This window comes from Calypte anna, chromosome 1, assembly GCF_003957555.1.
Source record: "Calypte anna isolate BGI_N300 chromosome 1, bCalAnn1_v1.p, whole genome shotgun sequence".
Lineage (NCBI taxonomy): Eukaryota > Metazoa > Chordata > Aves > Apodiformes > Trochilidae > Calypte > Calypte anna.
The window spans coordinates 79,068,967-79,141,055 of NC_044244.1; the positions used below are offsets into that span (position 1 = coordinate 79,068,967).

At 41.8% G+C, this 72,089-nt stretch overlaps 1 protein-coding gene across 2 annotated transcripts; it reads right to left on the reverse strand.

The window, feature by feature from the left end:
- Window positions 1-4,676: 4,676 nt before the first annotated feature.
- Window positions 4,677-34,360, reverse strand: SLC22A15 (solute carrier family 22 member 15). 2 transcript variants are annotated; one of them, XM_030458703.1, is made up of 12 exons: window positions 34,203-34,360; window positions 22,132-22,344; window positions 18,947-19,079; window positions 17,757-17,921; window positions 16,634-16,763; window positions 14,951-15,166; window positions 13,498-13,638; window positions 12,624-12,709; window positions 9,548-9,668; window positions 8,523-8,595; window positions 8,022-8,147; window positions 4,677-4,806 (listed from the first exon to the last, which is right to left on the reverse strand). In XM_030458703.1, the coding sequence occupies exons 1-12, from the start codon at window positions 34,287-34,289 to the stop codon at window positions 4,720-4,722; spliced, it is 1,578 nt and encodes a 525-aa protein (XP_030314563.1). In that variant the 5' UTR covers window positions 34,290-34,360; the 3' UTR covers window positions 4,677-4,719. The 2 variants fall into 2 exon arrangements, with proteins under 2 accessions (XP_030314563.1, XP_008496841.1); XM_008498619.2 differs by having other exon boundaries at window positions 4,719-4,806; window positions 7,959-8,147.
- Window positions 34,361-72,089: the final 37,729 nt, after the last annotated feature.

A 72,089-nucleotide genomic window follows, 5' to 3' on the forward strand; every position in this document is an offset into this window, starting at 1 on the left:
ATGCCTCAGACTGTGCTTTTTATAGAAACCTCCTAGATCCTACAAGGCTTCAGACAAACTGTCATTAGCAATGCTAATTTGTAAGGCTGATGAATCTAACTAACAAATTCCAATATGCAGTTTTAAACCAGGTTTCATCGCTCTTGGAGTGAGATTTAACATTTGCAACTCAGAAGCAAACAGGCTCTGCAAATTTCTCTATAATGGCTATATGGTGTAAAAGCTCCTTGCTCTACAAAACCTACACTTTGTCTTGAATCCTTCATTTAATTTCTTTGGTTTTTCAGAAGCAATAGCTACTTAAGTAACCTTTTTTTTTTTTTTCCCAAACAAACCAAACTACTATTACCTAGTTAGGCAATGAAAGAAAAGCAAGCAAAGGTAATTAGCTCTGTCCCCTAAGGCTCTAGAAATGCTTGTTAATACCAGTTTTAGTAAGTTGCATGGAAGAATTCCAAATGAATGCAGTTAGGACTAGTTCTAGACCATTGCTTTCCAGCACAAACTGTCTTTGGCATTTTTATAATCCAAGTCTGTGATGCTACTTTACATGCAGTCCCATATCAAGTTGACTGAGGAAACTGAAGATGACTTTTTAAAACAGGCACTTTAAATTAGAACTGAAAAATCTGCTCCCACTAGGAAATACAGGAACTTTCTTCAGAACAAGAGAAACAGCAAGCAGTATCAAAAATAAGATGAGAGTTCAGTAAATTCACACTGTCAAGGTGCAAGTTATATCCAGGTCTCTTAAATAACAGTAGCACCTGGAAAATCTGAAGGCTACAAAGAACTGGACAAGGCATTAAAATATATAGCATGAAGAAATCCTGAATAAATTTGTTTGCCCTCCAATTCTACATTTACATCTGCCACAGAGGTTCTAATGCAGGTATCTTTCTTCCACTTAATACACCTTATAGTAAGATACAAGTAATGAGGCTCAAAATGCAGCTATACCTAAGTCCCCTGTTGTTTGGTAAATGGCTGAATACAGACATTTCTGACACAAGCATTATGTGTGTTGGGCCATAACTTCCACTATGAAATGACAGCACTGCTTTTGGACTTTTCTGATGTATTTGCTGCAAAGCTTACAACCTGCATGCACAGATGCCTGGATTCAGCTGATCTGCAGAGCATGATCAAAGAAGGATGGAAAATATATCCTATAACAGAATGGAAAAACATACACTTTGCATATCATCCTTCAGCTAGAACAAAATAATGCTGACAAAATCCACATTTGGAGATTACGCAGAAAACTGAGGAACAAAAGTTTGAGCTCAAAAGGTTCCATTAACATACTCTAGGAAAGGGGTTTGTTCCTCACTTTCCCCTTTTCCTCAGTAGAACAAAAACAATCTCTTGCAAACTGCTTTTATATGCTTAGGTGAAACTGGCTGGAACATGTACAGTTACACTGCATTCCCCATGGTTCTGTGAAGCACACTCTGATGGACACCTCAGTCCATCCACACAGTCTGGGTACCCTGTCATAGATTGTGCATTTTAAGCAGAGGAGCATGTGCCTGCAATCCTTAAAGCCTTGACTGTAGCAAAGGTGACAACTAGCTACAACCTGCTTCATGTTATTAGGTGTCTCCAGAGAGGTGTAGGCATGTTCTTCACTCAGCACCCTGACCTGAACCTGTGGCTCTCCTTAAACACAGAGCTTCTAAGTTTCTGGTGTGTCAGGGAACCTCTGAACAGCACTTTCCCAACCCTTAAAAGGAGGGCAGTACCTTTGTTTTCCCAGGAAGTAGTTTAAAAAAATAAACTTGTCAATTCACTTCCCTATTCTGTTCTCTTTAGCCTATTAAAAATAGCCAGCTAGTAATATCCATTTAGAAGGGTGAAATATAATTTCACAAGAAGTTGTGTGACAAAAATACATCAAGCAGTTCTAATCTTCCTATCTTTCCAAAGGGAAGCTAGCAAATTAAGAAGTTAACAATTACACAGCATTCTCTATAATAGGGCTTTATAGATCTTAACGATTTTAATGACATGCCATTTCATAGAAAAACTGAGTACAAACAAAAGTGAAATGTGTCACATTTTATATTAATCAAAATAGATGTTTCATCACTGAAGTAGCTGTGCTGAACAAAGTTGACATTAAAAAGGAAATGGTAAAACTGGTATCACTAATAGGACATCCCGGAACCAATGCAAAGGAGAAGCTTCAAGTCAGCACAAACAGCAAGAAGGGTATTTCCATCCAATGCTGGCTGAAAACCAAAGGAATACAGGGAAAGAATTGACACCCTGGGGGTATTCTAGTGCCTGTTCAACACAAAAAATGGTTACCAGGACAGTCTGCTTAGTAACCAAAGCTACTCTAGTAAATGTGGGATAAAGTTGTCATACTTGACTCAACTACAGCAAGGATTTAGGGTCTCCTATGCATTACAATATGTCACAAACTGTGCTGTATCTAGTGTTGTATCAGTAATGCCCCAGGCCATACTTACTGCCCAAACACTAAGATTTATTAACTGGGCCTACATAAACTTCTCAAATATAACTCTGAGGCCACAAGTTCTCTCTAACTTGACTTGAGCTTTCAAGTGACATGGTTGTGAGAGACAGCAGTCACTGTCTAACTGAAGTTCTTAGCAGTAATGCTTCATCTAGACAGAAAATGCTGACCACACAGGCTACATCCCACTAGTGAATACCACATGTAGCACAACTACTTGTATTATAAAGCATTAGACTCTCTGGTTAGGAAAAAAGTGATCCTACAGGTTTCTGTACCAAGAAGCCCAGTTTTTATAAAGCCTTTCTGAAAAGAAACTAAATGCACCCACTGAATTTGACTTTAGAAACCAAAGTGAGAAAGTAAGTATTTGTAACAAGTTTAGTACTACATTGCTGAGCTCCTCCTGGAGCAATTACCTGCTATAAAACTTCTAAATTAACCAGACAGGGAAAATAACAATAGGCAGTTCCTATGGTTGACAAAAGACACTGCCCTTTAAAATTCCATAGATGCAAACACGGGATAGATTTAATGGAAAAAAAAAAAAAAGAAAAGGAGCAGCAACTTTTATGAAAAAAAAAATTAAGAAAGTTGATGTTTTCTTCACTCTTGCTTTTTCAATTTTCAGTATTTATGCTTATGAAATAAAAGTGCATACAGTGGAGGCGTGATCCTAATTATAAGCTGGTGACTGACACAAACGCAAGTTCACATCCTGCAAAGGGTGTTAAACTCCTCCATCTGAACCATTCCAGCATCCTGCTACTTTAAAGAAAATTATGTTGAGGTGTCCCCCTTAGCATGACCAAGGTTACCAGCAGCAGATAATGACAATTAACCCGTGCAGGGAGGAAAGCTAGCAGCTCCTGTCTGTATCTCAAGTAACTTTCCCCATCTACTGTTCAAACAGGGACAGAGGCAGCACACACCTAAAATAACCTGTTGGGTCTTGGCAGCACAGTATCAAAAGGCTTACCACTGCTTCCTTCTAAGTAAGCAGGTTTTATTTATTTAGAAGTGATAAGAAAAAAAAAAATACCAGTGTAAACATGAGAGTGAAGTTCTCTTCCTCAAAAAGGTCAAGAACCTAAGTGCCTGGTAAGCACCCAGTTAAGATACAATGTCAAGTACAAAATACTGTCTCAAAAAGCTAAGAACTTTAGCTACATGCAAGAATTTTAAATAAGTACTAGCAGCTCCCTGACAACAGCCCCCCCAGTCTAACATCAACCCATAGCTCCTCTTACCACTCCAGAGTTAAGTTTCTTCCAGAAATTAAAACACAAATAGGTCCACAAAAATGAGCTATATACTCCAACAGATATGCTACATTACACAGTATGTGATAAAAGCCTCAGCTATGTCCCACCCATGAAATCATATCCTTCAGAGAATTATTTCACTGCACAGAGAAGTTACTGAACTTCAATATTTACGACAAAGTGAGGACAAGGCAAAGCTATAAAAACACCGCAGCTGAGACGTGGCAACATGTAGCAAAACTATACATAAGACAGCCCAGGAAAATGACTTATGGATGAAAAGAAGTAAAAAATAATAATCAATAAAGACCTTTATGTCTGCAGCCCTTATAGTTGTGTTTTCCAGCAGTCCTTCCTCCCAGCCTTCCCTTATCACCAAGTCCATGCACAGCTCATGACCAACCCCCTGCACTCTGTAACTACACAGGTGTCTATGTGCAGAAAGAGAAGCCTTGTGTTAATAAGGCTCTCCCCCATTCAATATGCAGAAGGCATTTTAGCAAACATTTTCAAGATTTTTTTTCCAGTATAATATGACACAGCACATACTGTGACCACTTTCACTTTACAGAAAAAAAGTGTGTGTTCTCAAGTTTATCTATTATATCAAATCAAAATCAACCACCTTGAAAATAAAATACAAACATATGCACTGATGATCTGTTAAAATCCATCTAACCCTAGGCAATTTCTGAGGCTGAAGGAATACATCCCCTCACCCTTGCTGTTTCATCTGGCTTCAAATGCAGTCTGTGCACTGTCATTCTGAACCATAAGAATTTGAATGTCTATCTTGTATGGACAGCATCAGTGGTGTAATCAGCCTGAACAGTATTCAAACCCCTCTCCTAGTCAGGCACTTGCCCAATTACATTCCCTGACAGACAAGGTTGCCAGAACTCATCTTACAGCTGGACTGATTGGACAAGTAAGAAAAGGCATAAAATAGGCCAGTGCTCCATCTTCTTATTACTTGATCATATGAGTCTCTTCATCAGCATCATAAAACTCCTCATCTTCACTGCCACTGCTTGCAGAACTGTCTTTGTCTCCAGACTAAAAACAAAAATTAAGTTGTTGGTTAGTGCAGAAGCCACTATAAGCATGACCCACCATACCTTTGTTGGAATGCTGGTAGAGAAGAAGTAACAAAAAAGCTGGTCAAATTACTTTCTTACAAAGAAATTACATGAATCAAGATTTGTGTTCTCAGTTCTTCAAAATCTGTTAATGAGATAAGCTACTAGCAGATGAACTTTATCTGCTCCCATCAATACACTTGAGACTACATATGCAGGAGAAAAACTGGCTAGAGTAGTTCTGAAGTGATAATCTACTTATCTTTCTTACTTGTCCCTACCTCTGTGGTGAGCTACTGGAAGCAGAGGCTCAGAACACAGATTACTTAACTAAAAACTCTGTACAGAATTCTACTTCTCCTTGCGGCAGCTTGGGCATTCCCCGTGCAAGTTTTTAATTATAGAATCCCTCTGCAACACTGACTAAAGATGTTTTGGCAAACAGAAAATACATTACCAGTTCATATGTTCAGAAAGTAAGGTCCCCATTATAGGCATACCTACTCCAGGCTGAGTCCTTCTAACAATACAATTTCTATCACATATCCAAACTAAAGCCAGCTATTACAGCCAACTGATTTTTGTTCAGCCAGTGTAACATTTTCCCACAGAACTGACACAAATCAAACACTCAGTCATATGGTTTAGTTTTAGATCACCCTGAAAGGAACATGGAGTTGAACTTGATGATCCTTATGGGTTCCTTCCAACTTGAGATACTCTATGATCCTGGAGTAATGAAATTACTCCAGTTAAAAAGATCCTCCTGCTAGTATAAACTCCAGATATTTAGGCTTTTTTTTTCTTTCCACTATGCTTGCACCTACCATAAAACTTCTGCCTGCCTAGCCATATGCAAAGAAGGGTGAGAGAGGGTGAAAAATAGAGAAATGGAAATCAAGTTCCTGACTGACAGTACCATGCAAGCAAAATCTGTAGCTTTAGATCTCTCTTTAGAAGAGTTTTGCTATAGCAATGTGTGTTAACTGCAAAAGACTTTCAAACAGTTTCAGCACTAAGACCTGTTAGAAGATATAAAGGGAATCATGTTATGTTTTTTTCTGGAATTCTAAAACTATGAGAAAAGTCAGGCTATCACTGAATGCTGTCCAAACTGACTAATCACATTCATGCATGTTAGCGGGGACAAAACCTCCACTGTGGGCAACCAGAATGCACATTACCCTGAAAGTAGTACAAAAGGACAGTCGATTCCACAGGGGGAACTCATGGGAAGCCAAATAAATTCTACATCGTTCTTACAGCTGCTTCACAAGACCTCTCAATAGCCTTGTCAAATAGGGTTAATGCTTAACAGCTTTTCATTTTATCAGCACTTTCTTTATGAGCTTTAAAATAAACCCCTAATGTGACACAGGCATTCCAGATCAATGAAGTTACAGGATTACTTTAGGCCTGAACTGACAACTTTTTTTAATTTCATTTAGATTCAATAATTTTAATCCATCTGAGGAAAAATGTTCCTGAGAATGTTCTCAATTTTTAATTTTTTTTTCCTCCCTTTTGTAGATCCTGTTCAGGTTGGGATTTTTAAGAAGCCTGCAGAAGTGCAAGCAGGGAAGATTTAAATTGAGAGGAGTGCTTGTCATAAGTGAACCAATTAGTGCACATACTGGTAGAAAGACAATACTACTCACAGAGGGCAATACTGACCTTGGTCAGTAAAAAAAAGGAAAGAAAAAAAAGAAAGAAAAAAAAAACCTGACTTTCACTCCTCCTAATCTGTAACACCCACACTATCTGCTAGAATTGTTATTTTCTTAGTAAGCCACCTGCACAGTTAAGATGAAATAATAATTACCAAAATAATAGCTGGTGTAAAATTGATGTATAGGTGCGAGATATATTTGTGTGACCAGCAAGAATGTGGTGCCATAAGAAATTAACCGGAATGGGTAAAAGTGTTTATAAAACATGCATGTAAATTACCCAAAGTGAAAAAATTACTTGTTATAGTGTTGCCTCTTTCAAGCTTTCTTCAAGGGTGTTTTTGTTATTAAGTTGTGTTGTTCTGTCAAGATTTACTAAAGCTAAAATTGTAAACAAGGCAACATGTTGAAACCTTTGAAAGGAAGCAACTGCTCTGATTCTAGAAATAGATTTCTCTCTACCCTCCTCATTTCTGTGAAAATAAGATTGAATACCTGTGAATCACAGCCCTCTTGACCTAAAATTAATCAAACAAAAATGTTTTAAAAACATCCTGTCTCATCTCACCCTAATTTAACGACTGATTTTTTTCTATTAGGAGTTGGCCTTCAAGTCTTCTGACCACTTACTCAATTTTTATTAGGTCACTAATACTTAGAATTTTGGAGCCAGGATTTAAACATTAAAACCTTATCCAAACTCCAACATCCACTTCCAATTCTCTAGGTACTTCTCTCTAATTCCACACCATTCACAGAGGAGCAGCTAAGTAAAAACCTCCACACAACAAGGATGCACACGCCTCATGAGGTGTCTAAGGGTTTGACAAAATGAGGTGTAAAGGGATGTGAAAAAGTAACATTCAAAGACACCTCACAGAACAACATTCTACCACTATGTTTATTTATGCTTACGCCTGGGAATTTTGTAGTTCAAACTTTTTCAAAAATCTTATTTCTGAGAATCAACACTGGGACAGGTGTCAGGGGTTAATCTAGCTTTAACCCATTTAAAGACTCTCTAGGACAGTCCTAACAACTGACAGGGCAGAAGTACAGCCAGCTGCCTTTAGGAACAGCCCATCACAAACAGGCTCCTGTATTCTTTAACATCTAAGGCTTCTCAGAAACCTCAATGGCCAGCTTCACATGAAGTATGCTGCTGCAATCCATGTTAGAGATGAACAGACACAACTGAGCCCTTTATTGCAGAGGAAAAGATGATAAGCTTTTGGTCTTGAAGGGATGCATTAACCCAGCTATCTCTCAGCCTACACTTCCAGACAATGTTTCAGACGTGATGATAAGGTTACGAAGCTATCTTCTGTTATCTCCTCAGGGCCTATCCTTCACAGGCAAAGAATCACTATTCTAATCTATCTGGAGTGGCATATTCAAGATGACAGCTGAAATAAACAAAAGAGAAAAGCACTGGGAAAAAAACCCAAAACCAATATACCTGTGAGCCATCTAGGGCTTGCAATGACATGGCTTCATCACCCAGCCTCCAGTATGAGCATACCTGCAGGTCTGCTATCGTTTCTAGCAAAGGGCTGTTTAAGGTCTCAGGCAACAGTAAACTTAAGAATCCAGACAAAAGACCAGTTGCTCCAAAGACAATGTAAGGCAGAGACCACTGTACAGATTTCTGAAAAAAATAACAGTGTTGAGATTGGTTTAGTCTAGCTCATACTTTATATTAAAGCACTTAACTTTTACAACCGTTCCATCTGGGAACTGCTTGTCTTTGTAATTAGTATAAGAATTAACAATCTACTGTTGTTTTTTTTTAGACAATATTAGATCCACACAGATTTTGGGATGGATACTCAATATACCAAATGCTTAGTTTTTGTCTTAATTACACAAGACATTCTACACAAGATGTCTATATGCTAAGACATCTAATTTACATATCTTTGTTTATATACATAATCTATCCAAAATACTCCCACATCTAAGCCTCTTATACATCAGACCCACAAAACAAAAATATACATAGTAGTGAGAAGCTCAGACAAACCAATGAAGGAACGAAAGGAGCAATGATTCCACCAACACGGGAAAACATGGAGCAGGCACCCATTCCTACATTCCTAGGAAGAAAATAAAAATCATTTATTAGTGTTATTTGCATAGGCAAAATCACAACTTTTGGAAAGTGCCATTAAGTAACGAAAAAAACAAAATCTCAGTCATAACCTTGATCACATTAAATGGCAAAAAGTCAAATATAACTGAATGTATCCCAAGACAGGAATTAAACACACACTTTCTGCTTAAAGAGAAGCAAAAACGCCCTGCATGTTCAGGGCACTTTTTTTTCACACATACATATATAGAGCGACAAGAAAAAAAATGCTGTTTTAATCGATGCATCTTGTGTCTGCCTGAAACTTTGGTTAAATTCCTTTATCCAAATCTCATTTATCAGCAGATACGCCTCTTTTCTTGAGAAACACCACAGTACAGTTTCACTGGTGGCTGATCATTAACAATAATACCTGACTAAAATACCCAGTAAAAATTTCATCAATATGATAGATACTTTTGTCTACTCTGTAGGCACAAACATGGGGTAGTTCTGCCTCTAGCAAGTGAAACCTCACTATTGCTTATGTATGGCCTATGAATCATCAAGTTACTTTTACAAAGCTAATTAAGCAGTCATCTTCAGTGTTACTGGTTAAGTAAGTCTGAATGTTTAATAGAGTTGCCCAGTTCCTAAAGCACTGAAGAAGTTAGATATCACTCATTAAAGAGGTATTATGTTCATTATTGGAGAGAGGGCTGTGAGCATACCAAACACACAAAGGACTATTTTACTGCTACATTAAAAAGATAATTAATAAGAAAACAATAAATCTGAGGAAAGGCCAAGTGAGAAGAGGGTAAGGGAAGGAATTTAGCATATAAGACTACACATAATCATTATATGTAACTGAAAATTTCAAAAGAAAAGGTATAGTTAACAGAAAAGAAGTAACAGAGAAGGAAGAGGTGATCACGCGAGATAACCAGAAAAATAAAGACCTGAAATTGTGTTACCTGATCACCGTGGGATAAAGTTCTGATGTGTAGATGTACACAATGTTAAATGCAGCACTGATTGTCAGTTTTCCCAGCAAAGACAGAGAGTGACTATTCACCACTGCAAACACTCCTGTATCTGAGACAAAAAAATTAAACCCTTGTAAGGCTTTCCAGCACTCAGATACATTTCCATAATAATTTCAATCACACAACAATATGAAGTGAAGAGGATTCTACTGGTAAACGTGCTGTGTCAGCCATGCAATTTTCTGTTTAATGACAGTATTTGTCAGAGGTGATCTGTACCCTCAGAAAAATCTGAAACGGGCACAATCACCTCCCTTTTCCTGCTGGACAAGCCAGGATGCTGCTGGCCTTCTTGGCCACCTGAGCACACCGCTGTCTCTTATTCAGCTGAGTGTTGACTAACGCCCCTGAGTCCTTTCCTGTCTGCCAACTTTCCAGCCCCTCCTCCCCAAGGCTGTAGAGTGGCCTGGAGTTGTGACTGAAGTGTTGGACCCAGCACTTGGCCATGTTAAACCTCGTACAGTTGGGCTCAGCTTATTGATTCAATCTGCCCAGGTCCCTTTGCAGAACCTTCCTACCCTCAAGCAGATCAACAATCCCATCCAAGGGTGGTGTTGTCTGCTTCTGAGGAAGCACTCAAAGCCCTCATCTAGATCTCTGATACAAGACCGACCCCAACTGAGTTCAGTCAACTGAACAACACCAGCCCCAAAACTGAGCCTTGGGGGACACCACTGGTGACTGGTCACCAACTGGATTTAACTCTGTTCAGCACAACTCTCTGGGCCCAGCCATCCAGACAGTTTTCAACCCAGTGAAAAGCACACCTGTCTCCCATGAGCTTCCAGCTTCTCTAGGAGAATGCAGTGGGAGATGATGTCAAAGGCTTTACTGAAGTCCAGGTAGACAAAATCCACAGCCTTTCCCTCATCCTCTAGGCAGGTCACCTGGTTACAGAATGAGATCAGGTTGGTTCCTGAACCCATGCTGCTCTGGTCCCTGGCTGTCTTGAATTTGCCATGTGATTGCACTCAAGATGACCTGCTCCATACTTTTCCCAGGCACTGAGGTCAGGCTGACAGGCCTGCAGTTTCCCAAATCCTCCTTCCAGCCCTTCTTGTAGATGGGTGTCACACTGGCAAACTTCAAGTCATCTGGGACTTCCCCTGTTAACCAAGACCACTGATAAATGAGGAGAGAGGCTTGGCAAGCTCCTCTGCCAGCTCCCTAAATACCCTTGGGTAGATTCCATTGAGCACTGTGGATTTTTAAGTGTCCAGATGATGTAAAGCAGGTCATTAACTGCTTCCTTCTGGATTATGGGGAGGTTGTTGTGCTCTCTGTCCTTATCTTCCAACTCAGGGGGCTGAAGGTAGCTGGTCTGACTTATAAAGATGGAGGCAGAGAAGGCATTTAACTATCTCAGCCTTTTCATCATTTTTGGTAGTAATGTGTCCATCCCCAGTCCTGCATCCAACAAAGGATGGAGTTTCTCCACAGCACTCTTTATTGTTAATCTATTTGTAAAAACTTTTTTTTGTTGCCTCCTATGACAATGGTCAGATTGTGTTCCAGATGGGCTTTTTTAAGATAAGGAAAAATTTACAAGCATACTAAAAACTGAAAACTAAATGCCAATATTTTCTGAGTCTACCACTAACATTAAACTAGTTCTGAAAGCAAGCTGAAGTATAATGGATACATTTTTCTAAAATGAGTGAGGATTTTTAATGAAAAGAGCCCTATTCAGTGTCAATTCTATAGTAGGATAACATGCTTCAAGCATGATTACTTTAGGAGAACAATAAAAGACAGGTAGATGCAGTAAACCATGTCAAATATCCCATTCAGCTTCATTTTGTCAGAATGGCCAGTACTTACTCTCTTATAACAGGCAGAACACACCTTAAATGCCTACCAAACCCACAGCATAAGCCATTACTGCTTTCAACAAATCATGCTCAGTTAAGAAATGTTCTTGCTTTTTTGGCTAGTTAGCCATTCACTTCCTAAGGTACCTTGCTTGTGGCAGACTCTAGCAGTTCAATAAACATCTGATTTCCTGGGGTCTTGCAATTCTAGCCTCTGAAAATCTCTTGCTTTTCACATGTTATACTTGGACTGATATGCAAACTTGATATGCAAAACTACTCGATAACTGGTACCAGCCCAATGAGAATACCTCAGTGTCTGGGCTCTAGCAACTGGAATACTTCTGAAAACCTGAGCTGCACCCTTTAAAGAAGTTTTACCTCATTTATTGCCAGAGCAACTTATGCATGAATACACACATCATAAATGTTTAATTTTTTTTATTTATGCTTCAAATGTTTGAAGCATTGTCTTTCCTTATGACAGGTGTTCTAGATGCACAATTCTTACAAACTGAGATGACTTTCTGTGCCTAGTTTATAGAGGAAAAAACTCTACACTGTGCCATTTTCTTTCTATGACTTCGAAAAACACCCAAAAAATAAAATGAACTCTAGTATGATTCAGAAAAAATACATTTCACATTTCTTACAGACACCTTGCTTCAGAAGATTTTCAAAATGCTTTCTGAACTGTAAGTTATGTGGTCACATTACTAATACTATCATCACACCAGTCTTGAACACTGCAAAGCACTGAGGAAAAGATGGAAACTGCCTAAATTTCAGTTCTCAGGATCTTTTTACCTTGGTTATTGACATGGACAGACAAATATAAGCTGCATGTGTACTTACACTGGCATGTCATTTTGCTAAGAGAAAATCACAAAGGATTATGTTTCTTGGGGTAAGTCAGAAACACTAGAAAGGAGTGACTGAGATGATCATAAGTAAAAGGAAGACTCCAAAGATAAAAGTTCAAATCCAAGTCTTTCTAACAAGCTCTCCTTAAGGTTTTAAGAAGGTTGCTGTTTATCCTTTTTGTGAGATAGTTTCTCTGGCTTCAAAAAATGACTCATGTGGTATGAGCCTGAAGAACTGGCATTCATCAAATTTGTAGGCTGCAGGATGCCACATTTACAACTTACTGTAACTATTATACACATATTCCAGAAACAAAAGGAAATATTTACCTTTCTTTTTAGGAAGAAACATGACAATAAGACAAGCCAATCCTCCCAGGAACAGAAATGCACTCAATGTTCGCTTCCGACCAAACCTGATGTGCAAGGATAACAAAGCTTTATTCTGCCATTAGATCTGTGGTTTGCAGAGCAATGAGTCCTCTAAATTCACGTTGTCTCTTTATTTGCAATTGGAAATTCTGAATGCCATCTCCCACAAACGTTTCCTCTCACACTGTTTTTAAACAAGCTTCTACTGCATTCTTAACAAAATGAGCACCAAGAAGTCTTTATGCAGTGGCTGAGAGTTTCTAGGATTTTGATTTGCTTCCCAGTGTGTGGGCACATTTGTAAGTTCCTCAGAAGACATGTAGAGAAGAGATTGGGAGGTGGATTCTACAAAAAGTGAAAGACATGTTCAAAGTATCATGGCTCAGGAAAAGGCTAATTACCTGAATCAACAGCTCTGCTCACATTCTAATGCACACAACAACTATTACATGAAACCATAGGACGGCTTCAGTTGAGTTTAGCTGCAACAGCTTTGACATTACAGTGAGAATGGGGATTAGGAGACAGAGGTGGAAAGAATGCCATCTTGTGTTAGAATCGAGTCAGCACAACCAGGTTCGACTGCTCGAGATCAGCCTCATCTCCGAGCCAAATTTAAGACGGCTTATTAACTTGAGAGACTGAGAACAAGTTAATCTGTTGTTATTTGAAACAATGGTATGTCAATGGCACTTTGGAATAAAAACACATTTCTCAAAGTAATAACACTGAAACAGGAAGCCCCACACAACAGATACAAGCAAGGAAATGCAATACAAAGGAAACCTATCCTTGAGAAAAACTAACAAAACCCTGTATGGTTCATACTTACCATTTTTGGTTAATCAAGTAAATACAGATCGGGTATGCTGGGATTTCTACCAGCCCCGAAAGGGCTAAATTGGCATAAATGCTTCCACCCAAGTCACCCACATTAAGGGTAAGACCATAGTAAACCAAGCTGCACACAAACCTGCAAAAGACAGAAAAAAAATAAAATCAGAACTGCCACTTTGGCTAACAAATCAAAGCACCAGTCTGACACAATGCACTATCAGCTATATGTAGTGTTTCAGAAGATGGGTCTAAAAATGTTTCCCTGCAAGTGTATGATGCTTTCTAGGTAAAGAAACCATTTTGTCACTGCACAGACCCAATTTTTGTCTTATTACTCAAATGTAAGACTACACTTAACAATAATGTGTATTATGAGAACAGAGTTAAAATATGATCATGATTATATTATTTGACTGGAGAAATTGTCTTTGTCCTTTTTGTATCATGTTTCACTTTCATCCATAATTTTCAAATTGTGTGTAAACCCTTTCTCAAACAGTTCAGATTACACTTCCACGTTCTTTTAATTTCTGCACCCTTGTCCAGTCTTATTCATTCTCCAAATATGATATTGTACTTTTGTTTTGTAACCCTGACTAGCTGTCTTCTTTACAGAGAAGAAAGAAACAGGACACTAATTCAGTCTGCAGGAAATTAGCAATTCGCATTTAAGGAATACAAAAAACCCTATTCTTCAGTAACCAGTTGCAAAAGCAACAGGAAAACAGTTCTGTGTTGTCTGCTAATAAAACAGAACCATTTGTTTTTCTGTTAATTGAAACATTTCCCCAAAAATATGCATTATAAAAATAACAGTATGAACAGTAATGCCCAAGGACTCACATACCATGTCATAAATAAGGTTTCTTTCCAAGTGGCATCAAAAAACCCTCAGAGTTAGAAGAACTATCTCAAACAAAATAGGCACTTTTGGAGACAGTAAATTTCTCCTAGGGATTTGAGGTATCACCATGGGTTACTGCTCCTTACTACAGCAACTGCTAGCACTGGCAGCACTTTACTTATGAAAACAAAGACACTCCTTAGATAAGGTAGGCCACCCACCTACTAATGGTCTCCTTACACAAAACAAAGAATAATACATATGACTAGAAAAAACTGACGGACAGCACTGGACCAAAGAGGACAGTCTGACTTATCTCAGCACCCTCTAAGAGTCAGAAAGGAAGAGGTCTTAGCTATTTTAAGACTCCAAAAGCATGACAGAAATGCCAAGATAAACCCCCTCAGAACTGGACTGTAAAAGTGGCTTCACATTACAAATGTACCATGAAAATATTAGAGCATGGGGACCCTTTGTAGTGCATTGTCCCTAACAAGTCAAGCTGAAACTAAGTCCAACCTATAGATGAGTCTGCAGCAACATGTTCCCTCAAAGAGTTATAGGCAACAGTAGTACAGCTCAGCCTACAACATTTTTCAAGTACCAAGTAAACATCATGATCAAGGTGCGTCCCAAGAGAATCCGATGTCGAAAGAGATCCAAGAAGCTGCCAGCCTCTTTGGAGCTCCTCTCTGCTGGAAGTTTTAATGAAAAAGTGCACTTCTGCTTGCGGTTCCTCTTTGCAATCAGGTAGAGGGCATCTTCAGCTTCATTCAGCCGGCCTTGTGAATAGAGCCATCGAGGGGACTCTGGAATGAATCTGAAAGACATGTACATGAACAGACACCTTTAGGGGTTTTCTCTTCTATGAGGCTGGACTTGTATATGGAAATTAGGTTGAAATGCATTTCAGTACAACAAAAATATTTTCAGACAACCCTTCAGGTGTAAAATTAACTTACTGAAACAGAGACAAAAGACTCTGAAAGGAAAGGGAACATAAGCCACATGTAATTTAGATACCAAGAAATTACACTGCATATACACATAAACACACACATACATATACACACAAATACAATACTTCAAATTATGGTATCATTAAAACTCTCTTAGGAGAACTCAGGCATCAGACTACTACAAGTAACCACAGCATGCTTTTGTAGTACAAACTAGCTGTCTTCTGTTCCTCATTTCCCAACTTTCCCCCCAAATTCTCTCCTGTAGACAAGAAGGAAGAAGCAATGCAAAGGTCATGCTCTTACTCCCATGTACATGTTTCACTTGATAAGTCTATAATGCCAATGCAAAACAATACAAAACAAATCTTCTATTACATTTAAATTCCTATAAATTAGAACTTTAGTCTTTTGCCAGAAGCTTTACGATTTTTGCCTCTGACCAGAAGTGACATTTTGCTTTTAAATTTTAAGGACAATAGTTCTCCAGTTTTATAGAAGAGCTTAGAAAGAAACATGTTTTCTCCCCTTGTAAAAAAATTCTGATAGCATTTTCTGCACAGAGTAATATTTAAGCAACATAGGAGGGAACCAGTGTGAAATTTAGGATTTTTTTTTTATATTCTTTCTTACAACAAAATAGGCCTCTAAGCACAGCTCTTAAGTCCCAGTCTTAGACTCTTTAAGTCTGAAGTACTTAAAAAAAGAGTCAACATCAAGTTAGTTTTTTTCCCAAAGCTCCCAAGCACCACTTAGTTTTCAAGTATCAGAAGCATCATCTCTTCCTTTTACCTCATGAACAGTCTACAGCCTCTAAAACCTTTCTCTTAGTTCTGAAGCTTCCCTGTGTTGTCTCTTCAGAAAACACCTTCATTCAAAAAGTTTGTAACTGATGCTAAATTGACAATGGAAGGAAAAAAGCCTTAAGTTTCACTACAGCTACAGTTATTTTCTTCTTTCAGCTACTAAAAGTTTGCTGTCAGGATGTATGTAAGAGCAGCACACTGATTCATACAGCTTTCAGTGCTGCTATCCACAAACACATAGCTCTTACTATCTTAATAAAGAAGCCTTATTCTCTCTTAATCACATCTGAATATAAGGAAGCTGCCTATTTTTTCTTCTACATAACTTTTAAGACTGCACATGCAAGCAACTTTTATGCTGCTCCTTCTGTGTAAGCACAGTAATAAGAAAAACATCACATTATCACATAATTGTAGAAATTCTGTAACTTTTGACATGTATACATAGAACCTTGCATAGATGTGCTTTTTTCTTATTTTTTACACCTTTCTTGATGAAACTCATTTTGCAAAATAACTTACAGAGAGAGAAGAAAGACGACTGTTCCCTCCAGGTTAACCACAAGAGCCAGAGTCCTCCAGGAACGGATGAAGTAGCCTAATAGAGCATACTGGGCGATTCCCACAGCAAAGAACAATCCACCAATAGAACCTAACATACAGTTAAAACCAAAACATAATCATAATCCTTAAAGGAGTGATAAACTCTCAACACACGGGAACAGACAGAAAATAACACTTCACTAAGAATTCACTCAGCAATACAGACAAAACCACAGCTATTTGCTGTCCTTCATCCATGCAGGACACAAGTATTAGATCCACTTGCAAAGACACAAGCCCCAAATGCACCACATTACAGCCTCCTCACACAAAGCCCTATAAATAATTAATTCTTGTAATTCCAAATATAAGTATTTTTCAGCTTTCTATGTGTAAATATAAACCCTATAAACCACTGCAAACCTGTTGAGTTTTTTTAGGAATTTACAGTATGCATTAGCAGCTCTCATGATTTGTAGGATACCCCATTTTAAAACAGTCTCAGCACAGCACTTCTTTGAAACTTGTCACACACTGAGCAAGTCAGGCCCTAGAGCTGTATCAGTACAATTTAGATGCATCATAGCTTAAGAACAGCTTTAACACTAGTAACCAAGATAGTTAAAGGTGTCTACCTTTTTTATTAAGGTTGATTACCACATGTGGCTTTTTTTTTAACACATAAGCAATAGTTGTCTTGTTTTCCTATTATATAAAACAACTTTTGGTTTCTTTTTGAGAAATGCCAGTAATAAAAGAATTGCTATTTAGCATACAGACACTAAACCTTGTTTAGTGGAGTCCAAAATTCTAATGAATAGAGATCAGCTAGCATGAACCTGGCATGTGGCGTGTCAGGTTCACAGGCGATGTATGAACTTGACCTTCATGAATCTGAGTGAGGCAGAAATCTGACTGTCCCCATCTGCTGTGCTTAGCTAAGGTTCATATTAAACAAAGCAACTCTCAAAGACTGGTCACACAGATCCTCAAGCAGAATAATCCAGAGCTGCTATGGTGCCAGCTTTGGTGTGTTCCAAGTGGTGTGTGAGACTGAAATCTCTAAGTTCTGAGGGAAAAGACACAGACACTCAGACTTTACCTGCTAATGCCCAGTAGGCAGTACCCACACACTCATTTAGGAGAACAAAGGCCACCAGTGACATCCCACCATTCATCATCCCTACCAAAAAGCGAGAGATGGCAAAGAATTCATAGGAGGGTGAGAATCCATTTGCAATGGCAAACAAAATGTCAAGGGCAAAACCTGAAAAAACAAGGCAAAAGGCTTCATTTCAGAAGAGTACCTAGAGAAAAATAGAAGCATTTATCAAGTAGCTTTACTTGATGTTCAGTGGCATCTGTCCCAAATAATCACACTGAACAACTACAACACACTGCTGTATACTACAGGTCTGGGCAAAAATTTAAGCACTTGAAGTCAGTATCATAACAGGGGGGACATGAAAAGAATGGTTTCTGATACATAAGTTGCAGTGGAAAACCACAGTTCAGTTCACAGCAGAGTTTCTTCACATATAAAGAACTACTACTACTCATTAAGATGGCTTGATATTGATCCTCATACAGAAATCACAGATTACACATATGACCATGTATCTCCCCTCATTCCTGAGTAGTCTGTACAAACAACCTAAGAGAAAAATTAATAGGTGACACACTACATGTGGAGTTTGCACTGTGGAGCAGGCTCGTTTTTATTTGCTTTGAATGAGGTTGTTCCTTTAAATAATTTTAGAAGTCTGTTTTTAAGTCTACATACTCCTCCACTGACACACAATATTATAAATAGATACAGAAAACATGAAGTTCCAAATGCTGTTTGTCTGGGGACAGTAAAATATGCTTGAGCTTTACAGCATGATGAGGCTCAATAGATACGTAACAATTGAATCATGAAGACAGAAGACAAAAGGTGAAATAAATTCATAGCAGGTCATACATGTAGACATTGCTAAAAAAAAAATAAATCACTAGAAATATTAATTGCAACCTGTGAAGATCCCATGAGCATGAAAAGCATGATGTAAGCCCTTATTGTATGATTCCTAAAATCAGAACTCCTCCCAGACATGCAGATGGGGACTAAATAATCTAACATTAATTTCTTGTCTCTACTGATATTTCTGAGGTATACCAGAAAGACAAAAAAACCCCAAAACAAATCACAGCCTGTTATTCACTGCAAGCTCTCAGCAGATTCTGGGCTCTCGTCACTGACTTTCAGAGACGTGAGACTTTCATTCATTTTGTGTAAGTGGCAGTGGTTACCTGTGAGATAGACTTTCTTCCTCCCAAAGCGATCTGAGAGCTGGCCAAAGGAGATTGCTCCAAAAAACACACCACTGAAGTAGAGAGAACTGGCAGCACTGACTTTGTACGATCTGTTGCCAATTAAAAACCACTAGATGGTGAAGGGGAAAAAAGAGGTGTAATTAATCAGAATCCAAGCAGCTCACCAACATCTAATAGTTGGAAGGACATGACATACTTGAAGGAAGATCAGACTTTGCATAAGTCACCTAAGCATCACAGTCATAACACAGTCACTAAAGTACAACTTCTGTCCCCTAGATGCGCTGGGGTGCGGCACTACCAATTGCAAAGTTCTCCCAAATCACATGCAGTCATTGATTCTAAAACCAAGGACAGATGCCTCATTGAATATTGTAATTTTTGCAGCCTTCTCCCAGTCTTTTATTTTACCATTTTTTCCACATAAATCTATTAGCTTAAATAGACTCAGTCATGCCTCTCTCAACATGTGTCACTGTAGTGAGTAGACATACTATGCAAAAATTAAAACCATGGGGTCTGTCCAAAGATATTCCTGCATATGCTCCTCCTTATGAACTGTCTTGTTACTGAGAAACACTTTGCTAGCATTAGACAGGTTTCCTGGTATGGCAAATACTTATCTTTTTTGCAGTCTACTTTGTGTCACTTCCAGTTCTTCTCAATTCCGAATACAAACGTGACCTTCGTATGTTTGATTCTTTCAGACTTAATGTCTGAGATTGAACCTGACAGGAAATTCTTTTCCCCACAAAACCATAGAATGAAAATATGCCATATTCTCACTGTTCAGAAGTCATTTCCTTTTGTATTCTAATATGTCCACATCTTGCGTTCTTCTCTTTTACTACTTCTCTTGCACCTTGAGATAATGTTTCCTTTTAGTGACACCCAGTTGTTCTTCCTGTGCTGGTAAGCTGATGATTATGTCATTATCCCTGCACTAACACACTAATCTCCTCATAATCTTCTCTGCCTCTACCAAAACCCCATTAGACATAATTTCTAGCAAAGCTTCTATTATTTCAAAGCTCAATTACAAACTACCTCACCATGAGAGCAGAACCCCACAATTAAATCTCACCAAGATTGGGGAGCTAACAAAACAAAACAACTTGCTTATTTTCAGTATATGCTTCATTTTGAATTGTCTCTTGAATATTAAGGTGTTTACTGGCACGGTAGGTAATGTGCCCACAACGAGCTGAGACAACAAAATGCAAGTTTAAGACTCACTATGTGACCACAAATCATTCTCTGAAGCTTCACTAGAATTTAAAAACAATTTATAGAAAAATACATTTATATAATACTAGAATACGGGATTCATTTTATCTTGAAATAACACAGTCAGGTTGTTTTTTCCAAGAGCTACAAGAATCACACCCTAAGTTTTGGTATAGAAATTTAAAAAGCTGACAACACTGAAACTCAGTGACACTAGATGCTTTCTGAATCATTTAGGGATTAAAGGATAATTTGGTTGTGAAGCAAAATCTGGTCTGCAACAGCTAAGAAGCCCTTTAGCAGGCTCAAAGCTTTTCTCTTTTATAGAAAGCATCTTACATATATGCCTGATATTCATAAATCAAGCTTTTTACATCACAATGGTTTTCAGTCTAAATTTGCAATGGTCATGCTATCAGTGAGTGATGCCAGAAGATAAGCATTTAAAACACCCTCAAGTATAGAAAAAAACTTCTTTACCTTTCAATATTGAAATTAGACAGTGATGAGATACCCCAAAAATAACTGCATTCTCACTAAAATATTTGTACTTAGAGCAACTTATACATGTACTAGGCATTCAGTTAAGAATTAAAAAAAAAGGATTTTAACAGTGGGAAACAGGAGAGGCAACAAGATTTTATACACACAGGATTTAAGGATTTACTGTGTGTATAAACTATCTGTATTGAACTATGCTAAAGAACTTGAAAGCAGAAGATATACAAATTGCCTTGGGATTTATTTTTTTTTTAATTTGTATTTTTTGGGCCATCTTCATTCTTTCGCTGAATTTTTTATCTATGCAAATACAATGCGTAAGAATCTTTATAAAATTTCTGTCCTAAGCCATTGCTAGGCTACACAAACATGTCTGACATGCCAAATTTAAGAGAATGGAAGATTCCTGGATAAATTTAAAAGCTGAAAAGAAAAAACTCACAGAAGGTTTGAAAACCTCATTGAGCTTTAAATAACAATTGAAAAAAATCCACCGTACATTAGAATCTTAATTTAAATAGTGGTATAAGTACTTATATCCTCTTTATTACCAGAATAAGAAGCAATACCTGTTGCATACAACTGCTTGGTACTATTCCAAAGCTTACAGTTTTCATTAATATGCTCCCAACAAATAAAGTTAAATGCTTTACAGTACTAATTCAGATGACATTAATGCCTCTGGACACTATCCATAAATTATCAAGCAGTACTACACTTGACTCAATTGTATAGCTCTGAATTAAGGTCTTTTAACAGATGCTCTCAGATAGGGCTCTTGCACAGAATGCTTTGACATTAATAGATACTGAAGGCCGCAGGAAGGGCAGGTGTTGCACACATCAGTGTGGAGTTTGGCATCATTTCTACAGGGGCTGTGGCTAGACAATGGAAGAAAGCATAAAACACAGGCTACACCAATAAAGCTAAAGCTTGTTTTGGGATAGCATGAGGGGGAAAAGCTTTACCACCTGACTCCCCACTCTTTGTCCATGGCTTCCTTCACATCTGGAGTTGCAAAGCGTGCAGAAGCCATTTCCTCTTCAGTTCCTCCATTGGTTGCCAACTCCATGATGCACTACATGCATTTAACCTTAGCAAGGTGGCTAGGAAGATCCCAGGGTATACAAAAGACTTTGAGTGCATTGGTTCAACAAATGATTTGATTCAAGCTCAATTGTGTAACCAGGCTACAGAATCCCATACATAACTCCCACATGGAAAAGGTAGGGCATTTTGGAGCAGAAATTTTGGTCAAGATATGCACAGCAAAATAAAACTACCTGTTCTCTAACTGGAGGTAGCATGGGTATCATTTGTTAATTAAAAGATCCATTAGTATGGGATAAAGAAGCAGTATAACCAGCCTCCACAACTGACTCAGTAAGATTTACTACTCAAATATGAGGCAGAGAAAAATGTTTCAGACCTACCTCAGAGACTATTGATGTGAAACTGCTGCTGAAGTGTACGTGCTTACGCACCTCGCTGCCATTGGCAGTGAGAAGCCATTCCCCAAAAGCTTTCTGCTCACTTGCTGATTGGTTGCTATGGCTCTGATTAGCTGAGAGCTCTTGGAGATCCCAGTAGTATGGAGGAGTTGCACCCACCAGTGCAATGAGGATGGCTTCAGTGGCCACATAGAGCTAGCATGAAAGACAAAAACCAAAGATGTTAAACATACATCAAAGCAGAGTCTCTTCTACAGCTGGATCAAGTCAGTGTTAAAAATATTCCCATTTTATATTTACTTTCTACCACTACAAGAGGCCTTTTATAGTCCTCATCTACCAAATATCACACACTAAAGAACCACAATTTCAACATGGTGGTTTTCACACTTCTTATCTGTTGATCATTTGAGAAAAGTTCCCTTTCTGACAGCCTTACCCCAGAGGCCCCAAACTCCCACACACAGCAAGTGCATCTCCTAGATGCATGGAATGTTGATAGTAGTACTACTAAGGAGAGAAAACAAAAATATTCTTTAATGAAAGAATATCGCTCCACTACATCCTCTCCCTCCACCTACATTGTTCATTCTTCTGATCAGTATTTGGACTAGCTCTCCTCCTCACTGTTTCATAACTAGTCCTTACCAAAATTAATTCTTTCCTATTTTTAAATCTTTCATGAACCTATTTTACTCAAAGAGAGACAGGGGAGCACATGTGAGTGTACATATTCATTTTTTATATATCTACACATTTATAAACACACAAAGTCTAGATATAGTGATTAACAGCTGGCTTTAAGAAAGAATAAAAACCTCCTGGAAAACCACATGTATGAAGCCTTGTCTAGAGCTAGGTAACCACTGTTTGCTCAGAACATTCACAGGCCACTCCTTTAACTTTCTACATTGCAACTGCACTTTAAAATCCAGTATTTTGAGACCTGCTTGAACATAGAAGTGCCTTGGAGTTCTGCAACAGAAGGCAGATGATGAAGTATTCTAAGACAAAAACACCTGCTGGTAAAAAACAAAGACGCCCTGCTCTCCGAATAAACCCACCACTCGTGTCAAGCCCTCACTGAGGAACAGTAACAAAACATAGTAGCTCCTATGACAAAAAAATTAAAAGATCCTGTTATTTCTACTGCCTGTTTCCTCCAATAAATAATAAAAAACCCCCACCAAACACCTCTGTCATCCCAGTCTATTCCTTAAACCCCATTTGAGACACCTCCTAACTACAGTCCTTGCTCTGGTCCCAGCATCTTCTCCATATATTCTTGGGAAAAAATGTACCTATAGGTAGTGTTTTCTCCCAGAAGGCTGCTTCACAATAATTGTCCATACTGGAAAGCCCATAGATAGGCACAAAAAGAAGTCTGAGGACCTCTGAATTCTGATGTAAGCATCACCAGGTAATCCTATGCTGTACAACAGCTGAGCAGCCAGAGTTACAGAGATCTAAAGGATAATTACTATTGAATTATCACGGAGACACTCAAGTTATTATTTGAAAGCACTCCCTTTCCATCAACTCCTTTTTGCATTCTATATCATAAACTTCTACTGTAGTGGCAGGAAGCAAATATTAATTTCAAAAAATAATGCTCATTCATTTTTTTACTATAATATTTTTTAATATCAAAGGAATTTGGAAGAAAAAACAACCTGTTGATTATGTTATCATTTAAGCTAAAGCACAACTTTGAGAAAAACAACAATTACTTATCTGCAAAAGAAGGCAATGACTAAGATTAGCTGGGGAAAAAGGTGTTAAAAAGCTGAGAGGCCACGTTGCTAGGGATGTAGGGATACTGCACTTGGAAGAACAGTTTCAAACTCCTGAGCTATGACAATTACAGGTCATGAACTGTGGTGCACCCCTATACTCTGACTCACTCAGGCAGTGATAATATCCTGGGTTTTGTCTTGAGAAATAATAAACATATTTCTGAAGTAGCTCAGGAAATGAAATCTTCAAGACGTTTGGTTTTGAAAAAGAAACCATAAAGCTTTTTATTTTTGCTCTAGGTGAAGACCACCCCAACTACAGAAAAATAAACCAAAAACATGTGATTGCAGGCACATAAAGAAACACTGCACATTTTTTCAATAAAAAGTCCAGCTTTAAGCATCCCAGTGGCTGGGACAGAACAAAGCAGTATTTTCAATTGTTCTGTTGAATTTTTTTTAAAAAAAGTATGAAGATGGATATATGTTTTGATGTCATGAAACAGTATTGTTTTATACTCAAGTACACTGCAGTCACTGCTGTCATAAAAGCTTTTTCCTGATAATGACCTGCCTTGCACTTCGAGTAACAGGTATGGTAAAACCTCTTAATTTCATTGCAAAAACAAAGCTAAACCAAAACCCCAAAAATACCATCAAAATTCTTCTATGCTTATTAAGACCAGAAACCTTTTCTGGAAGTGGTCTTCAACATTACCAAGTAAATTCCAAATTTAAAAAAAATTCAGAATACAGTTTCTAACATTCAAATGAAAGGCCAGGGTTTCTGTTATGACACTGGAAATTCTCCCTTAGGAATTCTAAAAGCACTCAGCAATAACATAGTCATGTAGACTGGTGATCAATATATAACACTATCAAATCAGAATAGAACTGTAACAGTATAAAATGTTAAGTTACATGCTCTATAGCACCCAACGAAGCCTTTTTTTTTTTTTTTTTTTTTACATTTGTGCTATAACCCATATAGTACAAGTCAAGTCAAATTTATGCCATTTAGTGTATACCTTCTATTCAAAAAACATTTTCACTGGCTCTATAGGGATGCTAACAGTTTCCCACAAAAGACAAATATCAAGCACAAGGGAAAGAGGCAGTATATCATAGACCTCAATTTACTGATTATGAAGCACAAACAGAAAACAAAAGCAAGACTTCAGTTCTACTAAGAAGTGTTTTCAACCTTTTTAATCGGCTCATTAGTAATTCACAACCAGACTGGACATTCTAGACAAGCATTTACTACTGAACAAAATAATGAGTAAGTCACTAACTTGTGACCTTTCAAATACAGAAACATCAAAATTGCACCCTGAAGAAAGACAGAAATTAAGAAAAAAACCTAACAAATTATCTTGCTCTGGTAGAAGCTTACAAGGAAGAGATGGTTACATTTTAGGATCAGAGTTATTCCTCCTGAACGCATGACAAGCAGCTGAAAAGTTAGAGGGCCATCTAATTTTTGAAAGTCTTATGATTTCATCTGCTCTGGTTTATTTCAAATGGGTGATTAGACTATAAGTTCGCACAATATTTCTAACATCGATAAATTCTAAAATCTTGCTGCTGCAAAATTATCTGCTGCTAACAACATGCTTTTTTAGCAAAGCACCTTTCCCCTCTTGGTGGCACATTAGGAGAGAGAAGGAAATGCTACACTCTAGTTACCAAGGGCAGAATCACCACATGTAGGAGAACAAGTAGCAATCTCTCACACACTTAACAACTCCAGCTCCACTACAACAGGAAATATTCCCCATGAAGAATGCAGCAAATGATGATTATTATTTGTGGAACAAAGCAGTGGACATTTATTTTAAAAGAATTCAGTTTCTGTGAAGAAAGTGAGAAAACATACCCAATGTAGAGTCTTTCAGGCTCTGAAAGACAAGCTCCACAGGAAAAAATGCAAAGTCAGTCCAAGTCCATTCTAGCATTCTTCAACATCAACATGGAACAGCAAGCCACAACTCTGAAAGCCTCATTTCCTACAGGTTTGTGGGATGTCCCCTCAGCTTGCCCTTCATTTTCCAAACATCCAAACACACCCATTAACAGTTTCGTTCTCAGTGCCCTTCTGGTGGGCAATGGCACGGGTTTGGTCCTCCTGCTCGGACTGGCCAGCCAGCACATGTGCCAATTACTCAGGTGACTGCAGCCACCAAATGCAGAGAAAAGGCCCGCTTTACTTCCCATCAGCAGACAAATATTTGAGTCTCAAGAGCAAATAACTTCATTGCACAAGCTTTCTGCACAGACAGTCCAAATGGCAGCTACCTCCTGTGTAAACACCTTTGCCTGACAAGGCCACAGAACACTGCACACACCCTGTAACTGTACTCCTTCCTGCCTGCCCAATGATGACAAATCTGGTTATATAGAGCACACTGGTGATAGGAGTGCAGGATGCACACCTAGGGTCTCTCACCTCCTCACTTCAAGTTGCTTTAATTAATCTTTTGGATCTGTTCTTTTTCTGCAAGCAGAAGTGATCTTTACCAGCAAAATTTAATGAAGTACTCTCAGCTCTGCACTTTTCTCACTAGCTGTATCCTAAAAAAACCAGTATTTCTAGGTAAATTAATACAATTTGATACTTCTCAGCCATTGTCAATGAACCCAAGACAGAGGATTTATCAGCATCTAGTCATATCTGGAGACGAAAAGAGAGGCTTGGTGGCAGATAGTGACAAAGGGTAGTCTAAACAAAATTCCACTCTAGTCACTAAGGGTTCTCCAAGAACAAAACAACATTCCTCACACAATACCATTACAAGAGTGAATTTAACTCTGTGAATATGCATACTCTATTAAACTGTGCTAATAGCAAGAGATTCTTCTACCTTTTCCACCATCACAGTCTTCCAATCACCAAAATACACAAATAAGAAACTATCATAGAGACAAGCTGTTATTAATTTCTGCAAGCTGGACTTCCCCATAGCATTATAGTCAGTTTGTTGTTAAAGAAGTAAGTGGTGAGGCTTGTACTGAAGCAAAATCTTTTAAAACAATTACGTACATGGTTTGATCCAGGACAGATGAAACAACTTACAGGACTTTCAGAGCTCAACAGGATTCTCCTACTGTGCTATACGGTGAATAAATTAACACCTCCTGTGCCACCAACCATTGAAACATTAAATTTGACCACAAATACTTTTTTTTTTTTCCTTGAAAGTAGCATAGGAGGTACAGAGAATGCAGATGACACTGAGGAGACCTGAAGTTTGGTAGAGACATAGAACAGAGGAAGCAGATGCCTCAACACTTCTGGCATACTACGAAGTATACTAACCTTGCCCTACAAAGCATCAAGTTCAGTGACAGAAATTCACAAAAGGTTTACTATATAATTAAGCAGTTAAACTGCATGATGATACACTGAAAACATGAGACCACAATTGCTTCCAGAACTGTTTAAAGCAGTGTAGCCTAAAGCATTTGCATTTTGATAGTATGCTGGACTAAGTACAACAATACATAAGAAAGGCAAAAACACCTAGCATGGAGCCATACACTGCAGCTCAGAGAGCTGGGATGGGACTTGTCAATGCTATGACTAGATCACCTAAGCAAGAGCCTTTCTCACATCAGAGGCTGATAAGGCCTCTGAACAGAAGTTGGAAATTGCAATATAGCATCTTCCAGCCTTTAAAAGCAAAAGGCATAAAGATATCGTAGGTGCTTTATTAAAACACTTACATGTAAACCAAAAGAGGCAGAAGAACCTCATGCTATTGGCATAACTTAATTAAGTATGTGTATTCACAGAGGCAAATTCACTTATGTGGATGATTAGGAAAATGACCAGGCAAATACAAATACAATGTTTAGCCAGGTTAAGCCCCCCAACTTAGACACAGATGATACTGTCAACAGACAAAACCTAGAAAAGAGATGCTATTGCTTCAGGGAGACTCCAGTCCCACTGGGATGGTACTTGCAAAAATCAAGCAGAGGTTTTGCTTCATGCAAACAATGCACATGAAGCACTACGTTATCTACAAAAGGAAGTAGCTGCGTTTCCTCCAGTTTAAAGCACAAAACTTCATTTGGGTCAGAAATAAAGAGCAACAACCATGTGCAAGTTGGAAACAATTTTTATGGGTTCAATTACACATCTACCAGTTCTATCACCTGAGAAAAAAAGGAAATCAGGTACTTCATTGCCTATAAAACACTGGAAGTAGAGACTGTGGGTACACATAGACAGAGTAAAAAAAGACAGAAATGATGGGTCATAATAGTAATATTTTTATCCATAGTCTTTGCTATGCAAAAGAATGATACCTGTTAACTCCCCATCTCACCTTTTGGAGGTGCTTAGAGAACAGATTGGCAAGATGGGTTGTTTCAGAGTTTGCTAAGCTGAAAGGCATCTTGTTTAACAGTAGAAGATTGCCTGCACTTCCACTGAATCCAAATACCAACCCCTTGCACAAAATATTCTATATAATAATTCTATTGTTAATACTCTGAAAACATCTCCCTGTGTGTTTTACTCACACTCCATACAGAGAAGCCAACTACCATTAACACAGTAGCTCTCAGGCACCTTCTGTTCCTAGTTGTTACAAAGACTTTGCAATAGCAAGGCATTCAGCCACAACCAACGTAAACAGTTCCAGAGTGAGTTCCTTCCAGTGTCACTCTTTACACAGCATTTAGCCTTCACTTAAAACAAACAATCAAAAAAGCAATTTATTTTTTTTTAAAACAGGTTGAACAGTCTGCTTCCTTCCCTCTTCAGAGTGACTGTTTCTCCCCCTTATAGGTTTTGCTATGTCCATCAGCAATAATTCTGTTAAGATCTTGACAATGGTGTGTTGCACAGACATAGACACTAAGTCAATTTGTAAGTTAAATTGCAAAAACTCACTAGATATGTTTATATGGATACATACACACTGAACATGTGGTTTCAGTGCCAAAGTCAATGCAGTGATCATTAGAGGACCAAGAAAACCCAGCAACTGTGAATGACACTTAAATGCAACAAAACATGAGCTCAATCACATGTACTTTGCAGTTCAGATGCAGCTAAAGAAGGGGCGGATTCAAAGCTACAGCTCATGTGTCTTCTATACCTCAAGCTTGCTCTGACCATACTCTTCTCCTGCGTACAAGCATAAATTTAGAGTTTAGCTGTATGGAAAATGCACTGGTAAGAGACAACAATTTTCAGGAAAGGCGGGGATGTGGGCAGATGATAAGGTATTCACCACTCTCCTCCACTCAGGATTATTTTTGGAAAAGACAATAGCAAGTTAGCTATTTAAAAGTAATCAGCAAGGAAGCAGTTACTATAATTTAAACTTCTGAGGTACATCTGAGAGTTAAGGATCAACCCCACTGCTAATGAAGCATATCATAACTTAGTTGTTATTTCAGGCTTCCTGCAGAATATAACACAATGTATGCATAAGCTGCACACATTTTTTAGGGTTAGAACTAAAATATCAGAAAAGGTAAGTGATGGCTTCTTTTAAGGAACAGTTAAGGTTGTTAAAGAAGTACTTACAGAAAGACAGACCACAATGGGTCTTGCCTGCATTTCTGATTCTTCTGGAACTCTGCTTTCTTTACAGAAGACTACTAAACAACAAAGGAGTCTTGGTTAGCATCTAAATACTAACACAGAAATTAAATGTAGGACGATTCTTAGCTAGATGAGTAGCAGCACATCTTTCTGTGTGATTAGTTTGCACACTTATGTCCACCTAGTTTCTTTCACTTTCTGAGCAGCAATAAACTATACCAAACACAGAACTGTAGTCAGTGCTGCAACTACTTCAAAAGGCTTCATTGCTTTCACAGAGAAAGCAACATCATCCTTCAGCATAATCATGCTCTGAATAAGACACAATGAAAAAAAAGATGAGGGAATAAGTTTACCTCAAGAAATAAAAATCTGGGCCCCCTTTGTTTGTTTATATTCATGCCACATCTGAAACCACCCCTCTGTGTAAGTGGCTGCACATGTTTCAACACACATTCTGCAAATCTTAGGAATCGGAGGGACTTAAAGCTCTCATTTGTCCCACAGACATAAAGAAAAGAGGCAAACAGTGAGGTAATCAAAGTGGAGGAAGGTTACACAGCAATTCTGGAAACTCTTTTTGCATCTGCCAGCTTGGTTACGTATTTTACATATAGTTGAACTATGTCTAAGTTGCAGTGCAAGTAACTTTGGGTCAACAGCATACCTGCACAAAGTCCCAGGAACACCCTTAGCACCCTATATTAACAATTGTAACTTTATTCACGTAACACCCATCTTTTTCCTTTAATTTTAAATTGTTCATGACTTTTAAGGTTTGTTTTACACTTATAAGTCCTAATAGTATACCTCAAGTACTAATAGTGTACCTCACCATGGACTGGAAGTAAACTGCCCAATCTATGACAGATTCTGACTAGTTTAAAGAATGCTTAATAGACTCAAACATAAGTATTAAAAGATTACACTGTCATTGCTACTACAGTGATGTCTCATGCCATTAGAGGTAGAATATGTATGAGGGTAGGTAAGAAATTACAAGAACCTGCATTCCCTCAAAACATTTGTGCAAATGGGCTGATTAAATAGCACCTCATATATTCTAATGATAGAAGTCATACACAGTCTTGCTGCCAACAGCAAAGAGATGTTAGCAGCACCACTCTTTACAGGTGCAATGCATCAAGAATGCCTTTGCCTTAAAAAAACCCTATTATTTGAGGATCTTGATGCTACTATCTTAAATATTTTTCCATCTTTCCTTCAGTAAATAATAAGTCCCTAAGGCAGAGGGAAACACCAGCCTAGGTAAAGAGCCATACTGCTGTGTAACGCACGTTACTCAACTTTAGGCAAAGCCTTTTTCAGTTGTGCAAATAAGACCTTTCATACTGCAACAAGTTTTTAAAACCTTTTAATAGAGATGCAGTAGGAACACACTTCCATTCTTAGACTTCTGCAAGTTCAATTTGGACTTGGGCAATCCTGTAGCTCAGATTCACTGGCAAAGGCAAAACTCTTCCAACTGCATATATTGGGTCACAAGAGACTTCTTTCTTAATATGTTTGTACACTCTCAAGCATCTGTTCAAGATGCAAGATTTGATCAAATATTGCTACACATACTAAATATGTACTGAAAGACACCATTCTTTAATAATGCTTCAAAATAATTTCTTCAAAAAGGAAATAAGCACCTTTCTAGTAATCAACAAGTGTCAAGCAATTACTTTTAGTTCAAAGTAAAGCCCTAAGTATTCATTCTTCTCTCTGCTCAAGATACACTGGAAACACAAGACTAATCCAGCCTCAAATTCAAACTATTAAGTCTATCCCCACATTTTTCAGACAAGTTCAATATTTGGGTAATAACTTAGATTTTTTTAAAAAATGTTCCTCTACATTAGCTGTAAATTTAAATTCCTAAAAATTTTCTGAAGTCCTATACAGTTGGTAGTGAATAAGCCAGGCATATCTTAATACAATAACAGCTCCACAAGTTAATGAGTAACAGCAGGTATCAACAGGTAACAGACCAACAATACAAATCAGTGAAGTGAAGAAGCTATAAGAAGCAGCCCTAAAGACTTACACTTAATCTCATTTTACACTGATGACACACAAAAACATTTTTCTGATTATAGGCAACATTTGTAGTCAACTACAAGCAAGGTTTTTTACCAGTGTCAGTAATTTCATGCCACAGGTTGAGCACCACTTGACTCAATCCCATGTGAAAAACTACTATCATTTGGAGAGTTTCACGTTTCACCTATATGCCTATACAGGCATAAGTGTTTGGTACAACTTGCATTGTAAAAGTTCTGTGAGCTAAACTGTGTTTGTAATTAGAAGTCAGAGACCAGATACATTAGCGTATCAGTAAGGCAACATGGCACAAGTAGTTCACTGTGAAATTTGTATGAGAAGAAAAACACTAAGATGTGGGAAAATACCTATGAAGTATGAAACTCAAGAGATCACAAACATGGAGAGATGAAAAAATACAAAAGTCTACAAGGACAGCAGGAACATGTACTGGAAATCTTAAGGGGTGGGGAAAGCAGAAAATTTAAGCTCAGTATATTAGCAGTAGAGATAAAGGGACTTGACATAGTGGAGACAAAATCAGTTTTCATTCCTGTAATATTCTTACCTTTAAGAATGTAGAAATGTTCTTTATAGCAATAGGTCAATGAGCAAAGACAAGCCACCTAAGGAAGCACATGAAAAGCAACAGGGAAACAAGCAATAAAACGGAGTGACAGTTTCATGGCAGAGCCAGTGACACAGACTAACAGGAGTTCTCATTCTGTATCCTGATGCTACACCTAATCTACTAAGGGAGCTCATGATAACCCAAATCTACATCACACACACCAGATACATTACTTACCTCTGGGTCCATTCTCCGCAGACTGAAGGATAAACCAGACAAAAGGCTAACACCAATGTGCCTCCAATCTTGCTCTCGAACATCCCAATGACATTGTGTAATGTGGCATCAATAAAGGAACCCAGAAAGCAATCAACCACCCCAGCAGGAACCAGTTGTTTAAGTTCAAATCTATTCACAGACTTAAAGACAACAAGCTTTACAACTGAAGCTCTTACAAACTCCTCTTCCTGCATGATCTGAAGTAAAGAAAATGTTAACAGTTGGGATGATCCCCATTGGTAAAGTTAAAAAATTAGAGATAACATGAGAAGATCAAAGATAATCTGCAAGCCCGCTACCTTTTTTTTTGTTTAGTTATTCTGAATTAGTCCCAGGATTTGTAAACATATTTCTGTTTACTTCTCCTAAGAGAAATGTAGGTTAATCCATTAAAAAGCAAAAAGACAAACAAAAGCATTACAGAAGAGCTGACACATAATATCATAACTCTGGGAATACACAGCACTTGTAGTGCATTCCAGAACCAGAAGTGACCAGAAGTGGAAGAAAACTGCTTCCTTAATCCTTAATCTTCAGTAAGACCAAAGATTTTCTAGCCAGTCAACTAGTAGAACAAGCTCTAAACAATGTTTAATTTTAAAGGATTAATCATCTAAATCAGTAAAAGAAATAAGAGAGAGAGAGAGAGAGAGAGAGAGAGAAACCGTACAAGCAAACAGAAGCCTAAAAAGTTTTTGCTGTTCATCGTCACAGCTTTACAACAAAGTCCAGAAGATGTCCGATTTTTTTTTTTAGGAAGACATTGTGAGATTACTTCTGTCAATCCCTCACCTGCCAGGAGAAGATAACTTCAGGCTCATGTCTCAGGACTGGAAGTTACTTCTGTCAGATGCAAACTATACCTTATGACTAGGCCTGACCATGAAGATACACATAATATCCTCACCTCCTTCCTTGCCCCACTTTCCCAATAGGAAGAGATACAAAGACGAAACCAAGAAGGAAGTAAAGATGATAAACCTGGTTGTAGAGCACATCACCTGGTCATGGAGTCTCTTAACAGTGCCCCACTGTTAACTTCATATTCCATTTTTATCATAAAACTGAAAAGCATTTCTGCTTTGTATTTCAAAGAATACAAACCTGACTACCCAAAAATGCAGGAGCCTTGTCCAAATACCTAATGCAGAGACACTTTAAGAGTTAAGTCAAGGCAAATCAAAGTACCATAAGCAGTCATAGCCTACCAGCTTAGATGAGAGCTTCTGCACACAAAGTTATTAGTGGTCACCTGTGGCCTTTCAAACATTCCTACCACAAACAAGCAGATGCAATCTAGAAACCACTATTCCAGGCTATTAACTCTAGGTTGCATCGCATCCCCAGGAGAGTCCATGGCAGAAGTCGAAGTCTTCCAGTCTAGCTCATGGAAGTCTTAGCTTAATTTCCATTCAACCAGCCCTTCACCTGACAAACCGCATACTCCCAATTCTCTCACCGAGTGACACAAGGCATAATTCCTCAGGCAACGCAGCACCGATAGCATCAGCTGCTTGCCCCAAATTCACTCAGCAGCAGTTCACGCCTCCTTTGGAGAGAGGTCACCTTTGCATCGGGAGCACAGCGAACTGCTGCGGGCTAAATCCAGAGCAGAAGACCAGTTACTGCCACCAGCAACCTTCAGCAGAAGACCTCCCTCACTGCCACCAGCAACCTTCAGCAGAACACCTCCCTCACCTACTCTCACAACAGGCACCACATCATCACATCCACTTAACCACCTGAGAGGGCTGCTGCCCACACCACCGACACTGCTCAGGGGCGGACACCCCTCCCCTGGCACGGCCTCCCCCACCCAAGCCAGGGCTCTGCACCCCACCCTTAGGGGTCTCACCTGGAGAAGCACGGCCAACAGGACGCACAGATACACCTGGTAGGGCCCCATCTGCCCCACCAGCGGGAACGCCTCCTCCACCTCCATGCCGCTCTCCGCCAGCCGCGCAGCTCTGACGAGCAGCCGCCCAGCAGAGCATCCCCGGTCCCGGCCGGGGGCGGGGCGCGGAGCGGAGGCTGGGGCCTTCGCGGTGGCAGAGGAGGAGGAGGCGGAGGCGGAGGGAAGGGCGGGAGGCTCCGGGAGCCGCTCATGCGCAGGCACCGGCGGTGGCAGCAGCCGGGAAGCGGCGTGCCTGGGGGCGCAGGCGCTGACTCCCGCCCTCCATCCACAACGCCCGCCGGGGAAGCGGAAGCGCAACGGCCGTTGGATGGCCGTTAGTAGCGTTAGCGCAGGCGCGCCCGCCGCCGTGTTGGGTCGGGGTGGGGAGTGGCGGGGGAACGGTGTTTGGAAGTGTGCGTGGAAAAGCGTGTGGAATGGAGGCTGGAGCCCTTCTCCGGCTGCCGTTGTCCGCCAGCGGGAAGAGAGGGACTTGTGAAGGGTCTTGAGGCGGGGGAAGGGTGGGTGGGGAACGACAGCGTTGAGAGAGAACGGCGAGGGCTCTGTGAGAGAAGGGGTGAGGGGTCGATGAGGGGTGCGTGCGGAGGGTTGTGTGTAGGAGGGGGTTTGTGAGGGGACTGCGAGAGGTCTGAGGGGTGTCAGCAGCAGAGGTGCCTTGGGATGGGTTGCTTACAGCAGGAGGTCGCTGTAGTTGCAGGAGTGGGGAGAGGGGAGCTAGGCAAAGGGGGGTGGTGTTCTTCGTGAGTTGGTACAGCTCTGATCATCGCTATTTGGTAGGGGAAGGAGAAAGCGGCATTACCCTCGAAATCTCGAAGCAGTACACTTGGCCCCGCAGCCTTGGCGAGAAAGCTGCTCTAGGACCATGCTAACAGGGTGGTTCTGAGTTTTACGGCGTTCTCCATGCAGCAGCTTACCTCTGATACTGTTTCACACTTCTTAAGCTCTCTAAATTCATGCAGGGACCGTAAATGCTGATGTACCTCGACTGTATATGCTTCAGTTGAAAAAAACCCAATTTTGGCATGAGACTATTATGTAGATGTCACTATCCAAATCTTAACTGTTCTTGATTTAGTGCCTAGTGAGGACATGCCTCTCTTTTACAGCTATCTGAAAAAGTGTAATGCTTGTCATGTCTTTTATGAGAAGTATTTGCCATTTATTTGAGGAGCCTCCATTGTTAATGTGGTAGAAGTTCCCCTTAAAAATAGTGGAGCTGAATTGTGAAGGACTGTGAACTTTTCTGAGTGGGAAGAGAGATAAATAAACCTGTGAAATAATCATGCTAAGGGTTAAGAGTTTTCCATGGTCCAATGATTTTTCATTCCACCTTTGTAATAAAGCATCAGGAACGTGAAACAATTGAGATTGTTGTGTCTTTTTTGACCTGCTGGTGCCAAAAAGCAGCAGCAATATGTTATGCTTGTGGCTTTTATTGTATGAATAACAGGTGGAGAAAAAGGAAGAGCGTTGTGTCATTAGCTGTGACCTTTAGGACCATGTCAGGAGCCTGGGAATTAATACCATTTCCTTGCTGTAAAAATCTTGGCAAACTGACAACCTTCAAAGCAATTTTGTCTTAATATGAAATTCACCTTTGCCCTAAGCACTTCTTTTCATATTTGAGGCTTAGTACAGATTGATTAAAGGCAAAACAGAAAAGGATTTCTGAAATGTCAGGACCTTTCTGGTGTTCATCCAACCATACTTTTCTCATCTGATTGCTTGGCTAAGGCGCAGTGGAGGTGTCCCTGTGCTCAGATGCTCTTACGTTCCTGCTCTCTGTGCCCTTCCCACCTTCCCCGTCCATTTAGCTGCACTATGGCAACTGCAGCTTTATTCCAGCTTGTCCAGCAACAGGAAGGGCTCTTGGGTTTGCCATCAGCTCTAGCCCTGCCTAGACTCCAGAGTTAAGGTGAGCAAGGTTAGGGGAAGGTGACTGCTCCCCATCAGGAGGCTAATACCTACCAAATCGCTGTGCTCCCTTCAGCTGTGCTTCCTCCATACCACACAGCAGTGCACTACACCTGGAGAAAACAGCAACCGGTGAGCTGCCTCCTCTTACGCGGATGCTTCCCAAACAGAGTCCATCAGAGGACCATGAAGATGATGAAGGGACTGGAGTGTCTGTCAGGAGAGGAGAGGCTGAGAGAGATGGAACTGTTCAGTCTGAAGCGAAGAAGACTCAAGGACTGATTTCCCAATATGTATAAATACCTGATGGGAAAGAAATGGAGGAGCCCAGACTTTTCTTACTTATATCTACCAACAGGATAAGAGGCAACGGGACAAATTAAAAAACACATTAAACTCAAGCTGAATATATTAATTTTATTTGTTTGTTTACCGATTACTGTGAGGGTGGGCAAACACTGGACCAGGTTCCCAGAGAAGTTAGGGAATTTCTGTCTGTGGAGTTACCATCCATCTGGATTCAGCCCTGGGCATTCTGCTCTAGTTGGACTAGATGATCTCCAGAGGTCATTTCCACACTCAACCATTTTGTGAATCTGTAGCCAGCGTGTCCCAGCTGTAAGTGAGCCTCTTGTATTTCCACTTTTTCTAAGTCTTAAAGGTTCCGGTAACATCACCAAACCTGATTTCAGTAGGGATTTGGCTTTTCATATTTTTGCAGCGAAACCTGAGTGTTGGCAGAAAGGATGTTTCAGGGTCAGCCTGAAGGATGGGACTTGTCAGGAGTGTGTATCTATGGGATACTGGCCAGAGGAATGAAACAAGCAACCCAGCTGAAGTGAAGGGGGAGGAGAGAAGTCTTCTGGGTGAAGTAAAATACCCATTAACTGTCAGACTCAACTCTGAACAACCCGATCACCTCATGTCACATTCTCCAATGACATGATGTATTCAGAGGAAAATAAGCTTTTTCATCTTCCTGAATTTCACTAACAATGAAAGGTGTCAGCCCTGTGATGCTGGTAGATTGAAACAATCTTCAGATTGATCTTCAGAGGTTTCAGTATTTTTGTCCACATAATGATAGCGCTGCACTCTACTTGGCCAATGATCTCTCCTCACTGGAACCAGACCTTCCCAGAGTATTATTGTCTGTGAAGTTCACTAATGTGCAATTTGTGCCCTCCTCCTCCTCATTAATAACCATGTCAAATAAGAATAGTCTTAGCAATCCTGTCTGTGGGGAGTTTTTCTTTTAATGGGAGTGATTTGGACTTCTAACTCAGACATAAATGTGGTATCCTTCCTAGGTTTCCCACATTGTACCCACCCCCCCCTGCCATTTGCTTTATGGTTTTGTTGCTCTTTAGAGGCTTACACATCAAATTCATAGTACCTCAAAACTGAGATGGATGCATGGGTTTTTTTCACACTTTATGCAATAATATTTCTATAATTGTTCATCTATTCTCTCTATGTCATGATGACCCAGAGCATTCAAAGCACTAGATAGATGTAAATGCAAAGGAATAACCACAACATAAGTTTATCTTTAAAAACAAATGAACAAACACCCCAAAACAAAACAAAACAAAAACCAAACAAAAAACAGGAAAAAACCCTAAAAAACAAACAAACAAAAAATCAAACCCCAGATGTACTAGAGCTAAAAAATTCTGCTTCATTGGTGGTGTGTTTCCAGATTTGTTATATTCACTTATTGTATTCACTTGTGTTAGATTCTGACACAGCTCTCCATTTTGCCTTGGAAACACTATCATTTATAGTTTGAAAAAAGATCTTAAAAGAACTGATGAAGTTCCCACCTTCTAGGTGGGGATTTCTCACCTATTGAAAGGGTGGCCACACAAATCTTTGATTCAGCACTTGGCACAGATGGGATCTAAAGTAGATCTGTTCCTGATGGAGGAAGTTACAGCTCATCCATCAGTGGACATTCTGAGTAAGCTGTGCAGCTCCTTAGCCCAAACTATTGTGGATGCCAGAAGATCAGGTGGGTTCAGGTGAAAGGTGGACACGTACACAGAAGGAAAGTCCACTGGGGTTTCTGTAATGCAAAGAGGAAACACCTCTGGCTCTGGAAAGTCTCTAAGAAACAAATTGTTCAAAGCTGATGCCTGGAAGTAATACTTACCCTCTTCTTATATTCCTGCCTAAGCACCAGCTTTTGGCCACAGCAAGGGATGGGATTTATTGTAAAAAGGATATTTGGTCTCTTGCTGCACAGACACTTTTGTGATCTCATACTTCATCAGCTTCCCATGCCTCCCTGACCTCTACCCCCTTACCTCACAGGATGTTGCCACCGCATCCACTGAGCTGAATGGTGAATGACTGAGCTCTGACTGATGCAGTGAGAATGGCAGCTGTGGGGAGAGGTAGTAGATGCCTTTTCCACAAGAAAATAAAAGGGTTATGCCTCATGAAACCAGTTACTATTAAATAAAGTCTTAAAGCAGGGTCCCTCCTTTGGGATGGAAATAAAGTGGAAGTTCTCTTGATCTCTTAGCTTCATCTGATCCATAGCAAGATGACAGGAACAGTCAGACAGGTTGATGGTACCTGACAGAATGCTTGCCTTTGCCAGCCTCTTGTTATGGGAAATGAAGATTTTTCTAACCAGACTAAGCTTCCCATTGCAGCTGGCTTACCCCATAGGAATACTATGCAAAGCTAGCATATGGCTCATTACAATATACCCTGACTAAGTGTTCAGCCAAATAATCCACCAAGGTGTTTTTGCTCCTCTGATGTGCCATTTGCACTTTTTGCAAACAAAGCAACAAACAATTCCTTTGGAGGTCCTTCTCAATTTTAGATGGCGCTTGAGGATGCTGAATTTCTGACTGTACTATGCATGATGTTACAAGCTGATTCCCTGTCCCTTGCTAGATGGAGAGCTGTCTCTTGTAAACCAGCTCCAGTTCAGATTCCAGAGATACCTGAACTTCCCCACACATCACATATCTGTGACAGTGGATAGTTGCTCTCATGATGTCGACCCTGGTCATGTCTCAAGGTGCACGTGTGTCCAAAACCACCCTTCTTGGCCAAAGGGATCTGTAACTACTGTCCTGGTCCTGCTCAGTTTCTTATCACTTAGACACTACCTGGAGTGTCCACCCTGAGGTGGGACCTCTGGTTCCACCACAATTACTTTCAGGGTATTCAGGCTGAGCAAAGGAGTTAATGAACCACACTTTTGTGTTTAAACATATAAAAAATAGGCATATAAAAAAGAGAAAAATGATGTGGTCCCAAGAGGCAGGATTAGCCATTATGGCCTCCCAGCAGTGTCTCAGACAAAGATAACAATGTTGAACGTAAAGGTTACTGCTTGCAGCTCAGAATAGTTCGAATTACTCAAAATTGAGTAGTTGTGCCACACTGCCTTTGAGAGAACCGGTGTGTTCTTTGCAGGCTCTTTTCTTTCCAGCCAGTCATCATTTGGCTGGAGTAGGGCTCATAATCTTGACATTTATACCCTTCATTCTCTGCTTTATCACCAGCATACAGAAGACTTGTTTGGACTTTATCTCTCATTCTGGAGACTGGTGAAGTTTCCATAGAAATACACAGAAACATTTATAGGTGGCTTGTCTGGCAGAAGCAACAGCACCCTGGATTTGGAAGCAGAGAGGCCATTTGGCAGGTGGTAGCTTCCATCAAAATGCAAAAAGCCCTTAACAAAGACAACCACATGGATTTCAGCAGATATTCCCACCCCAGGTGTGCCACGTAGTGCAGCAGTGGTACTCTGCTCAGTATGTTTGGCCCCCAGTGAATTTCAAATCATAGAACCACCACATGGTTTGGGCTGGAAGGGACCTTAAAGACACATCTATTTCCACCTTCCCTGCTGTGGGCAGGGACACCTCCCACTAGACCAGGTTGCTTAAAGCCCCATCCCACCTGACCTTGAACATTTCAGGGAGGGGGTATCCACATCTTCCCTGGACAACTTGTGCTAGTGTCTTACCACCTTCACACTAAAGGTGTCTTCCTAATGTCTAAACTAAGTCTACCACCTTCCAATTTAAAGCCATTACCCCTTGTCCTGTCACAATAGGCCCTACTAAAACGTCCCTCCCCAGCTTTCTTGTAGGCCCTCTTCAGGTATTGGAAGGCCACTATTAGGTCTCCCCAGAGCCTTCTTTTCTCCAGGCTGAACAACCACAACCCTCTCAGCCTCTCTTCATAAGAGAGGTGCTCCAGCACTTTTTACCATCTTGTGGCCCTCATCTGGACTCACTTCACCAGCTCCATGTCTTTCCTGTGTTAAGAGCTCCAGAATTTACTATTTCTTAATCAACTCTGCTACAGGTTATCACACAAGTAACTTTTTCTTTAACAGCAACTCCAAACTGCAAAACAAGACTTTTGGTCTTGTCCTGCTCTCACAAAAGAACTGAGATAACTTAGGAAAACCCCTCAAAAATGAGGGAGTAAAGTCAGGCAGGCATCAAATAGGTGCTGCTGGCTGTCAAGTAGTATCTCACAGTCAAAACAAACAGAAGTTTGGAGACCTTAGAGCATGTGGCAGAGACATGGACAGTCTCATGAACATCAGTTTTGTATGACTGATGGGTTTGCACCAAGAGTGCAATATGGACTGCCAGGCCCTGACTGGCAGTAGCTCAGGGCTATCTGAAGTATAAACTGTGTGGATGTACCTTAAGATTCTGCACAAAAAAAGAGAAAGCATCCACAGTTGATGGGATTCTACATTTTTAACTCTAGGCATAGGAGGTAAGGAATACTCATGATGTCAACAGTCAGAATACCACTGAGGGGTTTTCTGTGGGTAGTAGTAGGTCATTTCTCCAGGGAAAGAGGTCTGCACCTTGCAGGAGTTCCCAAAACATCTACAAAAGACATCTGCAAGGGAAGACCCTGTCTCAATAATACCAGGAAGAGACAATGCACACAGTTTCACAACCATGAACACTTTAGAAGCTTGTGCAGCTAGGCAGTGGAAAAGGTACTTCCCATTAGCCAAGGAAAGAGGTTTGAGGTCACCCTGGTGTTCAGACATTACAGTTCACCTATGTGTAGTGTAACAAGGCAACCAGGTGCCACTAATTGCCAGGGAGTGAGCATGAGCTTGCGTCAAGCCCACCTGTGCCCAATCAGGGTGGGCCCCCACTGCGCATGAGCAGGACCAGGGGGCCAATAAAAGGTGAGTCCTAGGGGTGCAGCCAGCTAAGACCCAGTACTGCAATGCCAAGGTGCTGGGGTCAAGACTCCTCAGAGCCTCACCCTGTGGGCAATGAGTGCTAGTGGTGCAATGAAGGTAATACAGTGCTCCAAGAGCAACTGGCCTCTCTGCAAAGCATGCTCAGGACTGAGCTGAGCCTGTGCTTCAGGACTCACCTTTTATTGGCCCCCTGGTCCTGCTCATGTGCAGTGGGGGCCCGTCCTAATTGGGCACAGGTGGGCTTGACACAAGCTCATGCCCACTCCCTGGCAACTAGGGGCACGTGGTTGCCTCGTTACACTACACCTATGGGGAAAAGAAAGACTCTAAATCCATTACCCTTAGAGAAACAGTTGGCTTTACCTGCAGCTCCTGGGCAAGTACTGATGTCTCAGCCATCCAGTGTATTCGTTTTTATTTTCCCAAACTCATTGTTGCCTCAGAAATTTACAGTTTGGTGCAAGACATGAGTCAATGAGAAAAATGAGGGACAGTGAAACAGGGAGGCAGCAATGTGACTCCAAATGAGTACGCAAGTTAGCTGGATGAATAAAAGGTGGAGAAAAGGGAGTTTAGCACTGAGGTAAGTGATACAGTACAAAAGAGATAAATACACTGCCATTGAACTGCCCACTGGAGGTAATACCTGCTTGCAGATTACCACAGGGACTCGGATAGAAAGAGGTCCTGACAAAGGCTTTTAAATGGAGGTTTGTATTATATGGGGTTTCTCCATCAGTCTTGAGGGCAGAGCATGTTACCTATCCTGGATGCAAAAGTTCAGATGGTGTGATAGCTGCTATTGCAGATTCCTGACAGCAGGAAAAGTGCTTGACTGTCTCAGGAGTCCTGGAGGTCTCAGCTTGGTACCTGCTTCTGCATTTGTTTCTGGGCAACCTGCAAATCACTGCAACAGAACAGACATTCATCCAGGATGGAAACATCTTGCTGGCTGTTCAGGGAAACAACATGGCCATCCATGCCTAAATTTTGGAAAAGGTCTGATCAGTAGCATATCGTCCCTTATACTGTGAACATAAGTATTGAACGTTTGGTGAATCTGGGAAGGAACTTCTGGATTCAAAACACTTCAAGCTCACCTTCTTTATTACTATGAAATTACAACAAGCTTTAACACAAGCTTAAATCACTCAGGCATCACAGCTGAGCACAACTATTGAAGTGATTCCCAAGATAGGCCCAAGAACAGGGCTTTGCAGCACAGCTAGGCTGTGCAATTTTTTTTTTTTTTTTTTTTTTTTTTCACGGGGCACAGTTCCTCATGTTCCCACTCAGCATCCTCAGCATTTCAGAACAGGGTGGGTGGAAAGCAGAGCGTGTCCCACTGAGGTGGGGTGATGGATGCTCCCTCCGAGTCCCAACCCCTCCTGGAGGCAGACGAAACAAACGCGGTCGTGTGGAGTCTTTACACCAGCGAAAGAGCCGCACGGAGGAACCCAGAAAGGTTTCCAAGTCACCTTTCAGGACGGTAAATATAACATAAATAATTGAACTCCTCCGCTGTGCTGTGCGTGGTTCTCTCCTCGCCGGGAACAAAGAGCCCTGGAAGCGCCGGGCGGGGCCAGCAGGGGGCGGCCGAGCGCCGCGGGGCCGGGACCGGGGGTCCTGGGGCCCGGTTCTGAGTCGTCCCCCACCCGGGGGTAACGGGGCTGGGGCTCCTGGGACCCGGCTCAGAGTCCCCCCCCTGGGGGTAGCGGGGCCAGGGGTCCTGGAACCCTGCTCTGAGTCTCCCTGCGGGGGTAGCGGGTCCGGGAGTCCTGGGACCCGGCTCTGAGTCTCCCCCCAGGGGTAGCGGGGCCGGAGGTCCTGGGACGCTGAGTCTCCCTGCGGTTTGCAGCCGGCCCCATCCTTGTAGAGGTCCGGAGGGTCGTTTCGGGTGTAAGTCTCTGGTTGGGGTACGTTTTTTCCTTCACCCACTACGTTTTCTGCACGGGCTCAGGTTCAGCCCTGAACTTAAGGAAAACGCGAGGGGCAGCACGGAGGAATTCTGGTTTGCTCTGAGATTTATTTAATTGCTGCCAATTAGTTCTGTGGCCGCCCAAGCAGCAGTCACAAACTGCTCACACAGAGCGGTACTCGAGCATCCATCCTCCTGGCCTGCCTGCAGATGCAGGAGTCACATCAGAGCATTAGAATAATTGTCACATCTCACTGCTTAAATATGCTATTTAAATATGACTGCGCTGGCATGTCTGAGATCTGGGTTTGAATGCTGTAGCCTGGATTAATCTGTCAGAATGTGAATGCAGGCTCGTCAGATGTTTCTGGCAAAAGATGCACAAATTTGCTGTTCAGACTTGTAAAGATCTGGTTCTTAATTGCTATTACTATCAATCACTGTATTGAGCTATACAGGCACAGAGCTATAACATACAATAAGAGCCAAAGTATATTTTTCTACCAGAGGTGAGAGGAGCAGCTGCTCTGTAGAGGACTGATTTACTAAAAACGGCAATGCTAAGTACCAGATTTGACAGCATATTGGTCACTTGGCCAAGGTGGTCACATTTTCCAGACTGCTGGGTAGTATTGAATTTCCAGAATAGGTACAGGATATCTGCAAAATTTGTTAAGGGCAGCAAAACCTAGGACAGGAGAAGGGAGAGAATGAGCCCATTCAAAGTCACGCAGTTGAATTCCTGAAGGTAAATGCACGCCATCTTTTTGGACCTATTTAGGCATCTGAGCTCTGGCATAGAAGCAACTCTGTCTTCCTTGAATTAGCTTAGGCTGAATGGGAGAAATCCTTCCAGAAAACTGAAATGGGGAATCCAAGTCTCATGCAGCAAATTCAAAGAATTGGGAGAAAATCTGTATGATGCTGAAATCTGAGAGAGTCATCCTTTCCCTCCAAAATGAGAAGGAGGTATCTGAATTAAAAATATGTGATCTTCTGATGTAATACATTCTAGAAGATTTAAAAATATATTCAGGGAGGCAAACAAATTTCTGGTCTTTCTGGATTTGTATCATAATAGAAAGAGAGATTTTGATTCTCTTTATATTTTTCCTGGGAAATGGTAAGTGATTCCCTAAACAAACTCGGTGACTGTTGCATGCATTCCCAGCAAGATTCTGCTTTTTGTTGGTCTGTTGAAAATGTGAATGGTCTGTTCAAAACTTAATGTTGCTGTTTTAGGTGTATTTCAGTAAAAATTCTTACACAGCTCCATGGGAGTGAGTTTGAAATTCCCCCTCCTCCAGAGTCAGAACCCTTCAAATACCTGCACTTCTGTCCCTGTGAATGCCTCACAGCTGCACAGTAGGCATCTTGTAACAATGTTAGCCCAAGTGGGCTATCTGATTTTGAAATGAACTCCTCCTTCTAGGAGCTACCTAGGCTCAAGTACCCTAACCAGTATCATAGAATCATAAATCTTTCAGGTTGGAAAATACTCTTGGGATCATCAAGACCAACCATCATCCCTACTCTACAACGTTCTCCCCTAAACCATATGCCTCAACACCACATCTAAACAGCCCCAAAACACATTCACTCAACCACATCCCTGTGCAGCCTATTGATATGTACTTCATATAAAAGTAGCTGTCCTGGATCAGAACTGTCTCTACCAATGACCAGTTGCAGGTGTCAAGGGAAGAGGAAAAGAATACTCCAAGACTTCCCAGACTCCTTTTCCAGTCTTCCTGCAATGTGCAACCAGTTTAGCCACAGCTGAGGCTTTTATGCTCAGTACATCTGGACAAGTTTTCTTCGATTGCACAATCCCCTTTGGAACTATTTTATTCACTTTGTCCTACAGCAAGATTTTCCACTGTATAACAGTATATTCTGTGAAAGAGAACCTCCTTTTGTTATCTGGGGACCTGCCACCTGCCAGTGCCATGTTCTACATTTCTATCTAATAGTAGCAAGCAGGCAGAGAAGGTAGGATACATTCCTCATCCAAAAAAACTGGGCATCCATAAACTGCACTTGTCAGCTGGCCCCAAATCCTGCAGTTCCTCATGGCAGGGCTCTACCCATCCGTTCCCAGACTTGTCTCTAGTGTGGAGTCAATGAAAGAAGTTTCCTGAGCAGGAGCTCACACAAGCAGCTCTATTGGATCTGGTGACAAACAACATTAGCAGGAGCTGACATCAACTCCAAGCCACAGTAGGCAGCAGCGACAGAGAGCATCCCTTATGGTGTTTACACCACTGCCACACAGGGCCTGAGGCCTTCTCTTGGAGACCAAGTTCATTCTTCATCACTTAGCTCCTCATTGACTCGAACTGCCAAAGAGAACATCTGGTAGCAAAGGGAGCTGGTGCTTTTTCTGAGGCAGAAAGACAGTATCTTTATTAGCAGCTGCATTTAGACTTCTAACTAATTTCATCTAGGCCACTGAACAGTTGGAGGATGACAGCAACTCCATTGAGTTTTGAGGGTACAAGTGCACCTAAAGGCTTCAGCTGTATTAACATGTTTGGCTACTGTGCGACAGATCTGCCGCTGGGTATGAATTCAGGGATGGCACTCTAAGAGGAGCTGGCATTTTTGATCGGTTCATTGGTCATGACACCTGAGGCAGGAGTTTGCATAAGTCTCAGACCTTATTTCCAACGCTTTTAACGATTGCAGTCACTGACATGAGTTGTGTCAAGGGGGCAGAGGCTTCATTAGGAGAGATGAAGGAAGTCCAAGTGTGAACAGCTGCGTTACTTGTCACTGGGGCTGGGATATCCATCCTGGCCCCAGGGTGGGCAAGAGAAATGGCTCCAAGCTTCCCAACCGAGGTTAACTTCCTCACTGCCTCACAGTTTATTTTTAAGATTCTCATGTGTGGGTGTTGGGAACTGAATCCCACCCTAGATTACCAGATCTCCCAAAGGGTAGAGTGGAGCAAGAATTCAGAAATCTGTGTAGAAGGTTTTGGGTAATGAAGGTCATGAGCTAAACTGCTTTCATAAGCTTTATGAGATACATTGAGAGTCAGCAACAGTGCTGGATGAATCAGTTAAGAAGGTTTTTTCCACATGTAGCCATGAAGCAGACTGCCACTATCCCTTGTTGCAAAGTGAGAGATTGTAGTGAGCAGAGAAACAGACATAATATTTGATGAAGAAGGAGAAGAGCACAGCAAGCTCTAGGCCGGCAACCTTCCTGCAGGAGCAAGGGCAGTAGTAGAGAACACCCAATACGGGTAGACATGGTAGGACAACAGAGATCTAGGAAGATAAAATAAGATTTTTACAGGGATTTAGATTTTAAATAATTTGTAAGATGCACGGGAAACCAGAAGGATTCTAAACAGGGATTACAGGGACAAGCTTGTTGCTTAAGCAAAGAGAATCCTGATCAGGTTGATGCCTCAGTTGCATGCCACATTTTTTATACTGAATGGAACTAGAGACCAGACTTCTTGGACTTGTTTAGCTTCCTGTGTAATGTGTTCCAGTACCCTTAATCAAGTACCTCTGCATGGCACAGTGTGGACCTTCTTGCTCATTCAAAGACAACTTACAGCTCTTAACCTTGACATCCACTTGTATAAGACTCAGGTATTCTGGGCTTGCTGAGAGGGACCGTCCTTGACATTTCTTCAGTGAACATTTTTTCCTAGTCAAAAACTCTGTTGGTTCAGCCATGTTCAGTTCACATTACAATGGTGGGAGAGGGAAAGCTACCAATGTTTGCTTTCTGTACTAGGAAAAATAATGTTGGAAGCACTAATGAAGAGTAGGAAGGGTGTTTTCATAGAAAACATGTTGCCTACGTTTCATCTGAGAATGCGAAAAAACCTTTGGTTGCCAGCTCTAAACTTGACAGGTTGCTGCCAAAACAGAAACATTGCCAATAAAAGCAAGGAAAGATTTTCTAAGAATAGAGGCAGAGCTGCTTTTGCTCTTCATGACTGGAGAATAGCTGGGAAGTGATTGATTCACAGTGCCACTTAGAACAACTTTATCATACGTGCTATATGGACTTCCAAAAGCTTCTTTATAGTTTAATATTTGTAGTAATAAAAAAGTATGAAAAAAATGCCTATATGTCTATCTAGACTGAAAGGAGGAAAGTCAGAGTGGAAATGGAGTTTTGTTTTGGTTTTTTTTTTTTATCAGGGATGCACTGCTAGACTTACAAACAGTGAGGAGGTAGGATCCCCATATTTGACCATGGAGAGGAGAGAAGTACTAGCCATGAGCCAGCATCTATGATACAACACCTGGGAAAGGAAATGCAACATTAGAGGTAGAACCAAACAGCCACTTCTTCAAAACGTGCTGTGATTTTAGTAGCCCTTTCTGGTATGTTCTGCCCCTTCTTGACCACTATTTAAGTTATATTCCTAAGACAAAAAGAGAGACCACACTCCATAATTCTGATGATCTAGTTTTATAGGTATTTGAAAGTCAATAGAGACTTGTCAATTGAGAGCTGTGATCATAGCCAGGTCAGTCCTATACAGACAGCACATGAGCAAGTCAGACTCAGACCTCATTTGAGCAAGTCAGTTCAGAGATTTTAGGCTGGGGGATCAACCTTTTCCACAAACAAGTGAAAGCTGGTACCAGGCTTGGAGAGTCTGAGGTATTTTCACCCCATATGCCAGAATGTACCTGCTGTCACCCCATCCATCCATCCATCCATCCATCCATCATTATTGCCTCCAAGTGTGACTATTTTAAGTATACAATCAATTGATGATTTCTTTGGAGTTGCAGTTGTGCTCATTGGATAACTTTGTATTCAATTTCCAATAATCTGTAACTAAAATATATTAGCTACACAAACACCAAAGGAAGGGGAAGGTAGAAATGGAAGAGAAAATAGGCAAGGGAGCTTTTTGAATTCAGATTAAATAAGTTTGTCTTTAATTCTCCATGTACCAAATTTGTAAAGGGATTTGGGATTTTTTTAAATTGAAAAGTTTCTTGAAGCAATTAAAATTTGCACTTCGAAGTTTAGCCCATTTCACATCAAGTGGACATCCTCACCCCATAGCTGGTACTTCCTAAACCATATGTATTTATGTATTGTCAGTCTCATATTATCCAAGCAGCATCAGATAAACTGTTTCACCTCTGTGCCTCCATTCCTTCCTTCCCCCTCCCCCAAAGGAATTAGATTATTCTTCTTGCCTACATGCTACGATTTTCTAGAATCTGCATGTTTCCTTATTATGGCACTGATCCAAAAGCTGCATAAGGTCATTGCAAAGTTTTCAATTGATTTCCCTAGGCTTTGCCTTAGTTAATACACATACTTTTAAGTCTTTGGACAAATAACACTGTAGAAATGTGCTGTGTGGGTACTAGTGTGTTTTATGTCAACTTCAGTCAGTTCTTTGTCTAACAATATTCCCAGAGAAGACAGATTGGGCAAAAGCCAAGCGTCAAGCTCCAGATTTCACCCGTTGTCTTCTGAAACTACTGTCTTGTAATGCAAATTGTTCTGCTTTGTTAGGAATGAAGTGTAGCAATTCACCTAAAGTGTTTATTCCCAGGAACATTTCTTGGTAGGCAAGATGTATTGCATCCAGGCAGCAAAGTTAGCACCCTAGGAAGTTTCATGGCCACAGGAGATCTAGCTTTTTGTTGGATCTTGGGCAGTGCAGGCGTTCAGAGGGCTCCCCTGATGAGCAAAACTAACCTCATCCCCTAACTAGGGAAGAGGAGGCAAGGGCAGTTTAAAGCCAGGCTCCCGGCAGACAACAGAAAACCTCCCATTAGCCTCAGAATTGCCCAGATTTATCTAATGAATCAGTAGCAAAGGTAGGATGATGACCCAAACTTATCGACAGTAGCTTTGCAGATTTTCCCCATGACTCTGCTCCTCCTTTTACTGTTTTCTAAACTCCTTGCAATCATTTAATCGTGTTGATGAATGGTTGCTGGCTCTGGCCGTTCCTCAGTGCTGATGCTGGGAAACAGCATGGGGGCACTTCTGGCCTCTTAGGTCCCATTTGGCTTAACACTGATCTGCTGAGGTCTCTGTTTAGTGTTCAAGACCCTGACAGGACCCTGTATGGGATGAAGTTCCAGCGCTAATTAAAACTGGAAAAGAATCCTGCCAGACAGAGAAATCTTGCAAGATCTCCTCGGCGTCTCCCAGGCTGTGAGGTTTCACCTCTTAACAAGATCACCGAGACGAACAGATGCGTCCTGGCCTGAAAATTCTCAGCATTTTGATCGCTGTATTAACACACAGCACTTGGACTGTCAAAATCATTTACACCTCCAAACACATTTCTTTTGCCAGGCGGTGGGAAGAATTTCTGTTAAATGTCTAAACAAAGGCACTGACCTATATGTGAGACTCAGCTAGCTCTTCAGAGCCTGCACCTTATGATGTCACTTGTCAAAGCAGGAGAGAAGTAAAGTCACAGGGTCTGAATTGCCACTCTGGAGTCACACCAGCCTCAACAGATGCTTCCTTCTTTCTGGCCTAGAAGAGGTGCCACATGCAGAGAATCCCTTGGCCTTCAGCAGTGCTGCTTGTGCTACTCGTGGGTAGGGCAGGAAAGTCAAGCACATTGCTTCTCACAAGCTGCTTCCCAGGACAGGGCAAGAGGAACAGTATTTATAGTCAGATAAAAGCCCAAAACCTGTAGGTTTCAGGACTTTTCTATGATCTGTTAATCAGCATGTTCATCTTCAGATCTTGCTACAAAATCATGCTGCAGTTATCCTCAGGGGCTGTCTTTGCAAGACAGATATTGAAGATTTCAGTTTCTGTAGCCTGGGATATCTTTTAGAAGCTGTCAACATCTTATGTCTGCTTGTCAAGTAACATACCAAAGCCAATGGTTCATTTCAGAGAGGATGTAGGGAGTAAGGAAGGAATAGGTATCAATATCATAGAATCGGCTGGGCTGGAAGGGACCTCTGAGATCATCAAGTCCAACGCTTGATCCACTACTGCTGCAGTTACCAGACCATGGCACTGAGTGCCACATCCAGTCTCTTTTTAAATATCTCCAGGGATGGAGAATCCACTACTTCCCTGGGCAGCCCATTCCAATGTCTGATCACCCCCTCCATAAAGAAATTCTTTCTAATATCCAACTTAAACCTCCCCGGGCACAACTTAAGACCATGCCCTCTTGTCTTGCTGAGAGTTGCCTGGGAAAAGAGACCAACCCCCACTTGGGTCCAACCTCCTTTCAGGGAGTTGTAGAGAGTGATGAGGTCTCCTCTGAGCCTCCTCTTCTCCAGGCTGGACACCCCCAGCTCCCTCAGCCTCTCCTCATAGGATATGTGCTTAAGTCCCTTCAACAGCCTGGTTGCCCTCCTTTGGACCTGCTCCAGGACCTCAATCTCCTTCCTAAACTGAGGGGCCCAGAACTGGACACAGTACTCGAGGTGTGGCCTCACCTGAGTACAGGGGCAGAATCACTTCCTTGGACCTGCTGGCCACGCTGTTCCTGATACAGGCCAGGATGCCATTGGCCTTCTTGGCTACCTTGGCACACTGTTGGCTCATGTTCAGCTTCCTGTCAATCCAAACTCCACGGTCCCTCTCTGCCTGGCTGCTCTCCAACCACTCTGTGCCCAGCCTGGAGCTCCCCATGGGGTTGTTGTGGCCAAAGTGCAGGACCCGGCACTTGGCCGTGTTGAACCTCATCCCATTGGAATCAGCCCATCTCTCCAGTTTGTCCAAGTCCCTCTGTAGAGCCCTCCTGCCTTCTTAGACCTGGGCTATTGACTCCTTCCACAGATGAACAGTTAAGGTATCAGGGATCAAAGTCATTGCCTCCAATAGGAGGTATTTGCACACACATTAGCTTGGCATTAACAAAATTACTACTAAGCAAAGTTGAGACTCCAGCCTTTGAAACCTACCCCTCTGAGGTGACCTTATAGCATCTTTCCAGTACCTGAAGGGGGCCTACAATAAAGTTGTGGTAAGACTTTCTGTACGGGTGTGTAAGACTTTCTGTACGAGGAAAAGGGGCAATGGTTTTAAACTCAAAGAGGGGAGATTTATGTTAGACATTAGGAAAAAATCTTTCCAGTGATGGTGGTGAGACACTGGCACAGGTTGCCCAGGGAAGCTGAGGATGCTCCCTCCATGGAAGTGTTCAAGGCCAGGATGGATGGGGCCGTGAGCAACCTGGTCCAGTGGGAGGTGTCCCTGCCCATGCAGGGGGGGTGGAACTAGATGATCTCTCAGGTCCCTTCCAACCCAGACCATTCTATGATTCTATGACTCTATTGCCTGGGGCTCATGGTTCCTTGGACATCATTTGTGATGATTTGAGGATCCAGCAAAAGACATCTTATCTGATGCAGCAGTCTCTGTTGTAATGGGAAGGAAATACTCAGGGAACTGGTAAAAGGGTAAAAGTCAGTCTACCTGTGTGTATTTTAATGCTGGCTGCAATATAATTGTAAAAAGAGGTCTTTGTCATTGAGGAAACATCTTCTTTATAAATGGAGCCCTTTCGGGTTCTTATGCTGTTACCACATGGCAGTGTGGAAGAAGATTACTGCTGGCAGTCCTGCAAGATCCACAGCAAGAATGAGGCCACATGGGAAGAAAGAAACTTGCAGAAATGGTGGAGGAATACTCTGACTTCCATTCTCAAAATCATGTGCAAGACTTCAAGGCAGTGTTCCTGCTTTGGTACTAACAGAGATGGTCAAGGGTCACATGGAAACTAAAGTTAAAGCTACTGCTTACCTCCCAGTGGGGTATCCTCTGCAGAAGGAAAGCAGAGCTGTGTAACAGATGATAAGGTACATGACACAGTGAAGATGATTTCTGTAGTGTGGTAGCAGAATCAGGGAGATTGACACATGCTAGGCACATCTCTGAAGTCCTCTAGCAATTCAGCCACCACTGCAGTAACACTGCTCTAAGACCAATGATCAGGTTTTTTTCTGCTGGACTGCAGACCCAGCTGCTGTATAGTACTAGCAGAAATAATAAGCAGGAAAATGAGCTGGGAGAAATGCATCTGTGTGCTGATGAACTGCATTGGCCAGTGGATGGCAAACACAGTTCAGACTACGAAATAAATTACTGTGTGCAAGAAATGGCAACCTATTATGTGCTTGAAACTGTTAAACACATCCTGCTCTCAGGAAGGATTCAAAGGAAGCCACAGCCAGGCCTCAGGAAAGTGGATTGCAAAACCACAACAATGAGTAGAATTACAGTTCTGATGTGTACACTGTACAAAGCAGGCTTACCTGGTTGCCAGCATCTCCCTGGAGGTTATAGGCATGGTGGCTTCCTTGTCTTCCTGGATCTTTCACAGCGACATTTGGCTATTTCTCCAGAGATGAACCAAAAAGTTGACTGCTTTTTACTGCCATGGAGTTGATCAGGCAGGACATGTATTATAGTACTCATATGACAACATGTCCACGATAAGGGTTTTTCCACAATGGAGGTTTGGCAGGGAGATAAGTTTATCTCACCTAGAACAGAATTGCCCAGATCTGGCCAGAAGAGCAACAGTTCTGCAGCTACGAAGTAATCTCCTGCGACCCATGGCAGGAATCACATGTGGGATGCAGAACTGTTGAAAGGGCTATCAAAATAGATAGGCCAGCATTACAGCTCATTACAGTTCAAGAGTAGGTCTGCTTCAGGTGTAAAGAAGTCAAACAAAGAGTGTGCAGCAGGCAACAATCTGAGCTACATACAGTTAGATGTATGTGCTGGCGTAGCTGCAGTCTCAGGATGGAGCAATGCACACCACCAGAGAAAAGAAATGAAGAACCCAAAGACACAGGAGCCCTGTCCAGAAATAGGAGTAGTTATATGAAGCCTCTGTAGTCAAGTTATGTGACATAAGAAAGCTGGGAAGAAAAAGCTGTGAGAGCTATAAGAATGATCAGCAAAATAAATGCAACAGGAGGAAGGCAGTTGTGCCCCTGAGAACAGCAGCAGTGCCAACAAAGGCTAGGAGAGGGATTCAAAGTCTGGAAAACTTGAAAGCCAGCAATAAATGCTCTTTCTAGATGGGGCTGTGTACTGGTAACTGCTGGGTATGGCAGGTCAGCAAACATTCAAACAAAACAGAGCAGCAAAAGAAGCTAAAAATCAGGCAATAGAAAGCTGTTTGGGCCATGGAATAGCGACTGCAGGGTTGGAGGAAGCTGGAGTTTGGAGGATTCCCTAGAAGGTCTGTCCATCCACGTGTAGGTACAATGCCTACTGTAGCTGCAATGCCTCTAAAATAGCCTGTGAAGCAGAGGTTTAGTCTTAGAAAACTGCACTGTTCCTTGCTGTGTGTCCTACTAAGCAGAGTATGAAATTATCTCAAAAGCTGTACTCGAGATTCAATTCACTGCAAGTGGCCCCAGAAATATTTAAGGCTCTCATCCTGCCTCAAATTGTACCAACCCCAGGACAGGGCAGGTTTCCAGAAGAACCTTAGGTCCAAACCATACCAGGATCCCTTATTTTCCAGTTGAATTGGATTTGGGGCTACTGAGGCAGACCAAAGCTGTGAGATAAACCATACTGGAACACCTGACCCAAAGCCCCTGCCTTCAATTCTCTGAAAACAAATTGCATGCAGAAAAGGAGCAGGTTTTAACCAGCCTTGGTTTGCAGCCAACATGGGCACATGGTTAGCTTTAGCAGGACTGGACAGCATATGGCACAGCGACCTGGCTTGTTGTGAATAATGGAGTATAATAAAACCTGTCAAACTGCTATTGGCAGCTAGGGTGAGGGAAAACTCTCTGTGCACAGACAGTTTGATAAAACCTACTTGTCACTGCCATGCAAAATATTTTCTGGCAGTAAATATAGATTCATAAAGTGCCTCTCAGCCTAGGGTGTTTTATCCTCAGTTCCTAAATTTCTACTTGAATCCTGAACTACTGCAGGGAGGGGGAACTCTTAACAAAAACAGGTGCATATGTAGGGGAAGGAGAAGGAAAAAGAGCCAAGAATCTGATCCAGAAGCAAAAACAGTAGGAGGAGGTAAAAGATGTGGTAGGAGGACAGAGGAGAGTCATGGCCACCAACATGTGTTGGCAGAAAAGCACCTGAAAGGCTGCTGGGTGGCCAGGATGGAAGAGGGGACAGTGGTGTGTCCTGGGTCAGACAAAGGCAGGAGGAGGAGGCAGGATGCTGTCAGATGATGCCTGCTAAGTGGTTGAGGAGGTCTTTGTGGGTGATGTGAGGGTAGCACTCTGAGTACTAAAGGTTGAAGGCAAGGAATCAACAAAAGAATGTCTTTGTAATCCATCTACCCAGTCAGTGCTGGCAGAGAAATGAGGGCTAGGGGAAGTGCAGCTCTACCTGTGATAGTTCATCCATTGGCTGACCTCCACAACACTGCTGAAGAGTATGTGGGGCCATGGGGAGTGCTTGTGTGGGGGGATTTGGAGGTGCAACTGAAAGGGACATGCAGGGGACTCCAAGTCCCAGTTCTACCCCCAGCCTGGGAAGGGTGAAGAGCTCTGTTAGAGCAACACAGGTCAGAACTAACTTGAATTTTCATGCCCTGAGTTTTGATTTCAGGCTGCATCTCACAACAGAGGCAAGTACCCAAAGGCTTAAGGGTATCTCAGCCTGGGCTTGTTTGTGCCCTCCAATATTCTTCTCCCTCTGGCCTTGGGTTTGGCTGGCTCCTGCACTTGTTCTGCTCCCAGAGAGTGTCACAGGGAAGCAGGAGCTCTGCTTGGTCATTACATCCTGCCATTTCAAGCATCAGTCTTGTTTTTTTAGGAAAAAATATAGCCTTAAGTGCCTTAAAATGTTCTACTCCTGCATGGGGCAGCTGATTTGCCATATCAATGGCTTGCCTTAGTTGTGCTAAGTGCACTTACATGGGAGCAGTAGCAACAATCTGGAATTCAGAAAGTCTACAAACAGGCAGCCCTGTTTTAATTAGTTGAGTACAGAGACTAATTAATATGCAAATGAGAAGCTTACCAATATTAATCATCTGTTTTACTAGGCTGCTTTAGTAAAGAGTTTCTAACGAACTTGCAGATGATGTTTCCATGACATTAAAAACCAGCTAAACACCTATCCAAGAAACACTCTTCACTTAATATAAAGGAAGGAGAGAAAGGGAGAATGGGGCTTTGGTTTTTTGGAAGGAAAATAGCAGTGGCTAAAACTAATTTTGTCTTTGGCAAGCGTTGCATAGGCTGACTGGGTCAACCTTTTCCAAGTCCTAATTGAAGGCATTTCAGCAAGAGAGACACCAGAAAACACGTGGACTGGTAACCATGCCCACATGTCTGTGTGTGCATGTGTGCATAGGTGCTTGTGAAGCAGATATTGGCTAAAAGATTGTACATCTGACTTAAAGCAGCTACCTTTGACATCTATCAGTAGCTCTCAACACAGATGAACATAAGCCCTGAGTAAAATCACAATGGGGTGTGTCTTCTGTGATTTTCCTAGCTCTGTTCCTGTTACTAACGCCTTACAGCGTGGTAACTGAACTCCTGCCCCTGAGCTACACCACTCTTTACTCTGCTAGGTTTGCATTTTGCATTTCACTGAGCTTCTAGGTGAGTTTGGTGGAGCTTCTTGTCAAAATCACTCTCTAATTCTCATGCATTACTTCAATGAAATTTCATATGGGTTCCCCTCGCTGCCCCAGGAAACACAGAAATCAAATAAAGAATGTTTCATTGCTAACAAACCTGCCAAAGCATTTCTGGACCTCCTGGCTTTCTTTTCATATCTCTTTACCTGCATGTTCCCTCCATTAAAAGTGGAATCTAAGTTGTTGGCATGATGTGTCCCTTTAAATAGCTGAAAAAAGGAGAATGAGATTTGAAAATCTCTTCTTGAGTCACAGGTAGGACCAAGAATCCAACAGCAAGATACTTCAAAAAATTAAAGACAGCCATGAAAATTAATCAAAAACCACTGGCTGATCTTCAGTGCCAGTGAATGGATCCTGGCGGGTGGTTTGGATTAAAGAGGTTCCTGAGGTTGCAGAGCTGGAAAATGGAAATAGCTCAGCAGCACCTGCCTTCACTCCTGAGATAGGCTTCTCCCTCCCAGCTGACGAGGTGGAAGATACACATTTCATTTATTCAGAAACAAGGCCTGGGCTGAGGCTGCCCTTGCTCTCTATCCACCTGCACTTACTTGACAGCCAGGACATTTTTCCTTCCTGAGCTGGTGCTATGGAGATGAGGCTGATTGCTGAGCCCTGTGTTCACTCCCAACATAGCCTAAAAAAATCCTACTGCTGCTAATCAGTAACCAGCTTTCTATAGCTGTCTGCAACAGAAAAACTGTTAATTTTTCTTCTTCTACTTAATACAGGATTATTGCTCATTATTCCTCTCCTGCATTGTCTCTTCTTATCACTCCTTCTGAGATACTATTAGGGCCTGGCTTCAGGAGCCCTTGGGAAGGTGGAGTTGTGCCAAGGGAGTGCCAGGGACAGGGGTCACACTGAGGTGCTTGCAGGACCTTGTAGGGGGCAGGGAAGGGGCAAAGGAGAAAATACTGACTGTGGGTGCATGCCTGGAAGATCTCAGTGTGCCTTGGAATAAAGAGGGGTACCAAAGGCAGTGAAGCGAGGACTGGGAGATGGCACATTATTTTTGTGGGAGGCTTTGAATCCACTTCAGGAATAGCATTTAATAACAACTGCCCAACTGAGCACCTCCTAACAAACCCAGAACTGGCCTTCATGGAAAGATCTGAGGTGTGCTTTCAAACCAAGGACACAGCCCCTGAGTCTTTCAGCTCTCACAGAGGGGATGAGGTACTAGGTGGGTGCATAGTCTCTCTCTCCATACTCCATGCAGTACAAAGGGCTTTGCTTTGTTCTTTCAAAAGGTTTCTGGGTAAGCCTTGCCTTGTTTGCTCGTGTCCCAGTATCACTTGGGGAAGAGACTCTTACTGATTCAGGAGTGTGCTGGAGGCATTGTGCCACTCTACCCTCTCAGCTTTCTCTGTCCCACCGTACAACCCTTCCCCCTTGATCCATGCCTTCCATACCCTGGATCCCATCCCCATCTCCTGTAGACCTCCCATAGGGTGAAGATCTGAGCCTCATCCCTTTGGACACTCGTGGCACATCCCACCTTCTCTCCCTGAGGTGGTCTCCCTACCACTCCCTGCCTAATCCTGCACCACTCCTGACACAGACCAAGTCCTGAGCTGCAGTCTGGGGATAGAACAAGATGGGGGATAGAGGATATAAACCTCCCTGTTTTAGTTAAGGCTCCTCTTTTTCCTGAGGGATGTCTTCCTGCCACTTTTCAGCCTCATCTCCCAAGTCACCAAGGCAATAGGACTATCTCCATCTACAGAACTGCTGAAAGGCTTGGACTTATCCTTCCCAGATTAATCCACCTTGGAGTGGTCACTGGCAGGTTGCAGTCCCCAGAACAAACATTTTAGAAAGTTCTGAGTGGCTGAAAATCCCTGGATAGAACAAAAATGTCCAGCTGGCTTTAGCTGCAGCTGACTGTGGCACAACACCCACATCACCAGGTAGAAAGAAGATAGGCACAAGAGATAGGGATGTGTGATAAATACAGTCAAATAGTCTAAAAATCAAAGACCTATTGTTTTGCTGATACAGGCAAGTTAAGGTAGCCTCAAAATTTAGGGTCTGTGATACAAGCTCTTTCTAAGCTTAAGACTAACAGCAATATTCCCATAGGGGAAAAAGAGACCTGATTGCTTGGAGAGATTTTTTAATAGGGAAATGTTTCCCCTCTGTATTAGCAATGCAAATAACAGCACAGTGCTAGACTTTGGTAATGGAAGAATGAAATTGTGTAGAAACTGACTGAGGAAAACCAAAAAAGCATGTCTTTTTTTTTTCCATGGAAAGGTAAGCAGAACTGAGATGTTTCAAGCCATTTTATACACAAAATTTCCATTGTGTCAGTAGCCAAACTTTTAGAGTAATTTTGGTTTGGTTTTGGTTTGATGTTTTTTTTTTATTTAGGAAAACATGCAGTATTTAATAAGGCTTTGTTATTTCTACCATATGCTAAACATTTCAGGGGAAAATTAGGAACAATATTGACGTTCTTTGAAGGAATGACAATAATAGGAGGAAAGATAGACAGAAAAGAGCAAGTATGGACAAACAAAAGCAGTCAAGTGTCTCATCTCTGATACAATATCCAAGAGAAAAGAACACTAAAACAGTCTTTCCAAGCCCTGGTATCGTGCCTCTATAGGATTTCTTCCAAAGAGTGTAAAACTTCAGTGATTATTAATGTATTTTGGTTGTTTATATGAATCTTGAGAGGGAAAGGAATCTTCTGCCATTTTAATTCCTTTAATGTCTTTATGAATGCAATTAGCACTTCATTCACGCTTCTTTCTTTCTGGATCCCATTATGATATGGCTTATGCCAACTTCCCTCTCCCAGGAGAGGTGAAGCATCAGGCAGCACTCCACTCAGCTGTGTGGCTGAGCACTGACAAACTCAATTTACTGGAGAAGCGTGTGAGGTGACACCATGCAGTCGCTGTTGCTGTGATGTGGACAAATCGCCCCTTTTGTGCCAAACAAGACATCAGCTGTCCTGGGGAAAGATGTTTTTACATAGGTAAGTGAAAGAAAAACTAGGTTGATTTACCTGACAAGAAAGTAACCTGCAGCTGGTCTTAAAACTGAAATACCTAATTATTCAGTCCATTTTTTACTGTGGCACCTTGACTGCTTTCAAGATACCTATTCAGTTGTTTTTAATTTCTAAAGAGCATGCTAAAGTCACCCCTCTTAGAACCCCATCAGTCTCTACAGTCCTAAACCAGGGATGGATTTGGCTCTATCTGCTCCAAACAGCTCTTTCATGAGCTGAGCACCACAAACTCCAGTTCCTGAGGCTGCATGGATGGAAGCTGGAGCTTTACATTATCAGGGACTTGGGCTCATCAGGGTCTCATCCTGACCTCATGTTCTGTCAGGGGAAGTTAGAAGGAAGTCCAATGAGATGAGTGGCATAAAACTGAAATCACAAGGAGCTCAAGTTTATCAATCTTGCAAGGGCAGCCTCTCAGCTCTACATGAACCTTTACAGATGCAGGGACTATAAGCGATAGGTGCTTGAATGCTGCAGCACCCTTGGGCAACAAGGAGCTAAGTGTTTCTGAATAACCCACTGGGTACCAGTTCACACCTAAATACTTTTGGAAATCTGGTTCGAAACTCCTGAGGCCAGAAGCCAAGGACCAGACCTGATTCAGAAGGATGCGAACTGTGCAGAACCAGGAAAATCCAGAGAGATTTGAGGCTCTTGGAGCCCAGTGATGGTCCCAGCTGCAGGGTGGTGGGGTTTTTTCACTTTCACAGGGTAGAGGATGGAAGTCACTGCAGTTTACCCACTGGATCAATTCTTTAAAATGGCTTCAAGTATCTCACAAAGGGGAAGACCTCTCCCCAGACAGCATAATGAAGGCAGTGAAGCCATAAACTGTTGCTACTGCCATAACCTGTGGGGAGAAGGACCAAGGTAATAGTTTGCTGAGCTTTAGACCTTCCAGCCTTCTTTTTATGCTGATCCCATGTACCCTATGCCTTTGCCAGCACATCCTGGCACAAAAAGCACATCAGCAGACACTATAGTCCAGCCACTCCTTGTGGGCTCCAGATCCTCTCTTGCATCACCCTCTAATCCCTGAGGAACCCACTGCCAGGTAAAGAGGATTGTTGATTCCAACATAAAACTGAAGGGAGGGGAAAACTGTGGGCTAAAAGCTCAAGGAAAAGAGACAGGAATTCTTTATTGCTTATTAAATGTGCAATTCAAAACGTGGTGAATAGGGAGATGAAAAGCTCCTGCTGAGAAATTGAGAGAGAAATTGCATTTTGGCCTCAGGGAAACCTGTGCCTATAATATTAAAGATGTGTAAATAAATAAATAAAGGCAGTAGCTGGATTTACATATCTAATATTGTCTCATGCCATGATCAATGTTGATATTTTACTATTTTATGAGGTCCTCCAAAAATCTATGGCCCTTGCCTTTATTAATTGTAGATCCTCATTGCAAAGGTCTTTCGCATCTCTCCAGCAACTGGGTCTTAGCTGTCAGCTCCATTAAATTCTATTATAATGTGGCATGATTGAATGCTCCAGTGGGATTGGCCAGCCTGTGTATGTTAATATATTATGGAGCACACAGAGGAAGGCACCAGCACCTTGCTGCATTCACAAAGATGCTGTTGTGTTTACATTTTTTTTTTCTACTCTGTGTGCATGTCTGCTGTTTCAGTGGAAACTGCCTTTACCATAAATTATCCCTTGCAAAAAAACCAATGTAAACTGTGAGGGAGCTTTCCCTGGGACATGGAAGCCAGTGGTTGTCCCTCAGGTGAACAGATTCTCAATCTCTGCCTGGGATGTATTTGTACAACTTTAATTAGTTTATGTTTGTACAGTATTGAAATCTAGGAGGCCCATGGTATTTAATGTTAGTGAATATTGAAGAGCAGGGGATGTCCCATCCTGCTGGTTAGAAACAGGAATGTTATGCTGGTGGGAGGCAGCAAAATCAGCTCAGATGGATGGGATCACAGACTTATTTTATTTTTTTTTTTAATAAGATACACTGAAACATCACCCCTGGCCAGCTACCACTGAGGATATATTTATAATCAAGACAGTTTTTACTGGAGTGACATATTTTTCAAAGAATGGGGAGAGGACTTTCGTGGTGCAAACATTGCATCCTTCACACCAAAAGCTCTGTTTGTTGTCCTTGTGGAAGGAAGGAACAACAAGCTGATGTGGCCAAGAAGACTGTATTCACAATCCCTTGCTTCCCTCAGAGCCCGAGCAGCCATTTAGTGCAGGGGTCTGAGCTGATGTGAGCTGATACAGACCCCTGCAAGCTGCTCCCTTCTCCAAAGGTGAGGAAGTCCCTGGCTTGTCACCCTGCCTCCTCCTGCCCCATCACATTTCCTACTTCATCATCTCACACCCATCCTCGCCCATTGTTGTAGGGGTTGCAAGTGGTCAAATTGTTCCACTTCTTGGATATTTGCACCAATTCAGGCTGCTGGTTTGCTGCAAGAGTCAGGCTTAGGCTCAGCTGCACATGTCTCTAGTGGTCTTTTAATCCCCTGTAGCACACAAGGGGTCTGGCAGATCATACATATGGATAGTGGAAGACTTGTGCCTTTTTGGGGCAGTGCATCTAGGATGGATAGAATGTCATCTGCAGTGACACTGTTTGGACAGTTTATTCCCACCCTTGTTGCATATTTTCAGCCTGAAACAAGCAACCCAGGTTGGGCACCTTCTGCTTTCACTAGGAAGGCAAAAGCGCAAATGGAAACTGCAAGCTCTGACTGAAAATCAGGTTAATTCAGAACTGGAGAGGAGAAAAGACACAAGAAGGTACATCCAGCCCTCAAACCATGTGTAGCTCCATGAGATCACTGTTTGTTTAGGGATGCTCTGATCTGATGCATTTAGTAGTCAGCGTCCTTCAGACATCACTTCTAGATCTCTGGAGAGCTGTGCTGGGTCACCATCCTCTCAGCCCACAGCAGCCATGTGCATCAGTGCTGTTGGCTCCCTTTGCCTGTGTTTACACTTGACATTTCCAAAGCCCTGTGTGCTACCATGAGCAGGAACACAGCCAGGGCAGCACCAGCCACCACAGCACTAGAGTAGACCAGATTTGGTGAGCATTAACGCTGTGGATGCAGCCAGAAGACTGCCTTTTGGGGGCTGAGCTGAGCTCACACCAAAGACTAATTTATGTCTTCCCAGCCAGGGGATAAGGCAGGGCTCTGTGTACCTGGGTGGTACATGGCTGGCAAACCTTGTGAAATTCCTTGATTATCTGGGAGAGCTGCCTCAATGATATTGCCTGAAATGCAGCCTCTTCCTCCTCACTCGTTTCATGTAGGATTGCATTCTTGCCCTGCATTGTTTCAGTTCCTGTGCTTCTGACACACTAATTGCCTTGGTAAGAGATGTTGCCTTGTCCAACTCAATCTGCTTTTTAAAGACAAAAAAACTCACCTAATTCCATAATTCATCTTTAGCATCACACTCCACTTGCTTCCAAACAGGAATCATAGACAGATTGATTGATCTGTTGCAACGAGGGCTAAAGACAGCCTAGTATTAGGGGCTGAGGCCAGGGAGAAAAAGATGCTGCTCATACTAATAGATTGAAATTCTTTTCCCAGAGGATATCATTGACTTTATCTGATACAGGAGAGTAACCACCCAATTTAGAAGAAAAAAATTGTCATTAGGGTTACAACAGTGTCCAGGGAGATAAAAATAAAATTAAAAAAAAAAAAAAAAGGTAAAAACCCAAACCTTCCTGAGAACTGAAAGTGGAAAGGGGTTCTGCTGCTGCCTTTTCAAAGATGTGCTTCACCTTTGTGCTTGCGCTGCACAGAGAGGAAAACCAGTCTGCTTTGTTCCTCCTGGAACCAAGTCAAGGGGCAACAGTGTAAAACAGAAGCACAAGCTACATTTTCCTAGTTCCAAGGAGGATGTAAATGCATAAAATGTGATGGAAAAGGTTGATTTTTTTTTTTTTTCATTTTTTTTTCCCCCTCCTTTTTGTTTTTTATTATTTCTCTCTCAGGAATGGTCTGACAGCCCCAGGCTGGAGTATGTGTCTCTCCCAACTACTCTGTCACCCGGGTAACCATGGAGACCATGACGATCGATTAGATGCCATCTGATCTCAACCTCATAAAAAAAACCCCACGTGCACCCGTGCGCACGCACACACGCACTTGCACACACACACACAAAAGAAAACAGGCAGCAGATGGCAACCAGGCCACTAGACCTGTCTCCAGAGAGAGAGAGCTGGGGAGAGGGACTGAGAGAAGCAGGAGGAGAGAGATTGTGAGGGAAAGGGAAAAAAAAGGACAAAGAAGGAAAAGGTGAGGAGAGGGGGAGACAAAGAAGCAAAGAGGAAGGAAGGAAGGAAGGAAGGAAGGAAGGAAGGAAGGAAGGAAGGAAGGAAGGAAGGAAGGAAGGAAGGAAGGAAGGAAGGAAGGAAGGAAGGAAGGAAGGAAGGAAGGAAGGAAGGAAGGAAGGAAGGAAGGAAGGAAGGAAGGAAGGAAGGAAGGAAGGAAGGAAGGAAGGAAGGAAGGAAGGAAGGAAGGAAGGAAGGAAGGAAGGAAGGAAGGAAGGAAGGAAGGAAGGAAGGAAGGAAGGAAGGAAGGAAGGAAGGAAGGAAGGAAGGAAGGAAGGAAGGAAGGAAGGAAGGAAGGAAGGAAGGAAGGAAGGAAAGGGAGCAGATCCTCAGCTGGTGTAATTTCTGGGGGACCTGTTTGGCTTACACTGCCTGCAAATCTGACTTGCTTTGAGGGTCAAGAGTGAGACTGAGACCAGGAAAGAGGAGAAAACTGTAAAAATACTAGACTAAACCCAAGGAGAAGCCCATGGAAGTGCAGTAAATGAAGCCTTGAGCATTTCTACCCCTGCAACAGCTAACCCTGACTGCAACTGGTCAGCCCTCTCAGAGGATGTGAGAAGGGTTCCAAATGCAGGTCAGAGCTCTCCACCCCACTGAGGTCAGGGCAGGTATAATCTTAGAGTTCCTGCATCAGCTATGTGCAACCAAGAGGATTGCTGCTATGCTTTGGTCACCCCACTTGGGATCTGTGCATTGTGAGGGGTAGAGCTGGAGGAGTTGCCTCACCTACACCTCACCACTGGGGACCCATGGGTGGTCTGGCCAGACACACACACACATATTCATTACCTTGGAGGTGACTGGCAGGAGTTAAAACTGTCTGAAATCCTTCATAACAGGAACTCTTATGTCTGTACAACACTACAACAACAAGGTACCTCTACTTACTGAAGGTCAAATAACTAATAAAAGGGTCTTGGAATTGTAGGACAAGTGATTGGGCTGAGATCCCAGTGGCATCTGGAAAAAAAAATAGGGCTTTGACCATTAATTTGTGGGGAGATACCAAAGCGATGGACGTGAGAGCCTCTCTGAAGTCTCAGAGCAAGGATCCTGGGGTCCATTTTCTATCAGTGTAGGCTATTACCTACACTGATGTCTAGAGATTACTTCTGAGATTCACATTTACCCTACTTGGGAGCACAATCTAAAACTGAGTGAAGAACACTGATGCTAGTGAATTCAAACTAGTTCTGCAGATCTCCAGGGTGGCCCACATCCCAAATCCTTATTACCAGAATTACTCAGTTTCCCTGTTTTCTTCTCTGTATCATTGCTATTGAAAGAAAGCTTTGTCTACCTATCCCCAATAAGCATAGAAGGGAAATGAATCAGAAAGCCAAGAGGTTGCTGATGGTTAACTGCACCCATGAAAGAATTTTTCCCTAGATAGCTTCAAGGCAGATAAAAGCACAAAGTCATCTTCTGTTCTCAGCTGCCCCTCTGAAAAGTCACGTTGAATATTTCTACAGCCAAAAAATTACTCCTGATTTGTGGTGAAGAAACTTTAAAGCATGACGGGTCATCTCAAAAGACTGGCATAAGCCACCTGACCACATACACTGCTGCTTCCATGCAACCCAAGTCCATCATCAGGAAAGTGTCCTGCACTTCTGAGTGTAACCCAGATACCCAAGATATAATTTGTTTAATTGAGTACTAGATGAAAATCAGAAAGAGACATGGAATGTTCTGTTATCTGTATCACACAGAACACACACACAAAAAAACCCCAAATCATCAGTGTCTCAATCTATTTCTCAGCCTGGGGAAAAATTCTCTCTTGAAATCAAGAGCAGGTTTTCCTGTGGGGCAGGTTTTCCTCCCTGGATTTTCCTAGCAGATGACTAATAGGGAAGTAGGGATATGGCCCATGTTACCCAGAAATGAATGGCACTGACACAGCCTGTCTTGAGGAACTTGTTTTTATGTTCTTTTGCAGAGGGAAGAGATTAATTAGTGTTCACTGGTTTAAGTAAGTTCAGTACTCATGACCAGCTCCCATGACTTTTTTTTCTGGGATGACAGGCCCAGAATCTCTTAAATAATTTCTGTCTTGACAGAGGCATGACAGAATTGATGGTTCTGCTGGCTCTGCTAAGAGCCCACTAGGAGCTCACACAAAACTTCTTGATCCCCACAGCCATTCCCAGATTGTACCAACTGATGGAGCGTAAGAGAGGCACCATGGCTTTACAGAAACAGATATTTCAGGGCAGCTCACCAGCAGCAAGGATAGATGTATAACCTCTTGAGAAGGATTTTTTTTTAAAGTTGAAGTACAGTTGGGCTAAGGTTGACAGGCTGGAAACATGTTCAGACAGTTGCTACTTACTAATGCATCTATCTCCCAGCAGTACTGAGTATTCATTATTATTATTAGAGGATAGCATTACTGCTGTGTTTTGTCACCAAGCTACCAGATTGAGAGGTGATATGGTATTTTTAAGCAAATGATTCAAAATTGCACCCGATTAATAAACAAATACAGTCTCATTTCCACCTCAGAGATACTTCAAGAGGAACAATAACTGGGCAAAGGGCTGAATTTGGACTGTTTTGTTGACAGAGTTTTTCTTGACAATGCAAGCTGGGCTTCTTTCTCCTGACTGCCAAAAGATGACTGGAATGTCTGTTTTGGAGCAACCCACCAGAGGAATTTTCTAAAATACACAGTAATGGAAATCAATATCCCATGACGATGTAATGGAGGAGTACAAGAAAATTGGAATGTTTGGTATCCGTGGCAAATTCTGAGTGGTCTATTTCTCTGTCTTGGTTTAATTGCTGTGGATTACATGACCATATCCATAAGAACAGAGGACAGAACATTTTTATCTCAGTGACCATATTTAAGTTCCCAAAAATCAAGAGGTACTAAACCAACCATGGCCTTATCTTCATAAACCCTCTAACCTCATATCTTGCATACACCCTCTAACCTTAGCTTCTGTGGAAAATAAATGACATTTTTATCTAGATGGTAGGATCTGAAAGGTAAATTTTATTCACTCAGGTATAAGAATATAACCCACTGTGCTTCCACCAGTGCTTGAAGGGATTGCCTTTGAAATTACATCTATGATGGACCCTCATCAAACAGAACTCACTGTCTTGTTCTTTCTGTAATGGTCCTTCTCCCACTCTTTTAACTGAGAGGGAAGGCAGATTTGTCACACAAGAAAATACTTCCCCACAGCCTGTTTTCACCCATCCTCATTTCCAAGAGCCCTACCAGCCAATGTGTTTAAGATCAACAATGTGAAATGTACCCTCCACCTTTTTTTAGAATTTTTCTGTTTTCATTCAAACTCACTGTTTTCCCAGGACTCTTCCCCCTCATCCTCCATCTCATTTTCCACCTACACACTTATACCCTGCCTATCCCAAAAGACTGTGACCATTCCAGCCTCTTCTATGCCAAAAGCCACTCCTACTTCGGATAATTTCTCAGAACTTGTCCAGGTCTTATTTAACCTATATGGCATGAAAAATATTCTTATTTCAAAGCCAGGCTTTCAAACTCAAAATCATCAAATCCCAAAGAAGGATGGGTACAGATTCAGTTTAAAGATCTACAAAGTGTCCATTTTGTTTAGTGAACACATTGGACAAACTGCTAGGGAGAAACTGAAGAGGAATAGCGATAACACTAACTTGAGGGAAAAGTGTTTTATTTTGAGGAAAGAGTATGTGTGGAAAAAGTACCTAGCTTGGCTAGGCAAGCAATCAAAGCAGAGCAGAGCATGCAATTACTCACAAGTAAAAGGGAAGAATTGTGGGGCTGCAGTAAGGAACAAACCAAGGAAGCATATATAGGATAGCAGTAAGAAAATATGTACTGGACTCTTAAAAACAGAAGCCAGCATCCTATATACATAAGGAACTCAGCAGAAGGCTGACCCTAGCAGTATTTTTTAAATGTCACTTTTGGCCATGCCTGATTAAAGAAATAACAACAGTGATAATAGTAGATGATAATAGAACTGGGAGCTATAAGGATGCCCAAGCTGTGGGCCAGAAGCAGCAGGGCTTCAGAACACATTATGAAGGATCTTCAGTCTGTGCTGTCTTTCTGAAAGGGAAAAGACAACGAACACTGCAGTCTAGGTTTTACTTCTGCATCTATGTGTTTTGTTAAGAAATTAGTTAGAGTTTTATCTGGTCTCTGCACCTGTTCAGATATCCTGTTTTATTTGCCTTAGGCTAGAGAGCAAGAGAGACACTAAATCCCAACAGCTCAGGATGGGCCAAATTCACTAATTGCAAACCCTTCTAGGTTCATTTGCTGATTGGCTGGCCACAATCATTGAGATCAGACATTAAACTCATCTTTAGATCTTTACTTTTCAATACCTCCAAGTTTTGTTTCCATATCAAGTAAAAAATCACACAGAAATCATAAGTGTGAATATTTTACATCAGGGAATGGGGTGACAGCAAGTTAGATTAGAGCACTCAGATAAGTTCCCCCTCTCAAGGATGCTAAAAACTCAACATGACCTGACTACTGCTAGGAACAATTTTTTATTTCCTTCCCCATTATTTTTAACTTCTCCTTCCTCTTTTCCTATTCCTTTCTTCTTTCTCTCCTCTTCCCACCTTTTCCCTTCTTCCCTCCTTGCAGCATGCTGTCACCTCTCCCTGCCACTTGCAAAGCCTTGTTTTACCTCAACAGAGGTAGAATTCAGACAGGACAACCCGGAGTGGCTGCTCACAGTTCCCAGACCTGTTTCAGAGAGTGCTTAGCCCAATGGCTCTCTTCCTCATGCATCTTTTTGTCAAGGCTTTTTATCTGGATTTGATTCCCCCCTCCAGACTCCAGGACTGAATCTCACCAGTTTGATGTAGTGCAATGCCAATTATTTCAGCTGTGACATGTGAGGATAAAGTTGTGGGGGAGGAGGCCAAATAAGTCCCTGAGAAATCACACCAGCCAGATCTTCAGAAGCACTGAAGAAACTAATTCACTTCAAAATCAATACTGCAATGCCATTGAGGAATCAAAGCAACGTACTTGAGCGAAAGCAGAGCTGAATATACCTCTGAACAAGTGTCCTGATCACGTACACCACAGTGCCAGATCCCCTTTCCCTTGCAATATCACAAGTCTGAGGAAATTAATTGCAGTCCACAGGGTAGTGCAATCATAAAGGATGAGTAAATGAGTGGAGAACCAGGGCCAATAAAAATACACTCACGGTGATCGAAGCACTTTTTGCCAACCCATGTTTTCCTCTTCTATTTTTAGTCTTCTCCTCTTCATGCTTAACCTCACTTCTCAGGCTTCCTAGCACTGTGATTATTATTATTATTATTATTATTATTATTATTATTATTATTATTATTATTGCTATTATTGCTATTATTGCTATTATTGCTATTATTATCATTTTGCTTTGTGGGCTGAGAGTTGCAGATCTCAAGAATAAGGCAGATGTCAGCAGCGCCGAAGGATCATATTCTATTACACAGCAGAACAAATGAGTATGTCAAGGAAGTGCTCGCCAATCCAAAAAGAAAACAGCACAAACAGACACAAAATAAATAAATAAATAAACCCTGCGGGGACAGGCAGACTAGTTCTGATTAGATATTATGCTAACATGATGCCTACTTTCTATCCTAACAGTGTTTTAATACATTTAAATTATTCTGGGGAAATAAGTCATGAAACAAGAGAAGAAGCCTTCATGTCAGAAATGATTAAGATTATCCAAGGGGGCCAGACTGCCTCTCTCATGGAAACACAGCTCATGGTCTGGGATTATGAACATAGCCCGAAAGGTTTTTACATAGCACCCTTGACACCAACTCATTACATTTGCCAATGGTTGCTGGTGAGAAGGAGGCCAAGACCAATGCTGCACCGTGGCAGAGTCTCAGCTTCTGGGTTTTGGAGGGAGGTGCCACGGGGGAGACACCTGAGGAGCTGTAAGAAAGGCTGGAGCCAGCTTGCATGTTGGTGGCCATGCTTGAGATTTGCAGGGCATGTATGCCCACCTCCAGCTTTCTTGCAAAGGGCCATCATCAAAGCTGAGCTCTTTGGAAATGCACATTTTCACAGCAAGGCCATGCTTGTGGTCCTTAGATTATTCTTACAGAATCATGGAATGATTTGGGTTGGAAAGGCCCTTAAACGTAATCTAGTTCCACCCCCTCCATATGGGCAGGGACACCTCCCACCAGACCAGGTTGCTCACAGCCCCATCCGACCTGGCCTTGAACACTTCCAGGGAGGGGGCAGCCACAACTTCCCTGCGCAACCCCTGCCAGTGTTTCACCACTCTCACAGTAAAGAATTTCTTCCTCCAGACTTTCTGAGAAGAGACAAAACCAAGTCTTGCCTGACTCAGCCTGTAGCCTCTCATCTTCCTCTTGTCACAGATGCCTCCACATGCTCCACCATTCCACAGCTAGGAAGATCTCTTTACTTTCAATGGACTTGCATAAAAAGCCTGAACACACCTGTCAATCTCTATGCAGTGGTGTTAATGTTGCTTGTGAAACTATGGCATTGGAAGACCCTTCATCTCCCTAGTCTTTGCAGCCACACTAAATGAATATTTGTTAGCTGCAGCCCACAATTTCCTTCCTCCTGTGACCAATCCTGTAATTTTCCTTGAGATGAAAAATTTAAAGTGTATTTGTTTTCCAGCTACAGCAAAAAAATATGGATAGGGGTGCAAAGTCTTGAATACATCAAGAAAGCAGAGACTTTTAAGACCTAAGACTCTAAGGACCCCAGTCTGCCATGAAACCTCCATTCTCTGTCAGCTGGACTATGCTTAGGCACAGAAGACTGATACTGATCCCAATTACCAGTAACTCGATTCACCCAAGTGCAGATGATGAGCATTGAAAAACCATGCAGCAGTAGTTTAAGGACTTTCTGGTGACCCCTCCTCCCATTACTCCCTTTGCAGATTTGGCAGATGGGAACATGTGTCCTCCCATGGCTCTGCCATGGCAAAATGTGATGCATTAGTTTAAAAGCACTGAGACACCAGATGATGAACTGGAGATGCTGAGACTTTCTGTCACAGGGGCAGTAACTTGTGGCTGATGGACGAGGCAGACAGCTGGATATGAAAGTAGCCTAAACTGCCAGAAAAAGACTTACCAGCTCATCTGTCAGCCCTAAGTGAGCGGTGAATCAAACTGCATTAGCTTCTGCTCAATACTGCAGAACAGAAGTTGTCAGGAAGATCATATCAAGTACACACAGGGGGCAACCCACAACTTAGTCCTCATTGTAAGACACTATGGAGGAATTGAGCAGAGGAGACTATATGTGGGAAAACAAGAAGAGGACTTCAAGATGGCCTAATATTTAAGTGTAGTTCTTTAAATTTAGACTCTAAATACTCTGGCCAACACTAGGCTAGAGTCTCTGCAGTCTAAAACCATCTCAGTTTGCTTTTGTGGAGCTAAAGACTTGGGAACCCTTTGCTGCATAAATGCCCCTACAGAAGACTATGACTATCACCATTCTGTGGATATGTTCCTTGGGAATATTCCCCAAATACCCATGTCAGTGAGTCACAGCATCAGCAGACCTGGGACTATGATCTTGTTCAGCTTAGCAGAGCACCAGGTTATTGCTCTGTGCTAAGCCAGCTCATGAAGGTAGGCAAGGTCCTGTTCTCCTGCAAACTCCTGACAGCTGAGTCTTGCTAAAGGTTGGATCAGTTTCCCAGCCGTCCGCTGTCAGTTTCTTCTGTGCCCATAATTCATCCATACTCCATCTTCGCTTGCCCATAAAGCAAGACCAGTGGTGAAGCTATTCAGCTTTTAAAAAACACTTTGAGATCAACGGCTATAAATCTCCTCTGTGAATACGTGTTGTTATAGTGAAATGATTCAACAAGAGGTTTTTGGGGAAATGGGCACAGCCCTGGCAGGGATAAGTAAGGCAGTTGAAGAGGAGCTACGTGGAGCTGAACATTTAGCTGCAGTCTGCAGAAATGGAAGCATCTTCCCCCCTACAGCCTTCAACCTCAGACACTCTTCACCACCTGGAAATGTGTACACTTGCTAAGCCATATGGGCTTTTAAGTGCTTTACAGGATCCTATCACGACCTCTAGTCTTATTAAAAATCTTGTGAGTAGCTGTCCATGATGAAATTAGACCCCATCAAGATGATGCAAGATAGTTCATATCACATAAAATTTTCACCTCAGGACACTGCATACACATTCAGACTTCTCTGCATCAAGCACCCTCCAGGCATATTTTCAAATTCATATGAAAACCAGGAGAGCTTGAAGCACTTTTTTAAGGGAATGCTGTAATTTTATATAATCATGGTTCCAGAAAAACTCCAGACTCCCTAGCAAAATAGAAGGCTTATCATAACCCACCAGAAATAAACACGTAGGTAACAGAGGGAATAAATGAGAACGTGAATTATAACATGCAATTTCATGGGTATGCAGTATTACCGTGTTTTCCCCCCTTCTTTAAACACAGCCCTAAAGTGGAGTTTTCTTGAGAAGAATTCAGAAAAACTGCAGCCTGAGACGAATGCAAAGAAGCCTTACAAATATGCCTATCTGAACACATATTTACATAAATATATATATGTACATATACATATATATACATAAAAAGAGTTATTGTCCAAGGAGGCTACAGTAGAGTTCCTCTGAATGTAGGGCATTGTCCTAAATGCAAATAGGAATGGTCTGCATTCATGAGGAAATTCTGAAAAGATAGCAGAGGCTATTTTTTTCCTTCAGGTAGGCTGTGTTGTCAGCTTCAACAGAGCCCTAACCAGTCAGTCTTCTTGATAAGTCTTCCCTTCACACAAGGGATCACCCAACTGAGGGGTTTGAGAATCATTTATGATGAATG

Excerpts from the sequence above, each read along its gene's own strand:
- SLC22A15 (XM_008498619.2), bottom strand. The coding sequence starts at position 34,289 with ATGGAGGTGGAGGAGGCGTTCCCGCTGGTGGGGCAGATGGGGCCCTAC. Across the intron at positions 16,764-17,756 it reads TGCCTACTGGGCATTAGCAG|GTTCTATTGGTGGATTGTTC; the intron begins GTAAAGTCTGAG and ends ACTGTATGTTAG. Across the intron at positions 13,639-14,950 it reads TTGATCATGATGTTTACTTG|GTTTGTGTGCAGCTTGGTTT; the intron begins GTACTTGAAAAA and ends TGTCTTTTGCAG.